The 71,919-nt window shown below is 46.5% G+C and overlaps 1 protein-coding gene and 1 long non-coding RNA gene across 2 annotated transcripts; both read left to right on the top strand.

The window, feature by feature from the left end:
* Window positions 1-13,004: 13,004 nt before the first annotated feature.
* Window positions 13,005-71,244, top strand: LOC109884413 (CDK5 and ABL1 enzyme substrate 2). The gene is made up of 9 exons (XM_031794839.1): window positions 13,005-13,556; window positions 33,170-33,265; window positions 40,382-40,459; window positions 53,598-53,700; window positions 55,831-55,996; window positions 60,366-60,463; window positions 65,762-65,868; window positions 66,741-66,945; window positions 68,145-71,244. The coding sequence occupies exons 1-9, from the start codon at window positions 13,024-13,026 to the stop codon at window positions 68,283-68,285; spliced, it is 1,527 nt and encodes a 508-aa protein (XP_031650699.1). The 5' UTR covers window positions 13,005-13,023; the 3' UTR covers window positions 68,286-71,244.
* On the top strand, window positions 24,977-27,335 carry LOC116354447 (uncharacterized). The gene is made up of 3 exons (XR_004203755.1): window positions 24,977-26,177; window positions 26,382-26,473; window positions 27,191-27,335. It is a non-coding gene; the product is annotated as an uncharacterized LOC116354447 (long non-coding RNA).
* Window positions 71,245-71,919: the final 675 nt, after the last annotated feature.

Below are 71,919 nucleotides of genomic sequence, written 5' to 3'. Positions count from 1 at the left end.
GCGTCCACCTCCCATACCACTGGGGCCACCAGCCGAGAGGCTGGAAGGATGGGAGTGGGTTCGATGGCCCGGTCCCCGGTGTCATAGAGACGGGACAGCACTTCGGCCTTAGTGTTGAGGGAACCTGGTCTGTAAGAGATCGTAAATCTAAAACGTGTAAAGAACATGGCCCACCTAGCCTGACGCGGATTCAGTCTCCTCGCTGCTCGAATATACTCCAGATTACGGTGGTCAGTCCAGATGAGAAAAGGGTGTTTAGCCCCCTCTAGCCAGTGTCTCCACACCTTCAGGGCTTTTACCATAGCTAGTAACTCCCGGTCCCCCACATCATAGTTCCGCTCCGCCGGACCCAGCTTCTTAGAAAAGAAAGCGCAGGGACGGAGCTTCGGTGGCGTGCCAGAGCGCTGAGACAGCACGGCTCCAACCCCAGCCTCGGACGCATCCACCTCCACTATGAATGCTAACGAAGGGTCCGGATGCGCCAACACGGGAGTCCCAGTGAACAGTGCCTTCAACTGGTTGAAGGCTCCATCAGCCTCTGCTGACCACTGCAGACGCACCGGCCCCCCCTTTAGCAGTGAGGTAATGGGCGCCGCTACTTGGCCAAAACCCCGGATAAACCTCCGGTAGTAATTGGCAAACCCTAAAAATCGCTGCACCTCCTTTACCGTGGTCGGAGTCGGCCAATTACGCACGGCGTTAACGCGGTCACACTCCATCATCATCCCCGAGCTGGAAATGCGATAACCCAGGAAGGAAACGGCTGGTTTGGAGAACACACATTTCTCAGCCTTGACGTATAGGTCATGCTCCAGCAGTCGCCCAAGAACCCTGCGCACCAGGGAAACATGCGTGGCGCGTGTGGCAGAATAAATCAAGATGTCATCGATATACACTACCACACCCTGCCCGTGCAAGTCCCTGAGAATCTCATCGACAAAGGATTGGAAGACGGCTGGAGCATTCATCAACCCATACGGCATGACGAGGTACTCATAGTGGCCTGATGTGGTACTAAACGCTGTTTTCCACTCGTCTCCTCCCCGAATACGCACCAGATTATAAGCGCTCCAGAGGTCCAGTTTTGTGAAGAAACGCGCTCCGTGGAATGATTCCACCGCCGTAGCGATGAGAGGTAGCGGATAACTAAAACCCACTGTGATCGAATTGAGACCTCGATAATCAATGCACGGACGCAGACCTCCCTCCTTTTTCCTCACAAAAAAGAAACTCGAGGAAACGGGTGACATGGAGGGCCGAATGTACCCCTGTCTCAGAGCTTCCGTGACATATGTTTCCATAGCCACCGTTTCCTCCTGTGACAGCGGGTACACATGACTCCGGGGAAGTGCAGCGTTCTCCTGGAGGTTTATCACGCAATCCCACCGTCGATGAGGTGGTAATTTGGTCGCCCTCTTCTTACTGAAGGCGATAGCCAAATCGGCATATTCTGGGGGAATGCGCACGGTGGAAACCTGGTCTGGACTCTCCACCGTCGTGGCACCGATGGAAACTCCTATACACCTCTCTGAACACTCGTCTGACCACCCCTTAAGAGCCCCCTGTTTCCAGGAAATAAGGGGATTGTGAATAGCCAGCCAGGGAACCCCCAACACCACCGGAAACCCAGGTGAATCAATAAGGTAGAACTGATCCTCTCCCTATGATTCCCCTGCGTTACCATGTCCAGCGGAATCGTGGCCTCCCTGACCAACCCTGACCCTAACGGTCGGCTATCTAAGGAGTGCACGGGGACAGGTGGGTCTATCTGTACTAACGGAATACCCAATTTACGGGCGAGTCCACGATCCATAAAACTCCCAGCTGCGCCTGAATCGACTAGCGCCTTATGCTGAAGAGAGGGGAAAAACGCAGGAAAAGAAATTAACAAAAACATGTGACCAACAGGGAGCTCTGGGTGAGTTTGGTGCTTACTCACCTGGGGTGGCCGAGGAGTGTTCCGCCGACCCTCTCGACTCCCAGAGGGACTCCTCCAACACCGGTCCGAAGTGTGTCCTCTCCGTCCACAATAGGAGCAGGAGGAGCCCCCTCTGATCCCCCTAGATGCAGCTCCTCGTCTCCTGTCTGAGGTGGAACAGTCGCTCACCCGCCGCTTTACCCTCTGGTGGATGATCGAACACAGCTCGGAAACGGCGGGTGAACTCCAGGTAGTTGTCCCGAGCCGAGTCTGGACTGTTCCTGACCGCGTTAGCCCAGTCCAGGGCCCTGCCCGTTAAACAGGAGATGAGGAGGCTCACACTCTCCTCACCCGAGGGAGCCGGACGCACGGTAGCCAGGTAGAGCTCTAGCTGGAGCAAAAATCCCTGGCACCCAGCCGCCGCTCCATCGTACTCCCTCGGGGGGGAGAGACGCAGTGCGCCGGACCCAGAGGATGACGTAGGTGGAGTAGGTGATGTCGGCAGTGGGGGGGCTGGGGTAGACGTCGGTAGGCCACTCCTCTCCCATCGTTCCATCCTCTCCATCATCTGGTCCATCGCGGTACCAATCCGATGGAGGACCGCTGTGTGGTGGTGAACGCGCTCCTCCATAGTGGGGAGAGGGGTGGTCGCTGCTCCTGCTGATTCCATTTGGTGGTGCGGGCTTCTGTTACGATCAATTAGGAGTGGTGGTGGGTGGAATCAGGCGCAGAGAGCAGGGTTCAGTCTTTCCTTCAAATTTATTCCCCAGTGCAACAAAACAGTCACGCCAACACACAGGGCGTATAATAGGTTGCCGGTCCAAACAACAGGACAAAATAGTCCGGAGAATAAATGTACAATTAACTCACACCATCAAACACTGAGTAACACAAACAAGCCCGCACAAATACCCAGCAGGCCTAGTGCCCTTAAATACCATACAAACAAACCTAATACAAAACAGGTGTACCCAATTACCTAATAACCAAAAACAAACGGAAAGGAAATCGATGGCAGCTAATAGGCCGGCGACGACGACCGCCGAGCACCGCCCGAACAGGAAGAGGCACCGTCTTCGGCAAGGTCCGTGACAAATAATAACATGCCTCATAATAACATGCCTCATAATAATAGCATGCCTCATAATAATAACATGCCTCATAATAATAACATGCCTCATAATAATAGCATGCCTCATAATAATAGCATGCCTCATAATAATAACATGCCTCATAATAATAGCATGCCTCATAATAACATGCCTCATAATAATAACATGCCTCATAATAATAACATGCCTCATAATAACATGCCTCATAATAATAACATGCCTCATAATAATAACATGCCTTATAATAATAACATGCCTCATAATAATAACATGCCTCATAATAACATGCCTCATAATAATAACATAATAATAACATGCCTCATAATAATAACATAATAATAACATGCCTCATAATAATAACATGCCTCATAATAACATGCCTCATAATAATAACATGCCTCATAATAATAACATGCCTCATAATAATAGCATGCCTCATAATAATAACATGCCTCATAATAATAGCATGCCTCATAATAATAACATGCCTCATAATAATAACATGCCTCATAATAACATGCCTCATAATAATAACATGCCTCATAATAACATGCCTCATAATAATAGCATGCCTCATAATAACATGCCTCATAATAATAACATGCCTCATAATAACATGCCTCATAATAGCATGCCTCATAATAACATGCCTCATAATAGCATGCCTCATAATAGCATGCCTCATAATAACATGCCTCATAATAACATGCCTCATAATAACATGCCTCATAATAATAACATGCCTCATAATAATAACATGCCTCAAAATAATAACATGCCTCATAATAATAACATGCCTCATAATAAACACACAGATATTCTGTCATAAATACACCAGCAGAGGCTCCTCAGAGGGGGGGGGGACAATCCTCCTCAGCGAATTTCACGAAACATTCAAAAAAGGTATCCTTTCACATGTTCACATGTCAACAAATAATTTATTAAAACTATGGTTGTAAAGTTTAAACGTGGAAACGTTAACGTAAAAGAACAATCGTGAAACATCATTCACATCACAGTGCTGTTACCATAAAACAAATCATTGTTAATGTTATTGCCTAACTAGACTATATGGCTATAAAGGCCTGGGGAAAGTTGTGTAATTTAAATTAAACCAGAGAGGAAGACTGAACACACAAAGGAAGTGTTCTCGGAGAACGAGGAAGTGATTCAGTCAGGGTTCTGAGAGGCAGGAAGTGATATCTCTGTATCCCGGAGACATCGGTCCAATTAATAAACTAGGATATTTTGCAAGCAACAGATGGAAGACTGAACACACTCTTATCATTAGTGAAGAGAAAGAGCAAGCAAGCCAGCGTGAGGGGCAGGCAAAACCAGAGAGGCATATTTTAGGATACTTTGGTGAATTTGCGAGGCATGCAAGACAAGACTGCCAGATGCAGATGACCAACATATCAGCACGGTTTTGCCTGCCCCTCTTTCTCCCTCGCGCTGGCTTGCTTGCTCTTTCTCTTTGCTAATGATAAGAGTGTGTTCAGTCTTCCGTCTGTTGCTTGCAGAATATCCTAGTTTATTAATTGGACCGATGTCTCCGGGATACAGACGTATCACTTCCTCGTTCTCTGAGAACACTTCCTTTCCTCAGTTTCTTTGCAGAACAGAACTGTAGATGAGGAATATTCAGTATGTATAACTGCCTTAATTTTGCTGTAACTAATAGGGATCCATAATAAACCCCAGGAAGAGGAGCTGCTGCCTTGGCAGGAACTAATGGGGATCCATAATAAACCCCAGGAAGAGGAGCTGCTGCCTTGGCAGGAACTAACGGGGATCCATAATAAACCATAATAGATACAAATGTAACAGTATAACTTTAGACCGTCCCCTCGCCCATACCCGGGCGCGAACCAGGGACCCTCTGCACACATCAACAACAGTCACCCTCGAAGCATCGTTACCCATCGCTCCACAAAAGCCGCGGCCCTTGCAGAGCAAAGGGAACTACTACTTCAAGGTCTCAGAGCAAGTGACGTCACCGATTGAAACGCTATTTAGCGCGCACCGCTAACTAAGCTAGCCGTTTCACATCCGTTACACAAATACAATAACATGATCACAGTAAGACAGACAGGACCATAGATTAGCTTAAAACTGTTCTATAGCCCACAGCTTGAGGTCACAGTGAGTCTAATCAATACATCAATCAATTACTCAATGACCACTGTAAGGACCAGGCAGGATCCACAGAAATATAATGAGGATATATAATATGTCCACATATTATAACCAAGACCCACAGCCTGGGGCCACAGACGGATGGCCAAGACCCACAGCCTGGGGCCACAGAGGGATGGCCAAGACCCACAGCCTGGGGCCACAGAGGGATGGCCAAGACCCACAGCCTGGGGCCACAGACGGATGGCCAAGACCCACAGCCTGGGGCCACAGAGGGATGACCAAGACCCACAGCCTGGGGCCACAGAGGGATGGCCAAGACCCACAGCCTGGGGCCACAGAGGGATGGCCAAGACCCACAGCCTGGGGCCACAGAGGGATGGCCAAGACCCACAGCCTGGGGCCACAGAGGGATGGCCAAGACCCACAGCCTGGGGCCACAGAGGGATGGCCAAGACCCACAGCCTGGGGCCACAGAGGGATGGCCAAGACCCACAGCCTGGGGCCACAGAGGGATGGCCAAGACCCACAGCCTGGGGCCACAGAGGGATGGCCAAGACCCACAGCCTGGGGCCACAGAGGGATGGCCAAGACCCACAGCCTGGGACCGCAGAGGGATGGCCAAGACCCACAGCCCGGGACCACAGAGGGATGGCCAAGACCCACAGCCTGGGACCACAGAGGGAAATCAATCAATATTTCTAGCACCATTGTCGTGGTTATTCCTGCAGTCGGCGTTTCCCTTGTTGTTATGAAATATTAATTCCACTGTGCCCCTGTATCGTCCAGCTGAGAAGAAGTCCACACATTTCTGGTTAATTAACAAACTATAGTTATGGCAAGTCGGTTAGGACATCTACTTTGTGCATGACACAAGTCCTTTTTCAATAATTGTTAACAGACAGATTATTTCACTTATAATTCACTGTATCACAATTCCAGTGGGTCAGAAGTTTACATACACTAAGTTGGCTGTGCCTTTAAACAGGTTGGAAAATTCCAGAAAATTATGTCATGGCTTTAGAAGCTTCTGATAGGCTATTTGACATAATTTTAGTCAATTGGAGGTGTTGAGATAAATTGAGATAAAACACACACACACACACACACACACACACACACACACACACACACACACACTTTGCTTTATCTTGGCCAGGTCGCAGTTGTAAATGAGAACTTGCTTACCAACTAGCCTACCTGGTTAAATAAATAATTAAAGGTGAAATAAAAAAAGAATAAATAAACACACACGTGTGAGATGCCACATCATCATAGCTTTTATCAATGTCACAAAACTTGTATTTTAGCAATGTACGGTGTTGAATGCATGTATAAACATCGGTGAGAATGGGTGGGAATCCAGTGGAACCAGGTTCCCAAAATGTTCCACCCATGTCTGTTGTAAAAAAAAAAAAAAGCTAGTTTTAGGCCTAAAACTAGTCCGTATTCAGGCCTGGGGAATCATGGGAAAATTGGAACTGCATTCCCTGTCTTTCCAGACAACTTAATGATTGTTTACGTTCCAGGAGAGAACCACAAACTGATGCGTCTACCGACCATGATTGCAAGTCCCGTAGGGACACACGCACGCGCACACACTCCAGAAGATACCACAAACTAATGCGTCTACACACACATACACTTACACACACACACACACACACACAAAGGCATTTACGCACACATGAACGTGCACACACACACACACACTCCAGGTGAACACACAAACTGATCTCTCTGATTGGCAGAAATTAAAAAAGGTTGATGAAAAACCACTTATTCTGTTGATTTCAAGCTTTTCTGATGCAATTGTTGTACAGGAATTGGTCTTCGTTTCTATTTTGTGTGGCTGTATTTGAGAGAAAAAGAGAGCGAGAGAGAGACAGAGACACAGAGAGAGATGTAGAGGGAGAGAGATTAAGAGAGAAAGACAGAGAATGTTACGGCTGTCGTCGGAATGAGACCAAGGTGCAGCGTGGTAGGCGTACATTTTGCATTTATTAAATGAACACCAAAAAAAAACAAGAAAGATAAACGACACGTAAAGTATTGTAGTGCTAAACCAGCAACTAACAAAAACAAGATCCCAAAACAGAAAGTGGGAAAAAGGGCTACCTAAGTATGATTCCCAATCAGAGACAACGATAGACAGCTGCCTCTGATTGGGAATCATACTTGGCAAAAACAAGGAGATAGACAACATAGAATGCCCACCCCAAATCACACCCTGAACTAACCAAATAAAAAATAAAACATCTCTCTAAGATCAGGGCGTGACAGAGAAGGAGGGCAAGAGAGCAAGAGAGAACATTCTGTTCCACTGTCTGTTCCTCTATAGACATTCTAAATGTTCCACTGTCTGTTCCTCTATAGACATTCTAACTGTTCCACTGTCTGTTCCTCTATAGACATTCTAAATGTTCCACTGTCTGTTCCTCTATAGACATTCTAACTGTCTGTTCCTCTATAGACATTCTAACTGTCTGTTCCTCTATAGACATTCTAACTGTCTGTTCCTCTATAGACATTCTAACTGTCTGTTCCTCTATAGACATTCTAACTGTCTGTTCCTCTATAGACATTCTAACTGTCTGTTCCTCTATAGACATTCTAACTGTCTGTTCCTCTATAGACATTCTAACTGTCTGTTCCTCTATAGACATTCTAACTGTCTGTTCCTCTATAGACATTCTAACTGTCTGTTCCTCTATAGACATTCTAACTGTCTGTTCCTCTATAGACATTCTAACTGTCTGTTCCTCTATAGACATTCTAACTGTCTGTTCCTCTATAGACATTCTGTTCCACTGTCTGTTCCTCTATAGACATTCTAACTGTCTGTTCCTCTATAGACATTCTAACTGTTCCACTGTCTGTTCCTCTATAGACATTCTAACTGTCTGTTCCTCTATAGACATTCTAACTGTCTGTTCCTCTATAGACATTCTAACTGTCTGTTCCTCTATAGACATTCTAACTGTCTGTTCCTCTATAGACATTCTAACTGTCTGTTCCTCTATAGACATTCTAACTGTCTGTTCCTCTATAGACATTCTAACTGTCTGTTCCTCTATAGACATTCTAACTGTCTGTTCCTCTATAGACATTCTAACTGTCTGTTCCTCTATAGACATTCTAACTGTCTGTTCCTCTATAGACATTCTAACTGTCTGTTCCTCTATAGACATTCTGTTCCACTGTCTGTTCCTCTATAGACATTCTAACTGTCTGTTCCTCTATAGACATTCTAACTGTTCCACTGTCTGTTCCTCTATAGACATTCGAACTGTCTTGTTCCTCTTTAGACATTCTAACTGTCTGTTCCTCTATAGACATTCTAACTGTTCCACTGTCTGTTCCTCTATAGACATTCTAACTGTCTGTTCCTCTATAGACATTCTAACTGTTCCACTGTCTGTTCCTCTATAGACATTCTAACTGTTCCACTGTCTGTTCCTCTATAGACATTCTGTTCCACTGTCTGTTCCTCTATAGACATTCTGTTCCACTGTCTGTTCCTCTATAGACATTCTAACTGTCTGTTCCTCTAGACATTCTAACTGTCTGTTCCTCTATAGACATTCTGTTCCACTGTCTGTTCCTCTATAGACATTCTAACTGTCTGTTCCACTATAGACATTCTAACTGTCTGTTCCACTATAGACATTCTAACTGTCTGTTCCTCTATAGACATTCTGTTCCACTGTTTGTTCCTCTATAGACATTCTGTTCCACTGTCTGTTCCTCTATAGACATTCTGTTCCACTGTCTGTTTCTCTATAGACATTCTAACTGTCTGTTCCTCTATAGACATTCTAAATGTTCCACTGTCTGTTCCTCTATAGACATTCTGTTCCACTGTCTGTTCCTCTATAGACATTCTAACTGTCTGTTCCTCTATAGACATTCTAACTGTCTGTTCCTCTATAGACATTCTAACTGTCTGTTCCTCTATAGACATTCTAACTGTCTGTTCCTCTATAGACATTCTAACTGTCTGTTCCTCTATAGACATTCTAACTGTTCCACTGTCTGTTCCTCTATAGACATTCTAACTGTCTGTTCCTCTATAGACATTCTAACTGTTCCACTGTCTGTTCCTCTATAGACATTCTAACTGTTCCACTGTCTGTTCCTCTATAGACATTCTGTTCCACTGTCTGTTCCTCTATAGACATTCTGTTCCACTGTCTGTTCCTCTATAGACATTCTAACTGTCTGTTCCTCTAGACATTCTAACTGTCTGTTCCTCTATAGACATTCTGTTCCACTGTCTGTTCCTCTATAGACATTCTAACTGTCTGTTCCACTATAGACATTCTAACTGTCTGTTCCACTATAGACATTCTAACTGTCTGTTCCTCTATAGACATTCTGTTCCACTGTTTGTTCCTCTATAGACATTCTGTTCCACTGTCTGTTCCTCTATAGACATTCTGTTCCACTGTCTGTTTCTCTATAGACATTCTAACTGTCTGTTCCTCTATAGACATTCTAAATGTTCCACTGTCTGTTCCTCTATAGACATTCTGTTCCACTGTCTGTTCCTCTATAGACATTCTAACTGTCTGTTCCTCTATAGACATTCTAACTGTCTGTTCCTCTATAGACATTCTAACTGTCTGTTCCTCTATAGACATTCTAACTGTCTGTTCCTCTATAGACATTCTAACTGTCTGTTCCTCTATAGACATTCTGTTCCACTGTCTGTTCCCTTAAAGGCATTCTAATTATGGCATCTTCAAAAGGTTCCTAGAAGGCATTGTTATCTGTGGGAGGCATCCTGACAGACAGCTTTGGAAGGATCAAACGGAGCATGAGCAGTACGTCGGCAATGGCCTTGCAGGGTTACGACAGTTGGTCACTCCCCTCAGGGTCGCAGGACTTCAACCGGAGGATCAGTGACATCACACATGACAGCGAGGCCCTGGGGTTCCAACATGAATGCGGGAGAGGAGAGGAGGTAAGAATATGGTTAATGTTAAGGTTTGGGTTAGTGATAAGGTTAGTGTTCAGGTTAGTGTTGAGGGTTAGTGTTCAGGTTAGTGTTAAGGGTTAGTGTTAAGGGTTAGTGTTCAGGTTAGTGTTAAGGGTTAGTGTTAAGGGTTAGTGTTGAGGGTTAGTGTTAAGGTTAGTGTTCAGGTTAGTGTTGAGGGTTAGTGTTCAGGTTAGTGTTGAGGGTTAGTGTTCAGGTTAGTGTTCAGGTTAGTGTTCAGGTTAGTGTTCAGGTTAAGGTTAGTTTTCAGGTTAGTGTTCAGGTTAGTGTTAAGGGTTAGTGTTGAGGGTTAGTGTTCAGGTTAGGGTTAGTGTTGAGGGTTAGTGTTCAGGTTAGTGTTCAGGTTAGTGTTAAGGTTAAGGGTTAGTGTTGGGGGTTAGTGTTGAGGGTTAGTGTTGAGGGTTAGTGTTGAGGGTTAGTGTTGAGGGTTAGTGTTAAGGTTAGTGTTGAGGGTTAGTGTTGAGGGTTAGTGTTAAGGTTATATTTAGTGTTAAGGTTTGGGCTAATGTTGAGGTTAGTGTTAAGGGTTAGTGTTAAGGGTTAGTGTTCAGGTTAGTGTTCAGGTTAGTGTTCAGGTTAGTGTTAAGGGTTAGTGTTGAGGGTTAGTGTTAAGGTTATAGATTTAGTGTTAGTGTTAAGGTTGGGTTTGTCTTCAAATTCTTTTGGGGTCTGTGTAATCTGAGGGAAACATGTGTCTCTAATATGGTCAAACATTTGGCAGGAGGTTAGGAAGTGCAGCTCATTTTCCACCTCATTTTGTGAGCAGTGAGCACATAGCCTGTCTGTGCAGAAGATCTAGGTGCTGCTGTAGGACCTCCTTGGTTGGTGACAGGAGCACCAGATCATCAGTAAACAGTAAACATTAAACTTTAGATTCTAGTAGGGTGAGGCCGGGTGCTGCAGACGTCTAGTGCCTTTGTCATTTCATTGATATATATGTTGAAGGGGGTGGGGCTTAAGCTACATCCCTGTCTCACCCCACGGCCCTGTGGAAAGAAATGTGTGTGTTTTTTTGTTGTTTGTGTACATGGATTTTATAATGCCGTATGTTTTTCCCCCAACACCACTTTCCATCAATTTGAATAGCAGACCCTCATCCCAAATTGAGTGAAAAGCTCTTTTGAAATCAACAAAGAATGAGAAGACTTTGCCTTTGTTTTGGCTTGTTTGTTTTTCAATTAGTGTATGAATACGTGGTGAATACGTGGTCTGTCTTTATGGTAATTTGGTAAAAAATACTATTTGACATTTGCTCAGTACATTGTTTTCACTGAGGAAATTAAGTGTCAACCACGGGGTCAACTACAGGGTCAACTACAGGGTCAACCACAGGGTCAGCCACAGTGTCAACTACAGGGTCAACCACAGGGTCAGCCACTGGGTCAACCACAGGGTCAACCACTGGGTCAGCCGCAGGGTCAACTACAGGGTCAACCACAGGGTCAACCACAGGGTCAACCACTCGGTCAGCCACAGGGGTCAGCCACAGGGGTCAGCCACAGGGGTCAGCCACAGGGTCAACCACAGGGTCAACCACAGGGTCAACCACAGGGCAAGCGCCCCTGGAGCAGTTTGGGGATTAAATGCCTTGTGCAAGGGCACAACGGCAGTAGGTGGCACCTGAGTCATGAGGCTGAGTGGTCATCCTTTTCCTTTCCATATCAGTAGTTTAACTATCAGTGAGGATGTAGCGAGTCACCTAATAAGCGGTAAACATTCCCTTGTCCCTCTCTCCTTTAGCTATGAGTCAGATCCCTTGACTGGCCTTTGGAGACAGAGAGGCAGGAAGGAAGGAAGGAAGGAAGGCAGACAGAGACAGAGAGAGAAAGAGAGAGAGGAGAGAGACAGAGAGAGAGACAGAGAGAGGGAGAGAGAGAGAGGGAGAGAGAGAGAGAGAGGAGAGAGAGAGAGAGAGAGACAGAGAGAGAGAGAGAGAGAGAGAGAGAGAGAGAGAGAGAGAGAGAGACAGAGAGAGAGGGAGAGAGAGGATCAGTGAAAGAGACAGGGGATGCAACAGAGAGAGACGAGAGACAGCACGGGGAGGACAGTGATATTCAGAGAGACAACAGTCCTATATAGTGCACTACTTTTAGTGTTTGTGTTTGGCTTTACTATCCTTGTGGGTACCAGAAGTCCTCACAAGGATAGTGAAACTAAATGGGGACATTTTGCAAGGTCCCCATAAGAAAAAAAGGCTGTTTTAAGGATTAGGTTAGGTTAAGATTTGGGTTAGGGAAAATATGATTGGAATCAATTGTTTGGTCCCCACAAGGATAGTAAAACAAATGTGTGTGTGTGTGTGTGTGTGTGTCAGAGGACAACGTATCATTGCAGAAAATCATCAGCAGGGGATTTTGAGGATTATTTATTCACTGGTCATCATTATACCTCATCTACTAATGTAGCCTAATATCTGTCACAGATGTCTCAGCGGTCTTTGCTAACTGAAAATTGTAAACGTCAAAAATAAATGTGTCCTTATTGTTAATAACACAATATTACTATAGAGTTATTGAGTATTATTGAGAAAATAGGTTGTATTGTGAAATGTACTGTATTAGCCTAATACACTACTGAGCTGCCGTTAATTATTCGTGTCCATCTGAAGTCTAGTAAATTGATGTTTTCTCAAATTGTTAGAATGTTTTCGACTTAGCGTTCAGAAAAAAAAGAAAGAAAAAATCAATTTAAAACCTAAAAAAAAAAAAAATCTAATCGAGCCCGACCTCAGCTTTCTCCACCGTCCATCTGTTTTAATGTTATTTAGATTAGGCCCTCTCGTCCAATAGAAAGCACAGGGGGCGTGGACAGGTCCTGTTGCGCGAGTGGAACGCGGTGAGATACTTCCTCATTAGAGAATGGCGGCTGCCGCCTGCACTACCGTTAACAACGCTGCCGTTAACAACACTACCAACCCGCAGAAACAACACCGAAGGAAAAGTAGAGATACGCGGCGGAGACAAGCAGCTCTCTTTTTCCTTAGTAACATTTCACTAGATGGACGGCCAGTACAACAGACATACCATGGAAACCGAGACAGCGAGTTGCTGGGGGGCGATATCGGGGCGACAGTGGCCGGGATGTTAACCGTGTCTAGCTATGGGACCTTCACTAACCTACCAACGTCTGTGAGCTGCGGGACCGTTGGGAACGTTTGCGCCGTTCCGGGACTCGGAGTTATCACTGTCCCGCCTATCCTCGTTCTGCCTTCGGACTCGTTCAATGATGGGACAACGGAGGTATTTCTGGAGAGGCGAGGAGGATCGTTTTCCTCGCAGGGAAACCTCCTCTCTCCCTCGGGTCTCCTTCCTACTCCCCTCGGACGGCGGAAGTCCTCCACGTTGCTGTCGGTCCAGAGTTGTAATTCGGTGACTTCGGAACCGGGACGGAGGTGAGTTTAGTGCCTTGTAATTCGCGTCCTGGAGGCAGAGGTTTTAGTGCTGTGTATCTGGAATCGTTTGTAATGACACCTCAGTCCTTCCTGTCTGTTTCCATCGGCTTGTCATTTCAACTGTGTACCCACGTTTGTGAGTCTTGATACGTTGTAGCGTTGATACACGATACAATGGTTCATTTTAACCACAACAACCATCCGTTGTTTACATTATATATTCTCTCGACTGGCTACTTTGTAGAGAGAGAGGCACCTAAGAAGCAGCTAGACAGGCCATTTTACTAAGTTCAGTTAGACTGGACTGAATGTGTCGTTTTACACAGACATTGTCTCATCCCGACTTGCTGTAATACTTTGCTATTATATGAACCAGGTAAATTAGTGTTTTCACGTACAGTGCATACGGGAAGTTATCCCCATTGTGTTACGTTACAGCCTTATTCTAAAATTGATTAAGTTGTTTTCCCCCCTCATCAATCTACACACAATACCCTATAATGACAAAACAAAAACAGGGGTTTGGATTTTTTTTGCATATATATATATATATATGATCACATTTACATAAATATTCAGACCCTTTACTCAGTACTTTGTTGAAGCACCTTTGTCAGTGATTACAGCCTCGAGTCTTCTTGGGTATGACGCTACAAGCTTGGCACACCTGTATTTGGGGAGTTTCTCTCATTCTTCTCTGCAGATCCTCTCAAGCTCTTTCAAGTTGGTTGGGGAGTGTTGCTGCACAACTATTTTCAGTTCTCTCCAGAGTTGTTTGATCGGGTTCAAGTCCAGGCTCTAGCTGGGCCACTCAAGGACATTCAGAGACTTGTCCGAAGCCACTCATGCATTGTCTTGGCTGTGTCCTGAGGGTCGTTATCCTATTGGAAGGTGAACCTTCTCGGTGCTCTAAGGACAATTACTTCAACCTCTTGGTTTGGTTTCTGCTCTGACATGCACTGTCAACTGAGTGACCTTATATAGACAGGTGTGTGTGCCTTTCCAAATCATGTCCAATCAATTGACTTTACCACAGGTGGACTCTAATCAAGTTGTCGAAACAAGGATGATCAATGGAAACAGGATGCACCTGAGCTCCATTTACAGTCTCATAGCAAAGCTTCTGAATACTTATGTGAATAAAGTATTTCTGTTTTTATTTATTTATATATATATTTATAACATTTCTAAACCTGTTTTTGCTTTGTCGTTATGGGTTATTGTGTGTCGATTGCTGCTGATAATTGTTTTATTTAATCAGTTTTAGAAAAAGGCTGTAATGTAACAAAATGTGGAAAGGGATCTGAATACTTTTTGAAGGCCCTGAATCATCCTCTTTAAATGAACCGATTCTTCAATGTAGCCACCCTTTGCCTTGAGGACAGCTTTGCACACTGGCGTTCTCTCGAAGTCCTCTTTTTAAAGTCAAAAGAACTTCGTTCCCTTTGAATGAGGACTCAACTCTTTTGCCAGATCACTTCAAATCAAAATCAAATCAATTTATTTATATAGCCCTTCATACATCAGCTGATATCTCAAAGTGCTGTACAGAAACCCAGCCTAAAACCCCAAACAGCAAGCAATGCAGGTGTAGAAGCACGGTGGCTAGGAAAAACTCCCTAGGAAGGCCGAAACCTAGAGAGGAACCAGGCTATGTGGGGTGGCCAGTCCTCTTCTGGCTGTGCCGTGTGGAGATTATAACAGAACATGGCCAAGATGTTCAAATGTTCATAAATGACCAGCATGGTCGTATAATAATAAGGCAGAACAGTTGAAACTGGAGCAGCAGCACGGTCAGGTGGACTGGGGACAGCAAGGAGTCATCATGTCAGGTAGTCCTGGGGCATGGTCCTAAGGCTCAGGTCCTCTGAGAGAGAGAAAGAAAGAGAGAATTAGAGAGAGCATATGTGGGGTGGCCAGTCCTCTTCTGGCTGTGCCGGGTGGAGATTATAACAGAACATGGCCAAGATGTTCAAAAGATGCACTTCACTTGTTTTGTGGTCCGAGTCCTATTTGCATTCACATTGCTTCGTATAGAAAGGTACCAAGATCTTTTCCCAACATTCACTCAATGCATTCTGGGGTTTTACCATGTGCAGGATGAGCCATTCCATCAGAATGTTGTCATCACACTGACAGATATATACTTATATTTTGGAAGCTAAAAGATTGCATTTAGTTAAATGATGAGACAATAATTGTCAACAAAAGATACTATTAACGTGTACATATTATTGGTAACAGAATAAATAGCAGAAGAATACAGAAATAGAGAATTGTACACCCAGCAAGGGTTTTTCCCCTATAATTAACCAATAAGACATGAGGGGATGTGGAATATGGCCAATATACCACAGCTAAGGGCTGTTCTTCTTAAGCACGACGCAACGCGGAGTGCCTGGATACAGCCCTCAGCCGTTGTATATTGGCCATATACCACAAACCCCCTGAGGTGCCTTATTGCTATTATAAACTGTTTACCAACTGTTTTTTTTCTTCTCATACCCGTGGTATACGGTCTGATATACCACAGCTGTCAGCCAATCAGCATTCAGGGTTCGAACCACCCAGTTTATAATATGGTACAAAATCTCTGTCTTCTCACACTATATAAACACCTTACGAAGCTCTCTTAGCCTATAGATCACATATTGCAAACAAATAATCGGAACCAAAAAAACTGCTGGGATTTATCTGCATCCTTGACAATCGCTAATCAATACCCAAAAACACTGTGTTTTCTTCATCTTCTCTCTATTGTGACACCAGTGTGAGGGGTTGTAACAGTAGTCTAGTGTGAGGGGTTGTAACAGTAGTCTAGTGTGAGGGGTTATAACAGTAGTCTAGTGTGAGGGGTTATAACAGTAGTCTAGAGTGAGGGGTTATAACAGTAGTCTAGTGTGAGGGGTTATAACAGTAGTCTAGAGTGAGGGGTTATAACAGTAGTCTAGTGTGAGGGGTTGTAACAGTAGTCTAGTGTGAGGGGTTATAACAGTAGTCTAGTGTGAGGGGTTATAACATGAGGGGTTATAACAACAGTCTAGTGTGAGGGGTTATAACAACAGTCTAGTGTGAGGGGTTATAACAACAGTCTAGTGTGAGGGGTTATAACAACAGTCTAGTGTGAGGGGTTATAACAACAGTCTAGTGTGAGGGGTTATAACAACAGTCTAGTGTGAGGGGTTATAACAACAGTCTAGTGTGAGGGGTTATAACAACAGTCTAGTGTGAGGGGTTATAACAACAGTCTAGTGTGAGGGGTTATAACAACAGTCTAGTGTGAGGGGTTATAACAACAGTCTAGTGTGAGGGGTTATAACAACAGTCTAGTGTGAGGGGTTATAACAGTAGTCTAGTGTGAGGGGTTATAACAGTAGTCTAGTGTGAGGGGTTATAACAGTAGTCTAGTGTGAGGGGTTATAACAGTAGTCTAGTGTGAGGGGTTATAACAGTAGTCTAGTGTGAGGGGTTATAACAACAGTCTAGTGTGAGGGGTTATAACAGTAGTCTAGTGTGAGGGGTTATAACAGTAGTCTAGTGTGAGGGGTTATAACAGTAGTCTAGTGTGAGGGGTTATAACAGTAGTCTAGTGTGAGGGGTTATAACAGTAGTCTAGTGTGAGGGGTTATAACAGTAGTCTAGTGTATGGTGCAGTAATCACAAGGGAACCTGGAGAGCGTTATGTTCACATTGCCCTAAAAAAGGGAACCTCTTTAGATGGTCGGTTTGGTTCACTTCGGGGCCTCTTTTGAGGGGTCTGAGTTCCTTCGTTGTGGGTGCTCTGCACAAAAAATTAAGCAAACCGCACTGAATTCACAAGCATTCTCTGAAAGGAACCAAGTGTGAAAACACTACTCAAAGATGCCTTGCTATGATTGGGCAATACACTATAGGCTACTTGTATTTCAATTTCGTTGACCAAAAGGTGTATTATTGGTCAATTACTTCCCCAAAATAAAATAAACAACCAAGTCAACTGCAGTTTCCTCTGTCCACACACACACACACACACTCACAAAGACTTCTACTGTAGCCTATGTGTATAGCTAGTGTACAGAGCAGTGAATGATTTGTGATACGACAGGCTAAAAGTAGTGCACTACTTTGACATAGGGTTCTCTGGTTAAAAGTAGTGCACTACTTTGACATAGGGTTCTCTGGTTAAAAGTAGTGCCCTATGAAGGGAACAGGGTGCCATTTGGGATGCTGGCTGTCTATGCCACAAAGGGTGGGGGGGGGGGGGGACTGTGGTGTATTGCCTGTTCGTTTTAAAATAGGCACAAGTTACTACTTGTAGTGTGTGATTAGCATAGCAGCGTTTATGGCAGCCCACTCATACACCCATCTAGACGTTGAAGCGGAAATGTTTGGTGGAGTCTACAGTTTGTGGGGGCTTTTATAATGTGCCAACTTTTAGACTTTCCGTGCAAGGGTTTTGTCAGGTGACTTGTCTCACTGCATCACCGTTAGGTAGGATAGATGGTTTGCAATATAATATGTGTTTTGATGTATTTTGGACTATATTTCTTTATCAATGAATGTCGACGAGTAAACATCATTGAAAATGGTCCAAAAATACATCAAAACACATTATATTGCATACCTGTTACGTTTTAAGGGTCCTGTCTAATTCTTTCTGCAAGCGGTTCAAGTTGCCAGTGCAAATAGGAGGGAGTGGAATGAGGACATCCCTGTCTTGTGCCTCTTTCTAACGCAATTTTATCAGATAACGTATCATTTTTGGAAACGGTTGCTTTAGGATATTTTTATATCATATTTGAATTGCGTTTATTATTTCATTTGGAAAACTTTCAAAGTTTTTAATAGAAAACACCATTCAAGACAGTCATGAGCCTCTTCGTCATCAACAGACGTTATTGATACATCTATATCTTTTTTTATTTTTTTTTAGCATATTGTATTAAATTGAAACATGTTCTTGAATTTGTTTCTAAGTGTCTAGTTTTAATAAACCGTGTTTGGATTCATATGTATCAAGTCTTGAAGAACTTTTTCCATTCTGTTGCATGTGAACTTATGTTATGATTTTATTGTTGCAATTTATTCAATTTATGGGTCTGTAATCAGCAGGGGACTCTCCAGATTTTCCAGATTTTTAAATATAACTGAAATAACGGTTTGATATATGGAACCAGGAAGTACTGAATTGAGTGACTTGTGTTGTCATTTGAGTAAGTACGGGACGTTACTTTGTCCAAAAATTTTGAATATAATTTTATAGAAAAGCCGTCCATTCCTGGTGCTTTTCACCATGCGAATGTTTTAACTGACTAGTATTTTTTGGGGGGCGATCTCTGTTTTTAGTGATTTAATTTTTTTTTGGTCTGCTCATAGCTCCTTCAGGATAGTAAAGTCTAAGAAGGCATGGTCGGGTCAGTCCCACTGTTGTGTAATTCTAATTTGTATAGATTTTCATAGATTTTAAAATTGTAATTAATCTCATGGTTGTTTCTAATGTGTTTTGTATCTTGATGTATTAACATTATAACTGGTTTGACGTGTATTCGTTATGTGAGGGCTGTTAGATGTTTACCAGGTTTAGTAACCATTTAAGTAGTACGCTTTATGTGAGGGTTGTTTACCAGGTTTAGTAACCATTTAAGTAGTACGCTTTATGTGAGGGTTGTTAGATGTTTACCAGGTTTAGTAACCATTTAAGTAGTACGCTTTATGTGAGGGTTGTTAGATGTTTACCAGGTTTAGTAACCATTTAAGTAGTACGCTTTATGTGAGGGTTGTTAGATGTTTACCAGGTTTAGTAACCATTTAAGTAGTACGCTTTATGTGAGGGTTGTTAGATGTTTACCAGGTTTAGTAACCATTTAAGTAGTACGCTTTATGTGAGGGCTGTTTACCAGGTTTAGTAACCATTTAAGTAGTACGCTTTATGTGAGGGTTGTTTACCAGGTTTAGTAACCATTTAAGTAGTACGCTTTATGTGAGGGTTGTTTACCAGGTTTAGTAACCATTTAAGTAGTACGCTTTATGTGAGGGTTGTTTACCAGGTTTAGTAACCATTTAAGTAGTACGCTTTATGTGAGGGTTGTTTACCAGGTTTAGTAACCATTTAAGTAGTACGCTTTATGTGAGGGTTGTTTACCAGGTTTAGTAACCATTTAAGTAGTACGCTTTATGTGAGGGTTGTTTACCAGGTTTAGTAACCATTTAAGTAGTACGCTTTATGTGAGGGTTGTTTACCAGGTTTAGTAACCATTTAAGTAGTACGCTTTATGTGAGGGTTGTTTACCAGGTTTAGTAACCATTTAAGTAGTACGCTTTATGTGAGGGTTGTTTACCAGGTTTAGTAACCATTTAAGTAGTACGCTTTATGTGAGGGTTGTTTACCAGGTTTAGTAACCATTTAAGTAGTACGCTTTATGTGAGGGTTGTTTACCAGGTTTAGTAACCATTTAAGTAGTACGCTTTATGTGAGGGTTGTTTACCAGGTTTAGTAACCATTTAAGTAGTACGCTTTATGTGAGGGTTGTTTACCAGGTTTAGTAACCATTTAAGTAGTACGCTTTATGTGAGGGTTGTTTACCAGGTTTAGTAACCATTTAAGTAGTACGCTTTATGTGAGGGTTGTTTACCAGGTTTAGTAACCATTTAAGTAGTACGCTTTATGTGAGGGTTGTTTACCAGGTTTAGTAACCATTTAAGTAGTACGCTTTATGTGAGGGTTGTTTACCAGGTTTAGTAACCATTTAAGTAGTACGCTTTATGTGAGGGTTGTTTACCAGGTTTAGTAACCATTTAAGTAGTACGCTTTATGTGAGGGTTGTTTACCAGGTTTAGTAACCATTTAAGTAGTATGCTTTATGTGAGGGCTGTTCGATGTTTAGTAACCATGAGGTGGTAAGCTTTATGTGAGTTTAACCTGTAGTTGTTGGCTCTCTTCATTCAGTAAAATATATTCCTAATTAAGTTCATAAATTGTATTTTCTTCTTTACCTTGCAAAGATTATTTATGGGCTTTTTTACCTTAAAATTGTGATTTATTTTTCTTTTAATGTTAATTTCTAAACTCGATTGAACGTTTGCTGTATGTTGCTAGTCAACCAACTGGGTCACAGTGTGGTTGTTAACCTGCATGTATAGAGTCTCTCACACACACACACACACACACACACAAAACATGATGTCAATCTCACTATGTTAGAACAGTGACAGGCTTGGGGTTAATTCAATTCAGCAAGTTACTCTGGCCTGAACCGTGTTCCATATACATTACCCTGGCCTGAACAGTGTTCCATATACATTACCCTGGCCTGAACAGTGTTCCATATACATTACCCTGGCCTGAACAGTGTTCCATACATTACCCTGGCCTGAACAGTGTTCCATACATTACCTTGGCCTGAACCGTGTTCCATATACATTACCCTGGCCTGAACCGTGTTCCATACATTACTCTGGCCTGAACCGTGTTCCATATACATTACCCTGGCCTGAACCGTGTTCCATACATTACTCTGGCCTGAACCGTGTTCCATATACATTACCCTGGCCTGAACCGTGTTCCATACATTACTCTGGCCTGAACCGTGTTCCATATACATTACCCTGGCCTGAACCGTGTTCCATATACATTACCCTGGCCTGAACCGTGTTCCATATACATTACCCTGGCCTGAACCGTGTTTCATATACATTACCTTGGCCTGAACCGTGTTCCATATACATTACCCTGGCCTGAACCGTGTTCCATATACATTACCCTGGCCTGAACCGTGTTCCATACATTACTCTGGCCTGAACCGTGTTCCATATACATTACCCTGGCCTGAACCGTGTTCCATATACATTACCCTGGCCTGAACCGTGTTCCATATACATTACCCTGGCCTGAACCGTGTTCCATATACATTACCCTGGCCTGAACCGTGTTCCATATACATTACCCTGGCCTGAACCGTGTTCCATATACATTACCCTGGCCTGAACCGTGTTCCATATACATTACCCTGGCCTGAACCGTGTTCCATATACATTACCCTGGCCTGAACCGTGTTCCATATACATTACCCTGGCCTGAACCGTGTTCCATATACATTACCCTGGCCTGAACCGTGTTCCATATACATGACCTTTGCTTGTCACACACTGTCCATGCTAGTAGCTTAACGTTTGAGACTTTTGATGCTAGTAGCTTAACGTTCACTCTTCAAGGGTAGACAGAGGGCTAGTAGCTTAACATTCACTCTTCAAGGGTAGACAGAGGGCTAGTAGCTTAACGTTCACTCTTCAAGGGTAGACAGAGGGCTAGTAGCCATAGCAAGCTGTTTTTGTAAATAACAGATTTGTTCTTTATTGACCTGCCTGGTAAAATGAAATATGTTGTTGCTCATACAAGACAGGTGAGACGGAGATGAACACACAGACCACAGCAGAGGCTGCTCTGTGAGAACAAGCCCTACGCTGTAATCTGAATGACATCATCAGTCTAAGGGGGACAGAGGAAACGGTTGTTGTTCTGTCTTGTGAAACGTTCACATCTGAAAATGGTCTTCGCTAGGCTTATAACGAGGAACTGAAACAAACCACTCCCTACAGCATGTTGATGTCACACTAAAAGTAGCATGACCAGCTAGGACTGTGTGTTGGGGGTGGGGCTCGGACTGTGTTGGGGGTGGGGCTCGGAATGTGTGTTGGGGGTGGGGCTAGGACTGTGTGTTGGGAGTGGGGCCTGGACTGTGTGTTGGGGGTGGGGATCGGACTGTGTGTTGGGGGTGGGGCCAGGACTGTGTGTTGGGGGGTGGGGCCAGGACTGTGTGTTGGGGGTTGGGGCCAGGACTGTGTGTTGGGGGTTGGGGCCAGGACTGTGTGTTGGGGGTTGGGGCCAGGACTGTGTGTTGGGGGTTGGGGCCAGGACTGTGTGTTGGGGGTTGGGGCCAGGACTGTGTGTTGGGGCCAGGGCTGTGTGTTGGGGGTTGGGGCCAGGGCTGTGTGTTGGGGCCAGGGCTTTGTGTTGGGGGGTGGGGCCAGGGCTGTGTGTTGGGGGGTGGGGCCAGGGCTGTGTGTTGGGGGTGGGGCCAGGACTGTGTGTTGGGGGTGGGGCTCGGACTGTGTTGGGGGTGGGGCTCGGACTGTGTGTTGGGGGTGGGGCTAGGCCTGTGTGTTGGGAGTGGGGCCTGGACTGTGTGTTGGGGGTGGGGATCGGACTGTGTGTTGGGGGTGGGGCCAGGACTGTGTGTTGGGGGTGGGGCCAGGACTGTGTGTTGGGGGTGGGGCCAGGACTGTGTGTTGGGGGTGGGGCCAGGACTGTGTGTTGGGGGTGGGGCCAGGACTGTGTGTTGGGGGTGGGGCCAGGACTGTGTGTTGGGGGGTGGGGCCAGGACTATGTTGGGGGGTGGGGCCAGGACTGTGTGTTGGGGGGTGGGGCCAGGACTGTGTGTTGGGGGGTGGGGCCAGGACTGTGTGTTGGGGGGTGGGGCCAGGACTGTGTGTTGGGGGTTGGGGCCAGGACTGTGTGTTGGGGGTTGGGGCCAGGGCTGTGTGTTGGGGCCAGGGCTGTGTGTTGGGGGGTGGGGCCAGGGCTGTGTGTTGGGGGTGGGGCCAGGACTGTGTGTTGGGGCCAGGGCTTTGTGTTGGGGGGTGGGGCCAGGGCTGTGTGTTGGGGGGTGGGGCCAGGGCTGTGTGTTGGGGGTGGGGCCAGGACTGTGTGTTGGGGGTGGGGCTCGGACTGTGTGTTGGGGGTGGGGCCAGGACTGTGTGTTGGGGGTGTTTATCCTGACCAGTGTTGACTGTCCTCTGACCTCTGCTCTACCCCCCCCCCCAGACCACCTGTCTGTCTCAACCATTGACCACCTGTCTGTCTGAACCATTGACCTCCTTTCTGTCTGTCCAATAGACCACCTGTCTGTTTGACCCATTGACCACCTGTTTGTCTGACCCATTGACCAACTATCTGTCTGACCCATTGACCACCTGTCTGTCTGACCCATTGACCACCTGTCTGACCCATTGACCACCTGTCTGACCCATTGACCAGCTGTCTGTCTGACCCATTGACCAGCTGTCTGTCTGACCCATTGACCAGCTGTCTCTGACCCATTGACCAGCTGTCTGTATCATTGACTAGCTGTCTGTCTCACCCATTGACCACCTGTCTGCTTGACCCATTGACCACCTGTCTGTCTCAACCATTGACCTCCTTTCTGTCTGTCCAATAGACCAACTATCTGTCTGACCCATTGACCACCTGTCTGTCTGACCCATTGACCACCTGTCTGTCTGACCCATTGACCACCTGTCTGTCTGACCCATTGACCACCTGTCTGTCTGACCCATTGACCACCTGTCTTTGTCTGACCCATTGACCACCTGTCTGTCTCATTGAACACCTGTCTGTCTCATTGAACACCTGTCTGTCTGTCTCATTGACCACCTGTCTGTCTGACCCATTGACCACCTGTCTGTCTATCGCATTGACCACCTGTCTGTCTGACGCATTGACCACCTGTCTGTCTCATTGAACACCTGTCTGTCTCATTGAACACCTGTCTGTCTGTCTGTCTGTCTCATTGAACACCTGTCTGTCTGACCCATTGACCACCTGTCTGTCTGACCCATTGACCACCTGTCTGTCTGACCCATTGACCACCTGTCTGTCTGACCCATTGACCACCTGTCTGTCTGACCCATTGACCACCTGTCTGTCTGACCCATTGACCACCTGTCTGTCTGACCCATTGACCACCTGTCTGTCTGACCCATTGACCACCTGTCTGTCTCATTGAATACCTGTCTGTCTAACCCATTGACCACCTGTCTGTCTGACCCATTGACCTCCTGTCTGTCTGACCCATTGACCACCTGTCTGTCTGACCCATTGACCACCTGTCTGTCTCATTGACCACCTGTCTGTATGACCCATTGACCACCTGTCTTTGTCTGACCCATTGACCACCTGTCTATCTCATTGACCACCTGTCTGACCCATTGACCACCTGGTGTTTGGAACAAAAACAAAACATTCTAGACTATATAACAGATTTGATCTGAAATTAGATGATGAATTTGTCCCAAATGGTATCCTATATAGTGCACTAGTTTTGACCAGGGCCCCTACGGAATAGGGTGTCATTTGTAATGCACCCCTACATGTTGTGGTATTCTCATGACCATAGCCAGATGTTCATGTAAGATACGTTCCAAATGGCACCCTGTTCTCTATTTAGTGTCCCAAAATGGCACCCTGTTCTCTATTTAGTGTCCCAAAATGGCACCCTGTTCTCTATTTAGTGTCCCAAAATGGCACCCTGTTCTCTATTTAGTGTCCCAAAATGGCACCCGGTTCTCTATTAAGTGTCCCAAAATGGCACCCGGTTCTCTATTTAGTGTCCCAAAATGGCACCCTGTTCTCTATTTAGTGTCCCAAAATGGCACCCTGTTCTCTATATAGTGTCCCAAAATGGCACCCTGTTCTCTATATAGTTCACTACCTTTTAACCAGGGCCTGTCATGCCAAATAGTTTCCCCCTGCCAAAAAGTGTCACAATGGGATTCCATGAGTTCTAGCTTCTGTTGCTAGGGATGTTGCTAGAACTTGCAAAATTCTGACCAGATTGTGATGAATCAAAGCGTCCGTTGCTATGCTGGTTGCTTGGATCTATTTCACTTCATAAGCGCTCGCTCAGTTCGCACAAAATTATTACCTCAGAATTGCTCCTTGTTTTTGAGGATGACAACCTGCTGCTTCAGAGGACTAAAAAGACTGGAAAGAGAACACTCTTTAACCTTACCATATATTTGTCTTTATATAAGAACACTTGTTAAATAGGAAGAAATAATGTAGGCTGTATATAGATTGCTAGCTACTGTACTTATTTACCTCAGCCTGTCTGGTCATTTAGCCAGCCAGCCAGTTTTATTTAGCTAACGTTAGCTAGCTAGCTACTGTACTTATTTACCTCAGCCTGTCTGGTCATTTAGCCAGCCAGACAGTTTTATTTAGCTAACGTTAGCTAGCTAGCTACTGTACTTATTTACCTCAGCCAGTCTGGTCATTTAGCCAGCCAGCCAGTTTTATTTAGCTAACGTTAGCTAGCTAGCTACTGTACTTATTTACCTCAGCCTGTCTGGTCATTTAGCCAGCCAGACAGTTTTATTTAGCTAACGTTAGCTAGCTAGCTACTGTACTTATTTACCTCAGCCAGTCTGGTCATTTAGCCAGCCAGACAGTTTTATTTAGCTAACGTTAGCTAGCTAGCTACTGTACTTATTTACCTCAGCCTGTCTGGTCATTTAGCCAGCCAGCCAGACAGTTTTATTTAGCTAACGTTAGCTAGCTAGCTACTGTAACTGTTATTGTAGCTTTCTGTTTGTATATATCTTGCATTTCAATGGCATCCCTCTGAGATTTTCTTTTAACTTTCCAACCAGGCGAAGTACAATGAAGGCACCACGGATCTCGACAAGAGGCGCAACGTTAAGCAGTGCTATTTAGATAACTGGACAGATTTAGCTACGTACAACCAATTTCCATCTAGCTAGTTGGTCGTCTACATGTTGCTAGCGGTACATATAGTTCAATGGGAGGACGGCTCGTAATAATGTCTGGAATGGAGTAAATGGAATGGTCACCATAACACATGATCGGTAAGTGTCCCAATTCAAATTTTGCCCTGACAAGTTGTTTTTGTGATGGTTACTTTATTTGACCACAGCAGAGTTAAATATTCTAGAGTGTGTGTGTGTGTGTGTGTGTGTGTTTCAGTATCTTTACAAATATGAAAATGTGCATACTGTTTGACACAGACGTGGGTAACAAAATAATCTTCTCTCTAACACTTTAAATGTTAGGGGTTGACCTCATTCACTAAATCCAGGAATGGCAACAGCTGGTGTCTGATGGCGACCGATCACCAAGTGGATGCAGGCAATACCCATTTAAGGTCAGTACAGGAAGAGTACGTGCTTAACTCTAAATTCCCTTTTGTAAACCCATTTTTAAAAAGGGTGCTCGGAACCGGTTAGATTCTGGGTTAAACTTGGAACATTGTTTTACTTAGCAGTATAGTATCTGAGGAGTGATGGAGACATTAAAATGTTTTTTTTTTTACATCAGATGTTAACGGTTATCTGTAGGAGCCAGATGGCTTTGGAATGTGCTGGGTGGACGGGAGGAAGTCACAGGATTGGTTTAGGGGGAGTGGATGGACATCTGTGGATTAGGCAAATGAGGGGGTTGAGGTCAGGTCAGATCCCCCCCCCCCCTTAAGGGTGAAATTATGGTTTATTATCGTATTACTTTTGTCTTCCTGTGGAACCATAAGATGTAAGGGTTGGAGAGAAGGAGGAGTGTCTTAAGTGGAGTATATATACCTGTAGTGGGTGGAAACATGTTTTGTCTGAATGATGCTGTATTGCTCCTCTGGGAAGAATAAACTTGGTTAAGCTTAATGTCCGAGGAGTTTTTTAAACTCTGAGAATTAGAACCAAACAGAATCCAAAAATAGATGTTATTTTTGTGTGATACACATCAAGGATGAGACCGCCTCCAAGGCGATGGTGGACATTGTTCATGTATTATTTTGTTTGTTGGGCCCTCCAAGAGATATGTAAGAAATGTATTTGTAATATAATTGCATTTATTCCTGTTATCAATCAAGGTGAGACTGAACATGGACAAGGCACAGGAGAAATGTAAGGAGAGCTACCGGAGCAGAATCAAGAAGGGGACTACTGCTATGACATCCGGGCGATATTTTTTTAATATATTTTTTTATATTTTACCTTTATTTAACTAGGCAAGTCAGTTAAGAACAAATTTCTTATTTTCAATGACAGCCTAGGAACAGTGGGTTAACTGCCTGTTCAGGGGCAGAACGACAGATTTGTACCTTGTCAGCTCGGGGGTTTGAACTTGCAACCTTCCGGTTACTAGTACAACGCTCTAACCACTAGGCTACCCTGCCGGCCCTTGGTTTGGAAGAAGGACTAAAGGAAGGCGAGACCTGGGAAACCTCGCTGCTATTTCACTCCTAGCTGAGGTCACCATCTGTTAAAGTGAATATAAAATCTTAGATAATAACTATTTGCATTTGCACACAAAATAACCTGACGCTAGTTGTAGTTTCACCTAACACTGATCTTTTTCTCTTCGTCTTCCAAGGGTTCCCTTGGGGGAAGCCAACAATCTTCTCCAGTTGGGACAATCAACCACTGATTGCACTAAAACCTTACATTTCGGTGAAGCACATGAGACAGAGTATGTTAAGCTTTGATTGACATTTTGAGAAAAGCAAGAAATTGTAGTTATGTTGAGCTTATAAAAAAGTACCTCTCCAATGTACCTCCACATGACTTTAGGACCATTAACTGTCTGATACTACTTATTTTCCACCATAATTTGCAAATAAATTCATTAAAAATCCTACAATGTGATTTTCTGGATTTTTGTTTCTTCTCATTTTGTCTGTCATAGTTGAAGTGTACCTATGATGAAAATTACAGGCCTCTCTCATCTTTTTAAGTGGGAGAACTTGCACAATTGGTGGCTGATTTAAATACTTTTTTCCACATGTGTGTGTGTGTATATATATATATATACTGCTCAAAAAAATAAAGGGAACACTTAAACAACACAATGTAACTCCAAGTCAATCACACTTCTGTGAAATCAAACTGTCCACTTAGGAAGCAACACTGATTGACAATAATGGATCTATATTATCCCATTTAATTTAGATACATTATCCCATTTAATTTAGATACATTATCCCATTTAATTTAGATACATTATCCCATTTAATTTAGATAAATCAAATGGGATAATGTATGTAAATTAAATGGGATAATGTATGTAAATTAAATGGGATAATGTATGTAAATTAAATGAAAATAAAGCATGTCAGTGAAAGGGCATAATGTATTTAAATTGATGTCAGCCAACCTCCCTCCCTCCCTGTCTCCCTCCCTCCCTCCCAGCCTGGAAATGTTAGGATAGGAATTGTTAATCTGTGATTTTAAAGTCATTGCGCAATGCTAATACAAAAAAAAAATGTATTGTAGTTTTCGTTCGGCTGTTGGGTTTCAATTTTTTCTCAGTCAGTCAGTCGGCTCGGCGGTGTCCCAATCCACTAGGATGCGGCCTAGTGCTACAGTCTTAACAGCACTGCTGTAAGGGTATTTAAGCTAAAGCCCCAGGCGATGACGTCACACAGCCGCTGATTGATGGCTGGCAGCCCCTGAAACCTTAAACGGAGATCAGCACACTGATCCTCAGTCAGCTCAGTACCTCTGATTACAAACAACAGATAGACTGACCGAGAGGAGGGATGAGGGGGACAGAGCGAGGGGATAGAAAGATAGAATTCGAAAACAAATCCAATTTTGATAAACTCCCATATCTACTGGGTGAAATACCACAGTGTTACATCACAGCAGCAAGATTTGTGACCTGTTGCCACGAGAAAAGGGCAACCAGTGAAGAACAAACACCATTGTAAATACAACCCATATTTATGCTTATTTATTTTATCTTGTGTACTTTAACCATTTGTACATTGTTACAACACTGTGTGTGTGTGTATATATATATATATATATATATATATATATATATAATATGACATTTGTAATGTCTTTATTGTTTTGAAACTTCTGTATGTGTAATGTTTACTGCTAATTTTGGTTTATTTCACTTATGTATATTATCTACCTCACATGCTTTGGCAATGTTAACATATGTTTCCCATGCCAATAAAGCCCCTTGAATTGAATTGAATAGAATAGATAGAGGGGGGAGGGGATAGAACACAGCAGAGGGAGAATATCCAGTCCTCAAGGTTATACCTACAGTGCATTCAAAAAGTATTCATACCTCTTGACTTTTTCAACATTTTGTTACGTTATCGCCTTATTCTAAAAGTCATTGAATTGTTTTTCTTATCAATCTACACACAATATCCCATAATAACAAAGTGAAAAGTTTTTTGGAAATGTTTGCAAATGAATAAAATAAAAAAATCATACCTTATTCACATAAGTCATGGCCAAAAGTTTTGAGAATGACACAAACCAGAGAAGAGGCTGAATGTATCTTACCGGAGAAAGCATCAGAGCGAACGAAACAACTCCCGCTCTTTCTCAGTAGGTGTAGTCCATCTATCCGATGTCGTCTGGTCAAAAAGAGTATGACATTGTTGTCGTCCATTTTATTGAAGGGAAGCCAGCAATTATTTGGTAAAAAAAAAACTTGATAAAAAAAATGTATAAAATAATAATAATAAATAATAATAAATAGCCAATTAGCGTTGAGCTAAACTGAGTGAGCTCAGCTGTGAACGGCCCTGGCGTACTAAAAACATCAGAAACCATCACATCAGACACCAAACATCATTGACAGAAAACAACTTGAATTGTTGCATCTCATTGTTGTTTTTCTCCGGTAGCTTTCTAGCTAAAATTGTCCCTTTCCTAAATTAGCCACGGATGAAGACAGGGGAGATGTGGTTTTACTCCGTACTGGCCAATGATTATAACGGTGATTCTGATCCAACTATTAAGTCACACATTGTTGTGCGCCTGGCCTGAGAGGATATGAGTTTAATATGTAGCTAGATGTAGAAACGTTAGGCTAATGTTATCCAGCCGGCCTGGCGCGTCGTTGCACATGAAAGGAAGTTACGCTAGCCAGCAAGCATTTTAGCCAGGTAGCCTAGCACAGCAAAAACTAAGCGTGTACTGTATAACAGAGTCATAGACCATTTAGGCCACATGAAAGGAAGTTACGCTAGCGAGCAAGCATTTTAGCCAGGTAGCCTAGCACAGCAAAAACTAAGCGTGTACTGTATAACAGAGTCATAGACCATTTAGGCCACATGAAAGAGGAAGATGGCATTGGCGTTTCTCAACAAGTAGGATGAGTCAACATGTTGTTTTCTACTTGAACACAGAAATCAGAACCATGGACAGCCACATCCTATTTAGCTTACATTGATTGGACTAAATCGTTTTTGGTATCTTTTAGTTGTCACTGTATTAGACTAAGCAGAGGTGATTTGATGATGTTGAAATGGTGCTGGAATAGTGGAGGCAGCTCCTGTTGTTGAAATGGTGCTGGAATAGTGGAGGCAGCTCCTGTTGTTGAAATGGTGCTGGAATAGTGGAGGCAGCTCCTGTTGTTGAAATGGTGCTGGAATAGTGGAGGCAGCTCCTGTTGAAATGGTGCTGGAATAGTGGAGGCAGTTCCTGTTGTTGAAATGGTGCTGGAATAGTGGAGGCAGCTCCTGTTGTTGAAATGGTGCTGGAACAGTGGAGGCAGCTCCTGTTGTTGAAATGGTGCTGGAATAGTGGAGGCAGCTCCTGTTGTTGAAATGGTGCTGGAACAGTGGAGGCAGCTCCTGTTGTTGAAATGGTGCTGGAATAGTGGAGGCAGCTCCTGTTGTTGAAATGGTGCTGGAACAGTGGAGGCAGCTCCTGTTGTTGAAATGGTGCTGGAACAGTGGAGGCAGCTCCTGTTGTTGAAATGGTGCTGGAATAGTGGAGGCAGCTCCTGTTGTTGAAATGGTGCTGGAATAGTGGTGGCAGCTCCTGTTGTTGAAATGGTGCTGGAACAGTGGAGGCAGCTCCTGTTGTTGAAATGGTGCTGGAATAGTGGAGGCAGCTCCTGTTGAAATGGTGCTGGAATAGTGGAGGCAGCTCCTGTTGTTGAAATGGTGCTGGAACAGTGGAGGCAGCTCCTGTTGTTGAAATGGTGCTGGAATAGTGGAGGCAGCTCCTGTTGTTGAAATGGTGCTGGAACAGTGGAGGCAGCTCCTGTTGTTGAAATGGTGCTGGAATAGTGGAGGCAGCTCCTGTTGTTGAAATGGTGCTGGAACAGTGGAGGCAGCTCCTGTTGTTGAAATGGTGCTGGAATAGTGGAGGCAGCTCCTGTTGTTGAAATGGTGCTGGAATAGTGGAGGCAGCTCCTGTTGTTGAAATGGTGCTGGAATAGTGGAGGCAGCTCCTGTTGTTGAAATGGTGCTGGAATAGTGGAGGCAGCTCCTGTTTTCTCTGCGACTTGCAGTAATTCTCAGTGGTTATGAATCACTTTGACATTATGGGGTATTGTGTGTAAATTCAGACTGTAACACAACTAAATGTGGAAAATGTCAAGGGGTGTGAATACTTTCTGAAGGCTGACTGCCTAATTTCTAAGATGGAAAATGAATGAAACATTTATCTATGCCTTAATTTAAAAAAAAAAATATATATATATATATATAGACTCTTAACTTTCATTTGACAGCCAATTTTGATGTGCTGTTATGAACTTCACATGCTGGTGCTCATGGGACTTTTTCTACATAGATGCCCATCTGCAAAATAACACACATCTCATGTCAACCCAAACCTTGTGTCTGCAAAATAACACACAACACATTGGGCACTGTCTGCAAAGCTGCATGTATAACAGACATACCACACAACATAGGGTTCCCGGGAGATCACGTGTGTGTTTTGAAGTCGGGAGAGATCCTTTGAGAATGCCTGTGGAATGTGCTGGAATGTTCCATTTCTGTCTGTCTGTGGAAAATACTTGTTCTTCTGCTGACTAGTGTGTTTGTTAACCAACCAATATAAGTAGAATAGAGGTGTGTGTGTGTGTGTGTGTGTGTGTGTGTGTGTGTGTGTGTGTGTGTGTGTGCGTGTGCATGCGGTAAGGTGATAGTCGCATTCTATCTACCACCCAATCAGCTGAGCTGACAACTCGCCTCAACCCAACTGAACTGACCTTTTTTGGGTTACCGTTTTCATGTGTGATTTTTATCCTATGAATTGTCTGCTAGAAAGGAATACAGTGTGAAAAACAGCCCGATAGAATAGTGGTTTTTAAAAGTGTGGTATTGGAGTTAGATTAAAGCGGACACAAGAAAAGATCAACCAGGTGAAGAACAAACACCATTGTAAATACAACCCATAGGTTTATTTAAATTTCCCTTTTGTACTTTAACTATTTGCACATCATATGGCATTTGAAATGTCTTTATTATTTTGTAAGTGTCATGTTTACTGTTAATTTGTATTGTTTATTTCACTTTTGTTATCTATTTCACTTGCTTTGACAAAGTAAACATATGTTTTCCATGGAGGCAGGGAGGGAGGCTGGGAGGGAGACAGGGAGGCTGGGAGGGAGACAGGGAGGCTGGGAGGGAGACAGGGAGGCTGGGAGGGAGACAGGGAGGGAGGGAGACAGGGAGGGAGGGAGGGAGGCTGGGAGGGAGGGAGGGAGGCTGGGAGGGAGGGAGGGAGAATTCTACTCAAATCCCAGACACCTCACAAGTCCTTTAAAGTCCACCTAACAGATTGAATTCCCCCCCCTCAGGGAACACACACACATGGTGGTCACAGGTTTCATTGTTATTGTTGGATAAAAACGCACAAAAAAGTTATAATAATTATGAATATATTTATACATTTACAGAGAGATGCTGCTTGCTATCACGGCTGCCATGGCAACTGAGGGGACTATGATGAGTAATTACTGTTGAGACTGGAAACTGTGAATTACACTCTGAGGTGGGGGATCCTTGGCTCTTGAATGCTGTGTTGCCATGTTTCATGACTCTTCTCTCTCTCTCTCGCTCGCTCTCTCTGCCCCACAGTCGGACTCGTAACCTGTTGGGCTCCCCCAGACATCACCCTGTGAAGAAGGTCCACTTCATCAAGAATATGAGACAATACGACACACGAGGCAGCAGGTAAGTCTTATAACACTGACTGAAACACTTCCTGTCTACCAGAATACTGACTGAAACACTTCCTGTCCACCAGAATACTGACTGAAGCCCTTCCTCAGTATCTCAGAACACTGACTGAATCCCTTCCTCGTTCTCTCAGAACACTGACTGAAACACTTCCTGTCTACCAGAACACTGACTGAATCCCTTCCTCGTTCTCTCAGAACACTGACTGAAACACTTCCTCGTTCTCTCAGAACACTGACTGAAACACTTCCTGTCTACCAGAACACTGACTGAATCCCTTCCTCGTTCTCTCAGAACACTGACTGAAACACTTCCTCGTTCTCTCAGAACACTGACTGAAACACTTCCTGTCTACCAGAACACTGACTGAAACACTTCCTTGTTCTCTCAGAATACTGACTGAATCCCTTCCTCGTTCTCTCAGAACACTGACTGAAACACCGCCTCGTTCTCCCAGAACACTTCCTTTCTTCATTTTCTTTGCAGGAATATACAGTATGAAGTACAGTATGAAGTAACTCTGGACTCCTGACCGCGGTCTTAATGCAAGGCTACAAGCCAACTGAAAGTAGCCCAGAGGTTAGAGAGGTGGGCCAATAACTGGAAAATGTAAAGCCAGTCCACAGATTAACTCTTCATTCAAAGGACCCTTATTATTATATGATCACCTGTTGGAACTTGGCTCTGCTCTGTCTCTGTTGTTCTAGTGCTGGGGCTATTATTAAATCATTCTAGTGGGTCAGAGAGCATCACAAGGCTGTTGTTATGAGTGTAGTAGACTGGTCCTTTAATACAATAGTAACAGAACACTCAGTCACCCAACAGAACACTCAGTCATCCGACAGTACACTCAGTCATCCGACAGAACACTCAGTCATCAGTCATCCGACAGAACACTCAGTCATCCGACAGAACACTCAGTCATCAGTCATCCGACAGAACACTCAGTCATCAGTCATCCGACAGAACACTCAGTCACCCAACAGAACACTCAGTCATCCGACAGAACACTCAGTCATCCGACAGAACACTCAGTCATCCGACAGAACACTCAGTCATCCGACAGAACACTCAGTCATCAGTCATCCGACAGAACACTCAGTCACCCAACAGAACACTCAGTCATCCGACAGAACACTCAGTCATCCGACAGAACACTCAGTCATCAGTCATCCGACAGAACACTCAGTCATCGGTCACCCGACAGAACACTCGGTCACCCGACAGAACACTCGGTCACCCCACAGAACACTCGGTCACCCCACAGAACACTCGGTCACCCCACAGAACACTCGGTCACCCCACAGAACACTCGGTCACCCCACAGAACACTCGGTCACCCCACAGAACACTCGGTCACCCCACAGAACACTCGGTCACCCCACAGAACACTCGGTCACCCCACAGAACACTCGGTCACCCCACAGAACACTCGGTCACCCCACAGAACACTCGGTCACCCCACAGAACACTCGGTCACCCCACAGAACACTCGGTCACCCAACAGAACACTCGGTCACCCAACAGAACACTCGGTCACCCAACAGAACACTCGGTCACCCAACAGAACACTCGGTCACCCAACAGAACACTCAGTCATCCACACAGGTCTTGAGTTATGCTATGTCACGTATTGGCTATCTGTACTGCCAGACTGCCTGTTCCCTTGTCCCCAGGGCACTCTACGAACACACACACACACACACACACACACACACACACACACACACACACACACACACACACACACACACACACACACACACACACACACACACACACACACACAGTCATCTGGCTCCAAGCCAGCTGAGAAACAAGAGAGCTATGTTTACCCTGTGCCCGTTATGAACCCACCAGGACTCACTGGCATTGTTTTTACTTTTCCACTCGACTCTTTCCCATGTGTGGAAGGTTTTCCACTCGACTCTTTCCCATGTGGTGAAGGTTATCCACTAGACTCTTTCCCATGTAGTGAAGGTTTTCCACTCGACTCTTTCCCATGTGGTTTTCCACTCGACTCTTTCCCATGTGGTGAAGGTTTTCCACTAGACTCTTTCCCATGTAGTGAAGGTTTTCCACTCGACTCTTTCCCATGTGGTTTTCCACTCGACTCTTTCCCATGTGGTGAAGGTTTTCCACTCGACTCTTTCCCATGTGGTGAAGGTTTTCCACTCGACTCTTTCCCATGTGGTGAAGGTTTTCCACTCGACTCTTTCCCATGCATGCTGGGCCTGGCAGTGAGGGTTTTCCACTTGAGATTGTGAGATCTGAGATAGAGGCCACAGCCATAAGGGTCCTGCTCAAAAGTAGTGCACTAAATAGGGAAAGAGACATTTTCAACACGATCTTAGTTTACTTTTGACATTCGGCATATTATAGATGAATGTGTATTATTGACAGATTAATTCTGCATGTTTACAAGGTTAAAAAAAAGAAAACTCAAAGGGTGAAGGTTAGGTGTTCATTCTGAGTGGTGAAGGTTAGGTGTTCATTCTGAGTGGTGAAGGTTAGGTCTTCATTCTGAGTGGTGAAGGTTAGGTCTTCATTCTGAGTGGTGAAGGTTAGGTCTTCATTCTGAGTGGTGAAGGTTAGGTGTTCATTCTGAGTGGTGAAGGTTAGGTGTTCATTCTGAGTGGTGAAGGTTAGGTGTTCATTCTGAGTGGTGAAGGTTAGGTCTTCATTCTGAGCGGTGAAGGTTAGGTCTTCATTCTGAGCGGTGAAGGTTAGGTGTTCATTCTGAGCGGTGAAGGTTAGGTGTTCATTCTGAGTGGTGAAGGTTAGGTCTTCATTCTGAGTGGTGAAGGTTAGGTCTTCATTCTGAGTGGTGAAGGTTAGGTCTTCATTCTGAGTGGTGAAGGTTAGGTGTTCATTCTGAGTGGTGAAGGTTAGGTGTTCATTCTGAGTGGTGAAGGTTAGGTGTTCATTCTGAGTGGTGAAGGTTAGGTGTTCATTCTGAGTGGTGAAGGTTAGGTGTTCATTCTGAGTGGTGAAGGTTAGGTGTTCATTCTGAGTGGTGAAGGTTAGGTCTTCATTCTGAGTGGTGAAGGTTAGGTGTTCATTCTGAGTGGTGAAGGTTAGGTCTTCATTCTGAGTGGTGAAGGTTAGGTCTTCATTCTGAGTGGTGAAGGTTAGGTGTTAATTCTGAGTGGTGAAGGTTAGGTGTTCATTCTGAGTGGTGAAGGTTAGGACTTCATTCTGAGTGGTGAAGGTTAGGACTTCATTCTGAGTGGTGAAGGTTAGGTCTTCATTCTGAGTGGTGAAGGTTAGGACTTCATTCTGAGTGGTGAAGGTTAGGACTTCATTCTGAGTGGTGAAGGTTAGGTGTTCATTCTGAGCGGTGAAGGTTAGGTCTTCATTCTGAGCGGTGAAGGTTAGGTGTTCATTCTGAGCGGTGAAGGTTAGGTGTTCATTCTGAGCGGTGAAGGTTAGGTGTTCATTCTGAGCGGTGAAGGTTAGGTGTTCATTCTGAGTGGTGAAGGTTAGGACTTCATTCTGAGTGGTGAAGGTTAGGACTTCATTCTGAGTGGTGAAGGTTAGGTCTTCATTCTGAGTGGTGAAGGTTAGGACTTCATTCTGAGTGGTGAAGGTTAGGTCTTCATTCTGAGTGGTGAAGGTTAGGTCTTCATTCTGAGTGGTGAAGGTTAGGTCTTCATTCTGAGTGGTGAAGGTTAGGTCTTCATTCTGAGTGGTGAAGGTTAGGTCTTCATTCTGAGTGGTGAAGGTTAGGTCTTCATTCTGAGTGGTGAAGGTTAGGTCTTCATTCTGAATGGTGAAGGTTAGGTGTTCATTCTGAGTGGTGAAGGTTAGGTGTTCATTCTGAGTGGTGAAGGTTAGGTGTTCATTCTGAGTGGTGAAGGTTAGGTGTTCATTCTGAGTGGTGAAGGTTAGGTCTTCATTCTGAGTGGTGAAGGTTAGGACTTCATTCTGAGTGGTGAAGGTTAGGTCTTCATTCTGAGTGGTGAAGGTTAGGACTTCATTCTGAGTGGTGAAGGTTAGGTCTTCATTCTGAGTGGTGAAGGTTAGGTCTTCATTCTGAGTGGTGAAGGTTAGGTCTTCATTCTGAGTGGTGAAGGTTAGGTCTTCATTCTGAGTGGTGAAGGTTAGGTCTTCATTCTGAGTGGTGAAGGTTAGGTCTTCATTCTGAGTGGTGAAGGTTAGGTCTTCATTCTGAGTGGTGAAGGTTAGGTCTTCATTCTGAGTGGTGAAGGTTAGGTCTTAATTCTGAGTGGTGAAGGTTAGGTCTTCATTCTGAGTGGTGAAGGTTAGGTCTTCATTCTGAGTGGTGAAGGTTAGGTTTGGGGAAGGCTTAAAACTAAACGATAAAACAAAAAACATCAGATTTAGTGCACTACTATCTTTGGACAGAACTATAGCAGCTCTGGGAATATGGTGTGAAGTAGAAGCTATGGGGATATGGTGTGAAGTAGGAGCTCTGGCTCTGGGAATATGGTGTGAAGTAGAAGCTATGGGGATATGGTGTGAAGTAGGAGCTCTGGCTCTGGGAATATGGTGTGAAGTAGAAGCTATGGGGATATGGTGTGAAGTAGGAGCTCTGGCTCTGGGAATATGGTGTGAAGTAGAAGCTATGGGGATATGGTGTGAAGTAGGAGCTCTGGCTCTGGGAATATGGTGTGAAGTAGAAGCTATGGGGATATGGTGTGAAGTAGGAGCTCTGGCTCTGGGAATATGGTGTGAAGTAGAAGCTATGGGGATATGGTGTGAAGTAGGAGCTCTGGCTCTGGGAATATGGTGTGAAGTAGCAGCTCTGAGAATATGGTGTGAAGTAGAGGCTCTGGGAATATGGTGTGAAGTACAGCTCTGGGAATATGGTGTGAAGTAGCAGCTCTGGCTCTGGGAATATGGTGTGAAGTAGCAGCTCTGGGAATATGATGTGAAGTAGCAGCTCTGGGAATATGGTGTGAAGTAGCAGCTCTGGGAATATGGTGTGAAGTAGCAGCTCTGGGAATGTGGTGTGAAGTAGCAGCTCTGGGAATGTGGTGTGAAGTAGCAGCTCTGGGAATATGGTGTGAAGTAGCAGCTCTGGGAATATGCTGTGAAGTAGCAGCTCTGGGAATATGATGTGAAGTAGCAGCTCTGGGAATATGGTGTGAAGTAGAAGCTCTGGGAATATGGTGTGAAGTAGCAGCTCTGGGAATATGGTATGAAGTAGCAGCTCTGGCTCTGGGAATATGGTATGAAGTAGCAACTCTGGGAATATGCTGTGAAGTAGCAGCTCTGGGAATATGCTGTGAAGTAGCAGCTCTGGGAATATGCTGTGAAGTAGCAGCTCTGGGAATATGCTGTGAAGTAGCAGCTCTGGGAATATGCTGTGAAGTAGCAGCTCTGGGAATATGCTGTGAAGTAGCAGCTCAGGGAATATGCTGTGCAGTAGCAGCTCTGGGAATATGCTGTGAAGTAGCAGCTCTGAGAATATGCTGTGAAGTAGCAGCTCTGGCTCTGGGAATATGGTATGAAGTAGCAGCTCTGGCTCTGGGAATATGGTATGAAGTAGCAGCTCTGGGAATATGGTGTGAAGTAGCAGCTCTGGCTCTGGGAATATGGTGTGAAGTAGCAGATCTGGGAATATGGTGTGAAGTAGCAGCTCTGGCTCTGGGAATATGGTGTGAAGTAGCAGCTCTGGGAATATGGTATGAAGTAGGAGCTCTGGGAATATGGTGTGAAGTAGCAGCTCTGGGAATATGGTGTGAAGTAGTAGCTCTGGGAATATGGTATGAAGTAGAAGCTCTGGCTCTGGGAATATGGTATGAAGTAGCAGCTCTGGGAATATGGTATGAAGTAGCAGCTCTGGCTCTGGGAATATGGTATGAAGTAGCAGCTCTGGGAATATGCTGTGAAGTAGCAGCTCTGGGAATATGCTGTGAAGTAGCAGCTCTGGGAATATGCTGTGAAGTAGCAGCTCTGGGAATATGCTGTGAAGTAGCAGCTCTGGGAATATGCTGTGAAGTAGCAGCTCTGGGAATATGCTGTGAAGTAGCAGCTCTGGGAATATGCTGTGAAGTAGCAGCTCTGGGAATATGCTGTGAAGTAGCAGCTCAGGGAATATGCTGTGAAGTAGCAGCTCTGGGAATATGCTGTGAAGTAGCAGCTCTGGGAATATGCTGTGAAGTAGCAGCTCTGGGAATATGCTGTGAAGTAGCAGCTCTGGCTCTGGGAATATGGTATGAAGTAGCAGCTCTGGCTCTGGGAATATGGTATGAAGTAGCAGCTCTGGGAATATGGTGTGAAGTAGCAGCTCTGGCTCTGGGAATATGGTGTGAAGTAGCAGCTCTGGGAATATGGTATGAAGTAGCAGCTCTGGCTCTGGGAATATGGTGTGAAGTAGCAGCTCTGGGAATATGGTGTGAAGTAGCAGCTCTGGCTCTGGGAATATGGTGTGAAGTAGCAGCTCTGGGAATATGGTGTGAAGTAGCAGCTCTGGGAATATGGTGTGAAGTAGCAGCTCTGGGAATATGGTATGAAGTAGAAGCTCTGGCTCTGGGAATATGGTATGAAGTAGCAGCTCTGGGAATATGGTGTGAAGTAGCAGCTCTGGCTCTGGGAATATGGTGTGAAGTAGCAGCTCTGGGAATGTGGTGTGAAGTAGCAGCTCTGGGAATGTGGTGTGAAGTAGCAGCTCTGGGAATATGGTATGAAGTAGAAGCTCTGGGAATATGGTATGAAGTAGCAGCTCTGGGAATATGGTGTGAAGTAGCAGCTCTGGGAATATGGTGTGAAGTAGCAGCTCTGGGAATATGGTATGAAGTAGCAGCTCTGGGAATATGGTATGAAGTAGCAGCTCTGGTAACGTTAGACGTTGGCCACATCTGATCCTTCAGCTGATACAGGTAGACATGCGAGGGCAGCACTACACACAGCGGCCTTGTTTCCACCTAGGTGTAGGACGTTTCCCTTTTTAATGCAGTTCAGTGGTAGCCTGGAACATCTAGAATGAGCTCTACCTACCAGACTATTTCAGTGGTGCTGTGTTGACAAGCAGTTCGCAGGTATAAATACTGCCAAAGTTGAGGTTTAGATGAAAGTCAAAAAGTACATCTACATCTCTCTCTCACCTTCCCTAATGTTTTGTTACTGTTTTTCTCTCTCCAGGATCGTGTTGATCTGTGCCAAGCGTTCTCTGTGTGCAGCCTTCTCAGTGTTACCCTATGGAGAGAGCTTTCACATCAGGTACAGTTCAGCGTATTCTCTTCACACTACGCTGAGGCAGTGTGTCACGTTCTGTACTGTGCCGATTCCTCACATCATTAAATAGCACAAACGCTGCTGTTCAGTCACATGATCACACTATTTTATGAGGCACTGAGCATTTCTGTTCATTCACACAATGCTACTGGTTGCTGATGGTGGAAACTGCAAAATGATGCTAAATATGAACATCCCATAATGCATTGCATCCTGGTACCTGGTAGTGTAGATTGCAGAACAATACTAAATATGAACATCCCATAATGCATTGCATCCTGGTACCTGGTAGTGTAGATTGCAGAACAATACTAAATATGAACATCCCATAATGCATTGCATCCTGGTACCTGGTAGTGTAGATTGCAGAACAATACTAAATATGAACATCCATAATGCATTGCATCCTGTGACTGAGTCATGAATGCACCCAGACACTGTTTTGTCCTGTCATCTATCCTGTCACCCATTCCCACGTTCCTGGTCACCATGTGTCCCTGTGTCTCACCCCTTCTCACCCCTCAGCTCTCTGTCCCCTCCTGGGGTCACATGTGTCCCTGTGTCTCACCCCTCAGCTCTCTGTCCCCCCCCTGGGGTCACCATGTGTCCCTGTGTCTCACCCCTTCTCACCCCTCAGCTCTCTGTACCCTCCTTGGGTCACATGTGTCTCTGTGTGTCACCTCTCTCCTCTCTCTCCTTAACCCCTCGCCCCCTCCTCACCCCTCTCCTCTCTTCTTAACCCCTCGCCCCCTCCTCACCCCTCTCCTTAACCCCTCGCCCCCACCTCACCCCTCTCCTCTCTCTCCTTAACCCCTCGCACCCCTCTCACCCCTCTCCTCTCTCTCCTTAACCCCTCGCCCCCTCCTCACCCCTCTCCTTAACCCCTCGCCCCCACCTCACCCCTCTCCTCTCTCTCCTTAACCCCTCGCCCCCACCTCACCCCTCTCCTTAACACCTCGCTCACAAAGCTACCTCACAAAGCTATCGCACAAAGCTATCGCACAAAGCTATCGCACAAAGCTACCGCACATAGCTACCGCACAAAGCTACCACACAAAGCTGCAGGAGATCAATGAAACATTCTGGGAACCTTTTAAAGTGTTCTGGGAACCTTTTAAAGAACAGATTAAATGTGTTCTGGGAACCTTTTAAAGAACAGATTAAATGTGTTCTGGGAACCTTTAAAAGAACAGATTAAATGTGTTCTGGGAGCCTTTAAAAGAACAGATTAAATGTGTTCTGGGAACCTTTTAAAGAACAGATTAAATGTGTTCTGGGAACCTTTTTAAAGAACAGATTAAATGTGTAAATGTCAACATCAGGTGAATGTTTTATACAAACATTCTACACTCATCAGCACGACTGGACAGTTTTTGTGTCGTGAGAACGTTTGCCACAACCTAACCGAATGCTCTTACCAATTATGGTTTGCTGGGTAGGGAATGCTCTACGCTGGTCTGCAGGACTCTTTTAAAAGCATCTGTCAGTTTAAAGAAAGAGCAGACACCTCAAGCAGCCTCTATTGCCTGCGTGCATATATCAGACAATATAAAGGAATATAATATATCAGACAATATAAAGGTATATAATATATCATAAGAGATGTCAATACAGACCCTGGTTCGATTCCAGGCTGTATAGTCTTCTCCGTCTCCTAAGGAGAGTGACATGAGAGAGAGCGGGACAGAGGATTGTCTTGAATTGGCTGTGCTGTACAGTAGGTGTCACTTCTAGATAGAGCAGATACACTGCTAACCACAAACGGCAGCTACGTTTATCTACAGAGAGCATTCTGAGCTTAGTAGGGCTGTGTTCCAAATGGCACCCTATTCCCTAAGGGCCCTGGTCAAAGGTAGTGCACTATAAAGGGAATAGGGTCTAAAGTAGTGCACTATAAAGGGAATAGGGTCTAAAGTAGTGCACTATATAGGGAATAGGGCTCTGGTCTAAAGTAGTGCACTATATAGGGAATAGGGCTCTGGTCTAAAGTAGTGCACTATATAGGGAATAGGGTCTAAAGTAGTGCACTATAAAGGGAATAGGGTCTAAAGTAGTGCACTATATAGGGAATAGGACTCTGGTCTAAAGTAGTGCACTATATAGGGAATAGGGCTCTGGTCTAAAGTAGTGCACTATAAAGGGAATAGGGGGCCATTTGGGACCCTCCCTAGGTCTCTCTTCGTGGTGTGTTATCAGCTGCCTCAGCCTTCCTGTCTCATCCTCGCTGTATTTATTTTTACCTTGAGGCATGTCACTTAAGAACAAATTCTTATTTTCAATGACAGCCTACCGGGGAACAGTGGGGTTAACTGCCTTGTTCAGGGGGAAGCACAACAGATTTTCACCTTGTCAGCTCGGGGGATTCGATCTTGCAACCTTTCAGTTACTAGTCCAACGCTCTAACCACTAGGCTACCTACCTCTAACCACTAGGCTACCTACCTCTAACCACTAGGCTACATTCCTCTAACCACTAGGCTACATTCCTCTAACCACTAGGTTACCTGCCTCATCTAACCACTAGGCTACCTGGCTCTAACCACTAGGCTACCTGGCTCTAACCACTAGGCTACCTGCCGCCCCTACGCTCTAACCACTAGGCTACCTGCCGCCCCTACGCTCTAACCACTAGGCTACCTGCCGCCCCTACGCTCTAACCACTAGGCTACCTGCCGCCCCTACGCTCTAACCACTAGGCTACCTGCCTCTAACCACTAGGCTACCTGCCGCCCCTATGCTCTAACCACTAGGCTACCTCTCTCTAACCACTAGGCTACCTGCCGCCCCTACGCTCTAACCACTAGGCTACCTGCCTCCCCTACGCTCTAACCACTAGGCTACCTGTCTCTAATCACTAGGCTATCTGCCTCTAACCACTAGACTACCTGCCGCCCCTACGCTCTAACCACTAGGCTACTTGCTGCCCCTACGCTCTAACCACTAGGCTAGCTTCCTCTAACCACTAGGCTAGCTTCCTCTAACCACTAGGCTAGCTTCCTCTAACCACTAGGCTACCTGCCTCTAACCGCTAGGCTACCTGCCTCTAACCACTAGGCTACCTGCCTCTAACCACTAGGCTACCTGCATCTAACCACTAGGCTACCTGCCTCTAACCACCAGGCTACCTGCCTCTAACCACTAGGCTACCTGCATCATCTAACCACTAGGCTACCTGCCTCTAACCACTAGACTACCTGCTCTAACCACTAGGCTACCTGCCTCTAACCGCTAGGCTACCTGCCTCTAACCGCTAGGCTACCTGCCTCTAACCGCTAGGCTACCTGCCTCTAACCACTAGGCTACCTGCCTCTAACCACTAGGCTACCTGCCTCTAACCACTAGGCTACCTGCCTCTAACCACTAGGCTACCTGCCTCTAACCACTAGACTACCTGCTCTAACCGCTAGGCTACCTGCCTCTAACCGCTAGGCTACCTGCCTCTAACCACTAGGCTACCTGCCTCTAACCACTAGGCTACCTGCCTCTAACCACTAGGCTACCTGCATCATCTAACCACTAGGCTACCTGCCTCTAACCACTAGACTACCTGCTCTAACCACTAGGCTACCTGCCTCTAACCGCTAGGCTACCTGCCTCTAACCGCTAGGCTACCTGCCTCTAAACATAGGCTACCTGCCTCTAACCGCTAGGCTACCTCCCTCTAACCGCTAGGCTACCTGCCTCTAACCGCTAGGCTACCTGCCTCTAACCGCTAGGCTACCTGCCTCTAACCGCTAGGCTACCTGCCTCTAACCGCTAGGCTACCTGCCTCTAACCGCTAGGCTACCTGCCTCTAACCACTAGACTACCTGCCTCTAACCACTAGGCTACCTGCCTCTAACCACTGGGCTACCTGCCTCTAACCACTAGGCTACCCTGCCTCGAACCACTAGGCTACCCTGCCTCGAACCACTAGGCTACCCTTCCTCTAACCACTAGGCTACCCTGCCTCTAACCACTAGGCCACCCTGCCTCTAACCACTAGGCTACCCTGCCTCTAACCACTAGGCTACCTGCCTCTAACCACTAGGCTACCTGCCTCTAACCACCAGGCTACCTGCCTCTAACCACTAGGCTACCTGCCTCCCCTCTCCTCTATACTTAAACCCTCGCCCCCCCTTTGTCTTGTACACCTTTAGTACTTTTACACTACCATGGCTGTTCCTATAGTAGGGTCTAGTGCCTGCTAGTATCTACTACACTACCATGGCTGTTCCTTTAGTAGGGCCTAGTGCCTGCTAGTATCTACTACACTACCATGGCTGTTCCTTTAGTAGGGCCTAGTGCCTGCTAGTATCTACTACACTACCATGGCTGTTCCTTTAGTAGGGCCTAGTGCCTGCTAGTATCTACTACACTACCATGGCTGTTCCTTTAGTAGGGTCTAGTGCCTGCTAGTATCTACTACACTACCATGGCTGTTCCTTTAGTAGGGCCTAGTGCCTGCTAGTATCTACTACACTACCATGTGGCTGTTCCTTTAGTAGGGCTTAGTGCCTGCTAGTATCTACTACACTACCATGGCTGTTCCTTTAGTAGGGCCTAGTGCCTGCTAGTATCTACTACACTACCATGGCTGTTCCTTTAGTAGGGCCTAGTGCCTGCTAGTATCTACTACACTACCATGGCTGTTCCTTTAGTAGGGCCTAGTGCCTGCTAGTATCTACTACACTACCATGGCTGTTCCTTTAGTAGGGCCTAGTGCCTGCTAGTATCTACTACACTACCATGGCTGTTCCTTTAGTAGGGTCTAGTGCCTGCTAGTATCTACTACACTACCATGGCTGTTCCTTTAGTAGGGCCTAGTGCCTGCTAGTATCTACTACACTACCATGTGGCTGTTCCTTTAGTAGGGCTTAGTGCCTGCTAGTATCTACTACACTACCATGGCTGTTCCTTTAGTAGGGCCTAGTGCCTGCTAGTATCTACTACACTACCATGGCTGTTCCTTTAGTAGGGCCTAGTGCCTGCTAGTATCTACTACACTACCATGGCTGTTCCTTTAGTAGGGCCTAGTGCCTGCTAGTATCTACTACACTACCATGGCTGTTCCTTTAGTAGGGCCTAGTGCCTGCTAGTATCTACTACACTACCATGGCTGTTCCTTTTAGTAGGGCTTAGTGCCTGCTAGTATCTACTACACTACCGTGTGGCTGTTCCTTTAGTAGGGCTTAGTGCCTGCTAGTATCTACTACACTACCATGGCTGTTCCTTTAGTAGGGCTTAGTGCCTGCTAGTATCTACTACACTACCATGTGGCTGTTCCTTTAGTAGGGCTTAGTGCCTGCTAGTATCTACTACACTACCATGGCTGTTCCTTTAGTAGGGCCTAGTGCCTGCTAGTATCTACTACACTACCATGGCTGTTCCTTTAGTAGGGCCTAGTGCCTGCTAGTATCTACTACACTACCATGTGGCTGTTCCTTTAGTAGGGCCTAGTGCCTGCTAGTATCTACTACACTACCATGGCTGTTCCTTTAGTAGGGCCTAGTGCCTGCTAGTATCTACTACACTACCATGGCTGTTCCTTTAGTAGGGTCTAGTGCCTGCTAGTATCTACTACACTACCATGGCTGTTCCTTTAGTAGGGCCTAGTGCCTGCTAGTATCTACTACACTACCATGGCTGTTGCTTTAGTAGGGCTTAGTGCCTGCTAGTATCTACTACACTACCATGGCTGTTCCTTTAGTAGGGCCTAGTGCCTGCTAGTATCTACTACACTACCATGGCTGTTCCTTTAGTAGGGCCTAGTGCCTGCTAGTATCTACTACACTACCATGGCTGTTCCTTTAGTAGGGCTTAGTGCCTGCTAGTATCTACTACACTACCATGGCTGTTCCTTTAGTAGGGCCTAGTGCCTGCTAGTATCTACTACACTACCATGGCTGTTCCTTTAGTAGGGCTTAGTGCCTGCTAGTATCTACTACACTACCATGGCTGTTCCTTAAGTAGGGCCTAGTGCCTGCTAGTATCTACTACACTACCATGGCTGTTCCTTTAGTAGGGCCTAGTGCCTGCTAGTATCTACTACACTACCATGGCTGTTCCTTTAGTAGGGCTTAGTGCCTGCTAGTATCTACTACACTACCATGGCTGTTCCTTTAGTAGGGCCTAGTGCCTGCTAGTATCTACTACACTACCATGGCTGTTCCTTTAGTAGGGCCTAGTGCCTGCTAGTATCTACTACACTACCATGGCTGTTCCTTTAGTAGGGTCTAGTACCTGCTAGTATCTACTACACTACCATGGCTGTTCCTTTAGTAGGGCCTAGTACCTGCTAGTATCTACTACACTACCATGGCTGTTCCTTTAGTAGGGCCTAGTGCCTGCTAGTATCTACTACACTACCATGGCTGTTCCTTTAGTAGGGCTTAGTGCCTGCTAGTATCTACTACACTACCATGGCTGTTCCTTTAGTAGGGTCTAGTGCCTGCTAGTATCTACTACACTACCCGAAAGCTAGTAAAGCTATCACATAATACTTACGTCACTGTTTGTTTACCCCTAGTATTTTTTTTGCCGGTTAGCTGACGTTAGCTAGCTGGCTGGCTAGATAGAAGTTAATCTGAATCTAATTCTCTAATCTTCGATTACAGCACCTGCGGAAAGTATTCAGACCCCTTGACTTTTTCCACATTTTGTTACGTTATAGCCTTATTCTAAAATGGATTGAATAAATAAAAAGTCCTCAACAGCACACAATACCCCATAATGACATCACAATACCCCATAATGACATCACAATACCCCATAATGACAAAGCGAAAACAGCAATACCTTATTTACATAAGTATTCAGACCCTTTGCTATGACACTCGAAATTGAGCTCAGGTGCATCCTGTTCCCATTGATCATCCTTGAGATGTTTCTACAACTTGATTGGGGTCCATCTGTGGTAAATTCAATTGATTGGACATGATTTGGAAAAGCACACACCTGTCTATATATAAGGTCCCACAGTTGATAGCGCATGTCAGAGCAAAAACCAAGCCATGAGATCGAAGGTATTGTCCGTGGAGCCCCCGAGACAGGATTGTGTCGAGGCACAGATCTGGGGAAGGGTACCAAAACATTTCTGCAGCATTGCATGTCCCCAAGAACACAGTGGCCTCCATCGTTCTTAAATGGAAGAAGTTTGGGACCACCAAGACTCTTCCTAGAGCTGGCCAAACTGAGTAATCTGTGAAGGGCCTGATGGTCCCTGTGACAGAGCTCTAGATTTCCTCCTTTGTGGAGATGGGAGAACCTTCCAGAAGGACAACCATCTCTGCAGCACTCCACCAATCAGGCCTATATGGTAGAGTGGCCAGACAGAAGCCACACCTCAGTAAAAGACACATGACAGCCCGCTTAGAGTTTGCCAAAAGGCACCTAATGGACTCTCAGACCATGAGAAACCAGATTCTGATAAAGTGCTTGAACACATACATGTATCAAGTAACCGGAGCCCACGGCTTTTCATCATCGACACGACCTGAAACCATGGGGTATTGTGATGTCATTATGGGGTATTGTGATGTCATTATGGGGTATTGTGATGTCATTATGGGGTATTGTGATGTCATTATGGGGTATTGTGATGTCATTATGGGGTATGAGGTTTCCTGGTCCTTGGGCAGGGGATGAAACGTAATTTGCCTACCAGCATTTTAAAAGAAGGAGTTAGTTGAAGAAAGTCCATTTGGAAGCAGCTCATTGGCTGTTAATCGTCACGTGCATTCCATTCCATTCCATGTTTATCCTGACATGATGACTCCTTGCTGTCCCCAGTCCACCTGGCCATGCTGCTTCTCCAGTTTCAACTTCCACCTGACTGTGCTGCTGCTCCAGTTTCAACTGTTCTGCCTTATTATTATTCGATCATGCTGGTCATTTATGAACATTTGAACATCTTGGCCATGTTCTGTTATAATCTCCACCCGGCACAGCCAGAAGAGGACTGACCACCCCACATAGCCTGGTTCCTCTCTAGGTTTCTTCCTAGGTATTGGCCTTTCTAGGGAGTTTTTCCTAGCCACCGTGCTTCTACACCTGCATTGCTTGCTGTTTGGGGTTTTAGGCTGGGTTTCTGTACAGCACTTTGAGATATCAGCTGATGTACGAAGGGCTATATAAATACATTTGATTTGATTTGATCTGTTTTCTGCGAACATTTTTTATGTTTGATTCTAAAGTGCGATAAAGTTTTGTTGATTGAGACGACGTGGAAGTATGTTTTTAAAAAATGGCCGCCCTAAAAGAAGGCACAGTGATGCCGAAGCGTTGGTATTTTACCCAATAAATGATTGGGAGTTTATCTATATATATATATATATATATATAGAGTAGTGCAACACTTAGTATTTATTACAGTTTATTCTCCGTTATCTCTACACTAAATAATGTTCTCTAGTTTTTATTTTTAAAATGGCCAACCAAGCAAATCCCCAAATCTTATTTTTTTTTTGATTGAAAATAAAGAATAATACAGCCGTTGTCAGGTCGAAGTAGACAATTTAACAGTCAAGTAAAAAGGAGTACCCTGCGGCTGTGCCTGACTCGGGGGCACGGGCACATTAAGACCTGCCGCGTTTATCTATAATGTGCACACTGCAGTTTCTCTAGAGAGAAATCAGATCGTGGCCGAACGGTGGGATGTAGTTTCCAACAGGCCAATGTTCTACATAGTTTACAACGGAACATGTGATAATTAACTACAATGACCATAATCCATTGTGTGACCACTTGTCCGGGTCTGTTTATTTTAATGCTCCCTAAGAGACACGCTCAAGAAGGGTAAACGGAGAACAGTTGCTTCTCTAGGTGTTGCTATTCGGCAGAGTCATAAAAGCCTTATTTACTTCGATTAATGACTCAAATAGTGATTTTTGTCAGACAACATAGACAGCAGCTTGGAATGAAATAGTGAAGTCATCAAACAAAACAAGTGTAAAATACAAAACTAAGATATGTGAATAGCTGATGGTTAATTAATGGGCAGTGACTATGGGACTTTTCTTCATTGTTTTGTTCTGTATTACAGCAGTCAACTCACATAATGAAGTCGTGATTTTTTTTCTCTCCATTTTTATAATTAAACCGAAGCCAAGTCGTCCTCAAAAAAGCACTAATCGCTCAGCACTAGTAGGGCTTACTGCCTGACAGATTATACTACTGTACAACTGTCTGCCATCATGAATAATGAATGGTGATCTGCCTAGTCTAGGAAGAGCTCCACTTTCAAGTTCTTCAAACGTCCAAAAACATGGTCCAGGCTATCATAACTCCAGACTTCATTTAACGACTATAACCTCTCTCCTGTGTCTGGAACTCTCTCTCTGTCTCTCTCCTGTGTCTGGAACTCTCTCTCTGTCTCTCTCCTGTGTCTGGAACTCTCTCTCTGTCTCTCTCCTGTGTCTGGAACTCTCTCTCTGTCTCTCTCCTGTGTCTGGAACTCTCTCTCTGTCTCTCTCCTGTGTCTGGAACTCTCTCTCTGTCTCTCTCCTGTGTCTGGAACTGTCTCTCTCCTGTGTCTGGAACTGTCTCTCTGTCTCTCTCCTGTGTCTGGAACTCTCTCTCTGTCTCTCTCCTGTGTCTGGAACTCTCTCTCTGTCTCTCTCCTGTGTCTGGAACTGTCTCTCTCCTGTGTCTGGAACTGTCTCTCTGTCTCTCTCCTGTGTCTGGAACTGTCTCTCTGTCTCTCTCCTGTGTCTGGAACTGTCTCTCTGTCTCTCTCCTGTGTCTGGAACTCTCTCTCTGTCTCTCTCCTGTGTCTGGAACTGTCTCTCTGTCTCTCTCCTGTGTCTGGAACTCTCTCTCTGTCTCTCTCCTGTGTCTGGAACTCTCTCTCTGTCTCTCTCCTGTGTCTGGAACTGTCTCTCTCCTGTGTCTGGAACTGTCTCTCTCCTGTGTCTGGAACTGTCTCTCTCCTGTGTCTGGAACTCTCTCTCTGTCTCTCTCCTGTGTCTGGAACTCTCTCTCTGTCTCTCTCCTGTGTCTGGAACTGTCTCTCTGTCTCTCTCCTGTGTCTGGAACTCTCTCTCTGTCTCTCTCCTGTGTCTGGAACTGTCTCTCTCCTGTGTCTGGAACTCTCTCTCTGTCTCTCTCCTGTGTCTGGAACTCTCTCTCTGTCTCTCTCCTGTGTCTGGAACTGTCTCTCTGTCTCTCTCCTGTGTCTGGAACTGTCTCTCTGTCTCTCTCCTGTGTCTGGAACTGTCTCTCTGTCTCTCTCCTGTGTCTGGAACTGTCTCTCTCCTGTGTCTGGAACTCTCTCTCTGTCTCTCTCCTGTGTCTGGAACTCTCTCTCTGTCTCTCTCCTGTGTCTGGAACTCTCTCTCTGTCTCTCTCCTGTGTCTGGAACTCTCTCTCTGTCTCTCTCCTGTGTCTGGAACTGTCTCTCTGTCTCTCTCCTGTGTCTGGAACTGTCTCTCTCCTGTGTCTGGAACTCTCTCTCTGTCTCTCTCCTGTGTCTGGAACTCTCTCTGTCTCTCTCCTGTGTCTGGAACTCTCTCTCTGTCTCTCTCCTGTGTCTGGATCTCTCTCTCTGTCTCTCTCCTGTGTCTGGAACTCTCTCTCTGTCTCTCTCCTGTGTCTGGAACTCTCTCTCTGTCTCTCTCCTGTGTCTGGAACTCTCTCTCTGTCTCTCTCCTGTGTCTGGAACTCTCTCTCTGTCTCTCTCCTGTGTCTGGAACTGTCTCTCTGTCTCTCTCCTGTGTCTGGAACTGTCTCTCTGTCTCTCTCCTGTGTCTGGAACTGTCTCTCTGTCTCTCTCCTGTGTCTGGAACTGTCTCTCTGTCTCTCTCCTGTGTCTGGAACTGTCTCTCCGTCTCTCTCCTGTGTCTGGAACTGTCTCTCTGTCTCTCTCCTGTGTCTGGAACTGTCTCTCTCCTGTGTCTGGAACTGTCTCTCCGTCTCTCTCCTGTGTCTGGAACTGTCTCTCTGTCTCTCTCCTGTGTCTCTCTCTGTCTCTCTCCTGTGTCTGGAACTCTCTCTCCTGTGTCTGGAACCGTCTCTCTCCTGTGTCTGGAACTCTCTCTCCGTCTCTCCTGTGTCTGGAACTGTCTCTCTGTCTCTCTCCTGTGTCTGGAACTGTCTCTCTGTCTCTCTCCTGTGTCTGGAACTGTCTCTCTGTCTCTCTCCTGTGTCTGGAACTGTCTCTCTGTCTCTCTCCTGTGTCTGGAACTGTCTCTCCGTCTCTCTCCTGTGTCTGGAACTGTCTCTCTGTCTCTCTCCTGTGTCTGGAACTGTCTCTCTGTCTCTCTCCTGTGTCTGGAACTCTCTCTCTGTCTCTCTCCTGTGTCTGGAACTCTCTCTCTGTCTCTCTCCTGTGTCTGGAACTGTCTCTCTCCTGTGTCTGGAACTGTCTCTCCGTCTCTCTCCTGTGTCTGGAACTCTCTCTCTGTCTCTCCTGTGTCTGGAACTGTCTCTCTGTCTCTCTCCTGTGTCTGGAACTGTCTCTCTCCTGTGTCTGGAACTGTCTCTCTGTCTCTCTCCTGTGTCTGGAACTGTCTCTCTCCTGTGTCTGGAACTGTCTCTCCGTCTCTCTCCTGTGTCTGGAACTCTCTCTCTGTCTCTCCTGTGTCTGGAACTGTCTCTCCGTCTCTCTCCTGTGTCTGGAACTGTCTCTCTGTCTCTCTCCTGTGTCTCTCTCTGTCTCTCTCCTGTGTCTGGAACTCTCTCTCCTGTGTCTGGAACCGTCTCTCTCCTGTGTCTGGAACTCTCTCTCCGTCTCTCTCCTGTGTCTGGAACTGTCTCTCTGTCTCTCTCCTGTGTCTCTCTCTGTCTCTCTCCTGTGTCTGGAACTCTCTCTCCTGTGTCTGGAACCGTCTCTCTCCTGTGTCTGGAACTCTCTCTCCGTCTCTCTCCTGTGTCTGGAACTGTCTCTCTGTCTCTCTCCTGTGTCTGGAACTGTCTCTCTCCTGTGTCTGGAACTGTCTCTCCGTCTCTCTCCTGTGTCTGGAACTCTCTCTCTGTCTCTCTCCTGTGTCTGGAACTGTCTCTCTGTCTCTCTCCTGTGTCTCTCTCCTGTGTCTGGAACTGTCTCTCCGTCTCTCTCCTGTGTCTGGAACTGTCTCTCTGTCTCTCTCCTGTGTCTGGAACTGTCTCTCTGTCTCTCTCCTGTGTCTGGAACTCTCTCTCTGTCTCTCTCCTGTGTCTGGAACTCTCTCTCTGTCTCTCTCCTGTGTCTGGAACTGTCTCTCTCCTGTGTCTGGAACTGTCTCTCCGTCTCTCTCCTGTGTCTGGAACTCTCTCTCTGTCTCTCCTGTGTCTGGAACTGTCTCTCTGTCTCTCTCCTGTGTCTGGAACTGTCTCTCTCCTGTGTCTGGAACTGTCTCTCTGTCTCTCTCCTGTGTCTGGAACTGTCTCTCTCCTGTGTCTGGAACTGTCTCTCCGTCTCTCTCCTGTGTCTGGAACTCTCTCTCTGTCTCTCCTGTGTCTGGAACTGTCTCTCCGTCTCTCTCCTGTGTCTGGAACTGTCTCTCTGTCTCTCTCCTGTGTCTCTCTCTGTCTCTCTCCTGTGTCTGGAACTCTCTCTCCTGTGTCTGGAACCGTCTCTCTCCTGTGTCTGGAACTCTCTCTCCGTCTCTCTCCTGTGTCTGGAACTGTCTCTCTGTCTCTCTCCTGTGTCTCTCTCTGTCTCTCTCCTGTGTCTGGAACTCTCTCTCCTGTGTCTGGAACCGTCTCTCTCCTGTGTCTGGAACTCTCTCTCCGTCTCTCTCCTGTGTCTGGAACTGTCTCTCTGTCTCTCTCCTGTGTCTGGAACTGTCTCTCTCCTGTGTCTGGAACTGTCTCTCCGTCTCTCTCCTGTGTCTGGAACTCTCTCTCTGTCTCTCTCCTGTGTCTGGAACTGTCTCTCTGTCTCTCTCCTGTGTCTCTCTCTGTCTCTCTCCTGTGTCTGGAACTCTCTCTCCGTCTGAACTCTTTCATGGAGCTCTCCTCTCCCATTAGTGACTGGTAAATGTCTCTCTGTCTGAACTCTTTCATGGAGCTCTCCTCTCCCATTAGTGACTGGTAAATGCTATGGGACTGGTGGGGTCCTAAAGCTCTAAAGTAATTCTCATCTCTCTCTCTCTCTTTTTCCACTTTCTCTTTCTGTCTGTCTCATCTCTCTCTCTCTCACTCTCTCTCTCTCTCTCGCTCCACAGTGACTCCAAGTTGGACAGGTGTAGGCATTCATCAGGGAACATCTCTACCAGTCTGGAGATGATGCCAGGCCTGGAAGGGTTCGAACTGGAGCCCTACGGCAAGGTACTGGACACACTGTACTTATCCTCCTGAGAACCCCCCCCCTGCGACAGAATTCAGAACATGGGCCATTCTTCCAGTGTTCTCCCTATACACCAAGTCAGAACCATAGGATAAATAAAGGGGGCATATAAGCAGACAATGAAAGCTCTTACAATATTCAATGATTACATTTCTCTAAAACAGGTTATAGGCTACATGTGCATCACCAAGTCAGAACAGTAGTCGGATTTAAGAGGGGAAAAATAGACCAAATTATTATGGTGAGGCACATGGGCTACTAACATCTTACTACACAACATACACTTAGTATTACTGTCTTATCTACAGTATACACATCTCCCTGGCATATTACATCATTTATACAGCAGCATACAATACATATTTGGACTCACCTTGTTGTGATGTTCTCACTTGAACAGAAAGGTGACGCGGTGGTCCTTCGTGGGCAAATTTTGTCATGAAAGTCTGGTATTCTCTGGATTTTTGGTGTTTTCAAAACAATTGGGAACTCGGGGGGGGGGGGGGGGGGGGGAGAGAGTTTAATCATGATGACGTCATTGATCTTCAGGTCGTACCTCTAGAAAGAGGCTGGATTTACAATTCCGAGTTGGATGACGGTTCAGCGCTGTGGTTGCTCTGTAGTCGGCCGTGTCAGAGCTGTGGTTGCTCTGTAGCCAGCTGTGCTGCTAGGCTGTTCTGTCCCTCTGGCCATCAGCAGATAGACAGTAAATCCTAAACTGTGGGATTGGTTGATCTCCTGATCTAACGGTGTCCAGTACATGCATGTATACAGTGGCTTGCCAAAGTATTCACCCCCCCCCCTTGGCATTTTTCCTATTTTGTTGCCTAACAACCTGGAATTCAAATAGATTTTGGGGGGGTTTGTATCATTTGTTGTGGTGCCATTACTTTCCATTATTTAATAATGGATTTAATGATACTCCGTGGGATGTTCAACCTTTCTGATATTTTTTTATAACCCAACCCTGATCTGTACTTCTCCACAACTTTGTCCCTGACCTGTTTGGAGAGCTCCTTGGTCTAAATGGTGCCCCTGTGCTTTGTGGTGTTGCAGACTCTGGGGCCTTTCAGAACAGATCATGTGACACTTAGATTGCACACAGGTGGACTTTAATTAACTAATTATGTGACTTCTGAAGGTAATTGGTTGCACCAGATCTTATTTAGGGGCTTCATAGCAAAGGGGGTGAATAGATATATGCAAAGGGGGTGAATACATATGCAAAGGGGGTGAATACATATGCAAAGGGGGTGAATACATATGCAAAGGGGGTGAATACATATGCAAAGGGGGTGAATACATATGCAAAGGGGGTGAATACATATGCAAAGGGGGTGAATACATATGCAAAGGGAGTGAATACATATGCAAAGGGGGTGAATACATATACAAAGGGGGTGAATACATATGCAAAGGGGGTGAATACATATGCAAAGGGGGTGAATACATATGCAAAGGGGGTGAATACATATACAAAGGGGGTGAATACATATACAAAGGGGGTGAATACATATGCAAAGGGGGTGAATACATATGCAAAGGGGGTGAATACATATGCAAAGGGGGTGAATACATATGCAAAGGGGGTGAATACATATGCAAAGGGGGTGAATACATATGCAAAGGGGGTGAATACATATGCAAAGGGGGTGAATACATATGCAAAGGGGGTGAATACATATGCAAAGGGGGTGAATACATATACAAAGGGGGTGAATACATATGCAAAGGGGGTGAATACATATGCAAAGGGGGTGAATACATATGCAAAGGGGGTGAATACATATACAAAGGGGGTGAATACATATGCAAAGGGGGTGAATACATATGCAAAGGGGTGAATACATATGCAAAGGGGGTGAATACATATACAAAGGGGGTGAATACATATGCAAAGGGAGTGAATACATATGCAAAGGGGGTGAATACATATGCAAAGGGGGTGAATACATATGCACGCACCACTTTTCAGTTTTTTACTTTTGAGAAATGTTTGAAACAAGTAATTTTTTTCATTTCACTAGTTTGGATGAATACTTTTGCAAGGCGCTGTATTTGATTGATTGATTGGTTTATTTATTGACTGGTTGATTGATCTTCCTCCATAGACGGTGTCATATGCCCAGTTTCTGTACCCGACCAACGCCCTGGTCCGTCAGAAGACCCCCTCGGTGGACATTACCCTCCAGGTACCCCTCAACCAGGTGACCCGGAACAGTAACCCCAGAAACTACACCCCAACCAGGCTAAACTGCAACGTGGGACTGGATCTGGGTAAGAACCCCAAAACGACACCTTAACTCCCAGCGTGGGACTGGAATTTTTACTATTTATTTAACCAGGTTGTAATATGGTGAAAATTCTTAGTCCATTAGAGGGAGCTATTACCATGTAGTGGACTGACTGCACATGCTGTCCACAGGGATATGAACTGGTATACTTCACTGTGGGTCTGTCTGTGGTGCTCTGCCTTGATGTGTTGTCCTGTGGAGTAGCAGCTCTGTTTACTGAAGCTTCAGAGACAATAATACTAATATACAGGGTAATATACAGTGCCCTAGAGAAGTATTCAGACCCCTTGGCTATTTCCACATTTTGTTACGTTATAGCCTTATTCTTAAAAAAAAAATGGCCCTCATCAATCTACACACAATACCCCATAATGACATCATAATACCCCATAATGACATCACAATAGCCCATAATGACATCACAATAGCCCATAATGACATCACAATACCCCATAATGACAAAACAAAAAACAGGTTTTTAGAAATGTTTGCTAATTCATCAAATAAATAAAAACGGAAATATCACATTTACATAAGTATTCAGACCTTTTACTCAGTACTTTGTTGAAGCACCTTGGACAGCGATTACAGACTTGAGTCTTCTTGGGTTTGACGCTACAAGCTTGGCACACATTTGGGGAGTTTCTCCCATTCTTCTCTGCAGATCCTCTCAAGCTCTGTCAGGTTGGATGGGGAGTGTTGCTGCACAGCTATTTTCAGGTCTCTCCAGAAATGTTTGATCGGGTTCAAGTCCGGGCTCTGGCTGGGCCACTCAAGGACATTCAGAAACTTGTGCTGAAGCCACTCCTGCGTTGTCTTGGCTGTGTGCTTTGGGTCGTTGTCCTGTTGGTAGGAGAACCTTCGCCACAGTCTGAGGTCCTGAGCGCTCTGGAGCAGGTTTTCATCAAGGATGTCTCTGTACTTTGCTCCTTTCATCTTTGCCTCGATCCTGACTAGTCTCCCAGTCCCTGCCACTGGAAAAACATCCCCACAACATGATGCTGCCACCACCATGCTTCACCTTAGGGATGGTGCCATGTTTCTTCCAGACGTGACTCTTGGCATTCGGGCCAAAGAGTTAAATCTTGGTTTCATCAGACCAGAGAATCTTGTTTCTACAAGTGGTCTGTCATGTGCCTTTTACTGAGGAATGGTTTGTGTCAGGCCACTCTACCATATAGGCCTGATTGGTGGAGTGCTGCAGAGATGGTTGTTCTTCTGGAAGATTCTCCCATCTCCACAGAGGAACTCTATAGCTCTGTCAGTGACCCTCGGGTTCTTGGTCACCTCCCTGACCAAGGCCATTCTCCCCCGATTGCTCAGTTTGGCCAGGCGGCCAGCTCTAAAAAGAGTCTTGGTGGTTCCAAACTTCTTCCATTTAAGAATTATGGAGGCCACTGTGTTCCTGGGGAACTTTAATGCTGCAGAAATGTTTTTGGTACCCTTCCCCAGATCTGTGCCTCGACACAATCCTGTCTCTGAGTTCTACGGACAATTCCTTTGACCTCACGGCTTGGTTTTTGCTCTGACATGCACTGTCAACTGTGAGACCTTTTTTCAACAGGTGTGTGTGCCTTTCCAAATCATGTCCAATCAATTGAATTTACCACAGGTGGACTCCAAGTTGTAGAAACATCTTGTGACGCACTTAGGCGTAGTGGGTGCGGAGTCAGGCGCAGGACGCCTACAGATTAATGCTGTCCTGTCTCTTTCCCCCTGGGACTGCTGTCCTGTCTCTTTCCCCCTGGGACTGCTGTCCTGTCTCTTTCCCCCTGGGACTGCTGTCCTGTCTCTTTCCCCCTGGGACTGCTGTCCTGTCTCTTTCCCCCTGGGACTGCTGTCCTGTCTCTTAACCCCTGGGACTGCTGTCCTGTCTCTTAACCCCTGGGACTGCTGTCCTGTCTCTTTACCCCTGGGACTGCTGTCCTGTCTCTTTCCTCTGGCCAGCAGATAGACCCAGAGAGGTGAGACCCAGAGAGGTGAACCTGGTCCTTCTGACCCAGAGAGGTGAACCTGGTCCTTCTGACCCAGAGAGGTGAACCTGGTCCTTCTGACCCAGAGAGGTGAACCTGGTCCTTCTGACCCAGAGAGGTGAACCTGGTCCTTCTGACCCAGAGAGGTGAACCTGGTCCTTCTGACCCAGAGAGGTGAACCTGGTCCTTCTGACCCAGAGAGGTGAACCTGGTCCTTCTGACCCAGAGAGGTGAACCTGGTCCTTCTGACCCAGAGAGGTGAACCTGGTCCTTCTGACCCAGAGAGGTGAACCTGGTCCTACAGACCCAGAGAGGTGAACCTGGTCCTACAGACCCAGAGAGGTGAACCTGGTCCTACAGACCCAGAGAGGTGAACCTGGTCCTACAGACCCAGAGAGGTGAACCTGGTCCTACAGACCCAGAGAGGTGAACCTGGTCCTACAGACCCAGAGAGGTGAACCTGGTCCTACAGACCCAGAGAGGTGAACCTGGGCCTACAGACCCAGAGAGGTGAAACCTGGGCCTACAGACCCAGAGAGGTGAACCTGGGCCTACAGACCCAGAGAGGTGAACCTGGGCCTACAGACCCAGAGAGGTGAACCTGGGCCTACAGACCCAGAGAGGTGAACCTGGGCCTACAGACCCAGAGAGGTGAACCTGGGCCTACAGACCCAGAGAGGTGAACCTGGGCCTACAGACCCAGAGAGGTGAACCTGGGCCTACAGACCCAGAGAGGAGGAACTGGGGCCTACAGACCCAGAGAGGGGGAACTGGGTCCTACAGACCCAGAGAGAGGAACTGGGTCCTACAGACCCAGAAAGATGAACTGGGTCCTACAGACCCAGGCCAGGGGTAGAATGTAATTGAGAAGAGAGAGAGCTGGAACATTCTGCTTTATCCACCACTGATCAGAGAGACAGAGGGCAGAGAGACAGAGGGCAGAGAGACAGAGGGCAGAGAGACAGAGGGCAGAGGGACGAGAGACAGAGGGCAAAGGGACAGAGGGCAGAGAGACAGAGGGCAGAGAGACAGAGGGCAGAGGGCCAGAGGGCCAGAGGGCCAGAGGGCCAGAGGGCAGAGGGCCAGAGGGCCAGAGGGCAGAGGGCCAGAGGGCAGAGGGCCAGAGGGCAGAGAGGCAGAGAGACAGAGGGCAGAGAGACAGAGGGACAGAGGGCAGAGGGAAAAGGGACAGAGGGCAGAGAGACAGAGGGCAGAGAGACAGAGGGCAGAGAGACAGAGGGCAGAGAGACAGAGGGGCAGAGGGACAGAGGGACAGAGGGAAAAGGGACAGAGGGCAGAGAGGCAGAGAGACAGAGGGCAGAGAGACAGAGGGCAGAGGGACAGAGGGACAGAGGGCAGAGGGAAAAGGGACAGCGGGCAGAGGGCCAGAGGGCAGAGGGACAGAGGGCCAGAGGGCAGAGGGCCAGAGGGCAGAGGGCCAGAGGGCAGAGAGGCAGAGAGACAGAGGGCAGAGAGACAGAGGGACAGAGGGCAGAGGGAAAAGGGACAGAGGGCAGAGAGACAGAGGGCAGAGAGACAGAGGGCAGAGAGACAGAGGGCAGAGAGACAGAGGGACAGAGGGCAGAGGGACAGAGGGAAAAGGGACAGAGGGCAGAGAGGCAGAGAGACAGAGGGCAGAGAGACAGAGGGCAGAGGGCAGAGGGAAAAGGGACAGCGGGCAGAGGGACAGAGGGACAGAGGACAGAGGGCAGAGGGACAGAGGGACAGAGGGCAGAGGGAAAAGGGACAGAGGGCAGAGAGGCAGAGAGACAGAGAGGCAGAGAGACAGAGGGCAGAGAGACAGAGGGACAGAGGGGCAGAGGGACAGAGGGAAAAGGGACAGAGGGCAGAGAGGCAGAGAGACAGAGGGCAGAGAGACAGAGGGCAGAGAGACAGAGGGACAGAGGGCAGAGGGACAGAGGGAAAAGGGACAGAGGGCAGAGAGGCAGAGAGACAGAGGGCAGAGAGACAGAGGCAGAGGGACAGAGGGCAGAGGGAAAAGGGACAGCGGGCAGAGGGACAGAGGGACAGAGGGACAGAGGGCAGAGGGACAGAGGGACAGAGGGCAGAGAGACAGAGGGCAGAGAGACAGAGGGCAGAGGGACAGAGGGCCACTTCCACTTGCCTCTTCCATTTTTGAGGTAATGCTGCAATTATTTGGTTGTAACTTTGGGTAGAGCAGACGTTTCTATATATTTGTGTTAGCTACATTTGGGACATAACTCCGCCAGTCCTATTTATCATTTACAACGATTATACCTTTTTTCTTTCTTTTTTTATTGAAAAATATGTTGTTTTTTAAATCAATTAGTATATTTTGAGTGTAACCACTGTGTATTAATGTTTTATGTATCTACTTGTATGTTCTGTCCTCTCCAGGTGTGGATGAGGCATCAGACTATGACCCCAACCTTCTGAGTGACCCCCAGTGGCCCTGTGGGAAACACAAGAGAGTCCTGATCTTCGCTTCATACATGGTGAGAGAGAGAGAGAGAGAGAGACATACACACACCTTATTTTCACCTAATACATGGTGCCGAGAGAAAGAAAGAGAGAGACATACACACATTGTCACGTTCGTCATGACGATGAGACCAAGGCGCAGCAGCGTGAGATGAATACATTCTTCTTTTATTAAAACGAAGAACACTTAAACTAACGAAATAACCAAACGAACGTGACGCTATAAACACGAGTGGTGACATCCAACTACACATAGACAATAACAACCCACAAAATAACCAAGGAATATGGCTGCCTAAATATGGTTCCCAATCAGAGACAACGATAAACACCTGCCTCTGATTGAGAACCAATCTAGGCAACCATAGACATAAAAACACCTAGACTAGAAAAACCCCTAGACAATACAAAACTAAACAAACCACCCTTGTCAAACCCTGACCCAACCAAATAATAAAGAAAGCAAGGATAACTAAGGTCAGGGCGTGACACTACTCTAGAGGGACAGATACACAAACCCACAACACAGAAACTGGGGAACGTAACATGCTTATTACACTACGGTCAGGGGCGTGACATATACCTTATTCTCACCTCATACACGGTGAGAGAGAGAGATGGGGGGTGGATGGAGAGAGAGAGGTGGGGGGTGGATGGAGAGAGAGAATGAGAGATGGGGGGTGGATGGAGAGAGAGAATGAGAGATGGGGGGTGGATGGAGAGAGAGATGGGGGGTGGATGGAGAGAGAGAGATGGGGGGTGGATGGAGAGAGAGAGATGGGGGGTGGATGGAGAGAGAGATGGGGGGTGGATGGAGAGAGAGATGGGGGGTGGATGGAGAGAGAGAATGAGAGATGGGGGGTGGATGGAGAGAGAGAGATGGGGGGTGGATGGAGAGAGATAATGAGAGATGGGGGGGTGGATGGAGAGAGAGAATGAGAGATGGGGAGAGAGAGAATGAGAGATGGGGAGAGAGAATGAGAGATGGGGAGAGAGAGAATGAGAGCTGGAGGGAGGAGAGAGAATGAGAGCTGGAGGGAGGAGAGAGAATGAGAGCTGGGGAGAGAGAGAATGAGAGCTGGGGAGAGAGAGAATGAGAGCTGGGGAGAGAGAGAATGAGAGCTGGGGAGAGAGAGAATGAGAGATGGGGAGAGAGAGAATGAGAGATGGGGAGAGAGAGAATGAGAGCTGGAGGGAGGAGAGAGAATGAGAGCTGGAGGGAGAGAGAGAGAGAGAGATGGGGGGTGGATGGAGAGAGAGAGATGGGGGTGGATGGAGAGTGAGAGATGGGGGGTGGATGAAGAGAGAGATGGGGGGTGGATGGAGAGAGAGAATGAGAGATGGGGGGTGGATGGAGAGAGAGAATGAGAGATGGGGGGTGGATGGAGAGAGAGAGATGGGGGGGTGGATGGAGAGAGAGATGGGGGGTGGATGGAGAGAGATAATGAGAGATGGGGGGGTGGATGGAGAGAGAGATGGGGGGGTGGATGGAGAGAGAGAGATGGGGGGTGGATGGAGAGAGAGAATGAGAGCTGGAGGGAGGAGAGAGAATGAGAGCTGGAGGGAGGAGAGAGAATGAGAGCTGGAGGGAGGAGAGAGAATGAGAGCTGGAGGGAGGAGAGAGAATGAGAGCTGGAGGGAGGAGAGAGAATGAGAGCTGGAGGGAGGAGAGAGAATGAGAGATGGGGAGAGAGAATGAGAGATGGGGAGAGAGAATGAGAGCTGGAGGGAGGAGAGAATGAGAGCTGGAGGGAGGAGAGAATGAGATGGGGAGAGAGAGAATGAGAGATGGAGGGAGTAGAGAATGAGAGATGCGGAGAGAGAATGAGAGATGGGGAGAGAGAGAATGAGATCTGGGGAGAGAGAGAATGAAAGCTGGGGAGAGAGAGAATGAGAGCTGGGGAGAGAGAGAATGAGAGCTGGGGAGAGAGAGATGAGAGCTGGGGAGAGAGAGAATGAGAGCTGGGGAGAGAGAGAAAGAGCTGGGGAGAGAGAGAATGAGAGCTGGGGAGAGAGAGAATGAGAGCTGGGGAGAGAGAGAATGAGAGATGGGGAGAGAGAGAATGAGAGATGGGGAGAGAGAGAAATGAGAGATGGGGAGAGAGAGAATGAGAGCTGGAGGGAGGAGAGAGAATGAGAGCTGGAGGGAGGAGAGAGAATGAGAGCTGGAGGGAGGAGAGAGAATGAGAGCTGGAGGGAGGAGAGAGAATGAGAGATGGGGAGAGAGAATGAGAGCTGGGGAGAGAGAATGAGAGCTGGGGAGAGAGAATGAGAGCTGGGGAGAGAGAGAATGAGAGCTGGGGAGAGAGAGAATGAGAGATGGGGAGAGAGAATGAGAGATGGGGAGAGAGAGAATGAGAGATTAGGAGAGAGAGAATGAGAGATGGGGAGAGAGAGAATGAGAGATGGGGAGAGAGAGAATGAGAGCTGGAGGGAGGAGATAATGAGAGCTGGAGGGAGAGAATGAGAGATGGAGGGAGGAGAGAATGAGAGATGGGGAGGGAGAGAATGAGAGCTGGGGAGAGAGAATGAGAGATGGGAGAGAGAGAATGAGAGCTGGGGAGAGAAGAGAATAAGAGATGGGGAGAGAGAGAATGAGAAGATGGGGAGAGAGAGAATGAGAGATGGGGAGAGAGAGAATCGAGAGCTGGGGAGAGAGAGAATGAGAGCTGGGGAGAGAGAGAATGAGAGATGGGGAGAGAGAGAATGAGAGCTGGGGAGAGAGAGAATGAGAGCTGGGGAGAGAGAGAATGAGAGCTGGGGAGAGAGAGAATGAGAGCTGGGGAGAGAGAGAAATGAGAGCTGGGGAGAGAGAATGAGAGATGGGGAGAGAGAGAATGAGAGATGGGGAGAGAGAGAATGAGAGCTGGAGGGAGGAGAGAGAATGAGAGCTGGAGGGAGAGAGAGAGAGAGAGATGGGGGGTGGATGGAGAGAGAGAGATGGGGGTGGATGGAGAGAGAGGAGATGGGGGGTGGATGAAGAGAGAGATGGGGGGTGGATGGAGAGAGAGAATGAGAAGATGGGGGGGTGGGATGGAGAGAGAGTAATGAGAGATGGGGGGGTGGATGGAGAGAGAGATGGGGGGGGTGGATGGAGAGAGAGAGATGGGGGGTGGATGGAGAGAGAGAATGGAGAGCTGGAGGGAGGAGAGAGAATGAGAGCTGGAGGGAGGAGAGAGAATGAGAGCTGGAGGGAGGAGAGAGAATGAGAGCTGGAGGGAGGAGAGAGATGAGAGCTGGAGGGAGGGAGAGAGAATGAGAGCTGGAGGGAGGAGAAGAGATGAGAGCTGGAGGGAGGAGAGAGAATGAGAGCTGGAGGGAGGAGAGAGAATGAGAGCTGGAGGGAGGAGAGAGAAATGAGAGATGGGGAGAAGAGAATGAGAGCTGGAGGGAGGAGAGAATGAGAGCTGGGAGGAGGAGAGAAATGAGATGGGGAGAGAGAGAATGAGAGATGGGAGAGAGAGACTGAGATCTGGGGAGAGAGAGAATGAAAGCTGGGGAGAAGAGAATGAGAGCTGGGGAGAGAGAGAATGAGAGCTGGGAGAGAGAGAATGAGAGCTGGGGAGAGAGAGAATGAGATCTGGGGAGAGAGAGAATGAAAGCTGGGGAGAGAGAGAATGAGAGCTGGGGAGAGAGAGAATGAGAGCTGGGGAGAGAGAGAATGAGAGCTGGGGAGAGAGAGAATGAGAGCTGGGGAGAGAGAGAATGAGAGCTGGGGAGAGAGAGAATGAGAGCTGGGGAGAGAGAGAATGAGAGCTGGGGAGAGAGAGAATGAGAGATGGGGAGAGAGAGAATGAGAGATGGGGAGAGAGAGAATGAGAGATGGGGAGAGAGAGAATGAGAGCTGGAGGGAGGAGAGAGAATGAGAGCTGGAGGGAGGAGAGAGAATGAGAGCTGGAGGGAGGAGAGAGAATGAGAGATGGGGAGAGAGAATGAGAGCTGGGGAGAGAGAATGAGAGCTGGGAGAGAGAAAATGAGAGCTGGGGAGAGAGAGAATGAGAGATGGGGAGAGAGAGAATGAGAGATGGGAGAGAGAGAATGAGAGATTAGGAGAGAGAGAATGAGAGATGGGGAGAGAGAGAATGAGAGATGGGGAGAGAGAGAATGAGAGCTGGAGGGAGGAGATAATGAGAGCTGGAGGGAGGAGAGAATGAGATGGGGAGAGAGAGAATGAGAGATGGAGGGAGGAGAGAATGAGAGATGGGGAGAGAGAGAATGAGAGCTGGGGAGAGAGAATGAGAGATGGGGAGAGAGAGAATGAGAGCTGGGGAGAGAGAGAATAAGAGATGGGGAGAGAGAATGAGAGATGGGGAGAGAGAATGAGAGATGGGGGAGAGAGAGAATGAGAGCTGGGGAGAGAGAGAATGAGAGCTGGGGAGAGAGAGAATGAGAGATGGGGAGAGAGAGAATGAGAGCTGGGGAGAGAGAGAATGAGAGCTGGGGAGGAGAGAATGAGAGCTGGAGGGAGGAGAGAGAATGAGAGATGGGGGAGAGAGAGAATGAGAGCCTGGAGGGAGGAGAGAGAATGAGAGATGGGGAGAGAGAGAATGAGAGATGGGGAGAGAGAGAATGAGAGATGGGGAGAGAGAGAATGAGAGATGGGGAGAGAGAGAATGAGAGATGGGGAGAGAGAGAATGAGAGATGGGGAGAGAGAATGAGAGATGGGGAGAGAGAGAATGAGAGCTGGAGAGAGAATGAGAGATGGGGAGAGAGAGAATGAGAGCTGGAGGGAGGAGAGAGAATGAGAGATGGGGAGAGAGAGAATGAGAGATGGGGAGAGAGAGAATGAGAGATGGGGAGAGAGAGAATGAGAGCTGGAGGGAGGAGAGAGAATGAGAGATGGGGAGAGAGAGAATGAGAGATGGGGAGAGGAGGTATTTAGCTGCATTGTTAGTCTCCACTCCCTTCCTATTTCACTGTTAGATTAGTTTGTATTGTTGTGAATTGTTAGATATTACTGCACTGTTGGAGCTCAAAACACAAGCATTTCCCTACACCTGCAATAGCATCTGTTAAATATGTGTATGTGATATCAGAGAGTCTCAATGCACAGAGCCATGACCTATCAGAGAGTCTCAATGCACAGAGTCATGACCTATCAGAGAGTCTCAATGCTCCCTCTTTTTTTCCCTCCCTCCCTCTTTTCCTCCCTCCCTCGCTCCCTCTTTTCCTCCCTCCCTTCCTCCCTCTTTACCTCCCTCCCTCCCTCTTTACCTCCCTCCCTGTCCACATCTCCCTCTCTCTCTTTCTCTCTCCCTCTCTCTCTCTCTCCCTCCCTATCTCTCCCTCCCTATCTCTCTCCCCTCTCTAGACGACAGTGATAGAGTATGTGAAGCCGTCTGATCTGAAGAAGGACATGAACGAGACGTTTAAAGAGAAGTTTCCTCAAGTCAAGCTGACTCTCAGCAAGATCAGGAGGTATACTACTGTAGTGTGTGTGTGTGTGTGTGTGTGTGTGTGTGTGTGTGTGTGTGTGTGTGTGTGTGTGTGTGTGGTGTGTGTGTGTGTGTGTGTGTGTGTGTGTGTGTGGTCATGTCCATAGATGTTCAGTATGCTTTGTCTTACTCTAATCCTAACACCTGCCTTTCCCCCCTCTCTCTCTCCCCTCCCCTCTCTCTCTCTCTCTCTCCCCTCCCCTCTCTCTCTCTCTCTCTCTTCCCACACTCCCCCCCTCTCCCCTCCCCTCTCTCTCTCTCCCCTCCTCTCTCTCTCTCTCTCTCTCTCTCTCCCCTCCCCTCTCTCTCTCTCTCTCTCCCCTCCCCTCTCTCTCTCTCTCTCCCCCCTCTCTCTCTCTCTTCCCCCCTCTCTCTCTCCCCTCTCTCTCTCTCTCCCCTCCCCTCTCTCTCTCTCTCCCCTCCCCTCTCTCTCTCCCCTCCCCTCTCTCTCTCTCTCTCTCTCTCTCCCCTCCCCTCTCTCTCTCTCTCTCCCCCCTCTCTCTCTCTCTTCCCCCCTCGCTCTCTCCCCTCTCTCTCTCTCTCTCTCTCCCCTCCCCTCTCTCTCTCTCTCTCTCTCCCCTCCCCTCTCTCTCTCCCCTCCCCTCTCTCTCTCTCTCTCCCCTCCCCTCCCCTCTCTCTCTCTTCCCCCCTCTCTCTCTCTCTCCCCCCTCTCTCGCTCTCTCCCCCCTCTCTCTCTCCCCCCTCTCTCTCTTCCCCCCTCTCTCTCTTCCCCCCTCTCTCTCTTCCCCCCTCTCTCTCTCTCCCCCCCCTCTCTTCCCCCCCCCCCTCTCCCCCCCCCCCCTCTCTCTCTCTCTCCTCTCTCTTTCCCCCCCTCTCTCTCTGTCTCTCCTCCAGTCTAAAGAGAGAGATGCGTACAGTGGGTGACGACTGCGGCCTGCAGGCGGTGACCGTGGCGATGGCATTTGTTTACTTTGAGAAGCTGGTCCTCCAGGGACGACTCAACAAACACAACAGGAAGTTGATCTCTGGAGCCTGCGTCCTGCTCGCTGCTAAGATCAGCAGCGACCTCAAGAAGCAGGACGTCACTCAGCTCATAGATGTATTGTCCTTTTGCAATGACATAAACCTCAAAATGCTTTGTCAACCATCTATGTAGGCTATATAAAGGCTTTATGTAGGCTATATAAAGGCTTTGTGTATGCTATGTAGTCATTCAGTGTTCCAATTCATCCCAAAGGTGTTCGATGGGTTGAGGTCAGGGCTCTGTGCAGGCCAGTCAAGTTCTTCCACACCAATCTCGACAAACCATTTCTGCATGGACCTCGCTCTGTGCACGAGGGGATTGTCATGTTGAAACAGGAAAGGGCCTTCCCCAAACTGTTGCCACAAAGCACAGAATTGTCTAGAATGTCATTGTTAAGATTTCACTGGAACTAAGGGGCCTGAACCATGAAAAACAGCCACAGACCATTATTTATCATCCACCAAACTTTACAGTTGACACTATGCGTTGGGGCAGGTAGCGTTCTCCTGGCATCCGCTAAACCCAGATTCTTATGTCGGACTGCCAGATGGTGAAGCGTGATTCATCACTCCAGAGAACGCATTTCCACTGCTCCAGAATCCATTGGTCGGCGAGTTTTACACCATTCCAACCGACGCTTGGCATTGCACACAGTGATCTGAGGTTTGTGTGCGGCTGCTCGGCCATGGAAACCCATTTCATGAAGCTCCCAACAAACAGTTCTTGTGCTGACGTTGCTTCCAGAGGCATTTTGGGACTCAGTAATTAGAGTTGTAACCGAGGACAGACTATTTTTACGCGATACGTGCTTCAGAACTCGGTGGTCCCGTTCTGTTAGCTTGTGTGGCCTACCACTTTGCAGCTGAGCCGTTGTTGCTCCTAGACGTTTCCACTTCACAATAACAGCACTTACAGTTTACCGGGGCAGCTCACTTGTTGGAAAGGTGGCATCCTATGACGGTGCCACGTTGAAAGTCACTGAGCTCTTCAGTAAGGCCATTCTACTGCCAATGTTTGTCTATGGAGATTGCATGGCTGTCTGCTCGACTTTTATACACCTGTTAGTCACAGGTGTGGATGAATTAGCCGAATCCACTCATTTGAAGGGGTGTCCACATACTTTTGTATATATAGTGTATATTCATTCTATTTACTCATATTAGGTTGCTAAAGGTCAGGTATTAGTGTAAGGAAAGCCTGTGGAGGATATGTGCGGGCAATACAACTTTCCTAACAGGTCTCTTCCTCCTCTTCCCTCTTCTCTTCCTCTGCAGAAATTAGAGGAGCGTTTCCGTATCAGTCGGAGGGAGTTGATCCCGTTTGAGTTCACTATCCTTGTTGCCCTGGAGATGGCTCTGTACCTGCCTGAGAGAGCCATCATGCCACACTACCGACGCCTGGTGCAGCAGAACTAGGGCCACGCCCACTGCTGCACCCAGGTGGACGGGGGCCACGCCTACAAGGGTCTGGAGACTGGTCATGGGGGTGGAGTGAGGGGAGGAGCCATGCCTACAAGGGTCTGGAGACTGGTCTGGGAATTCTCTGCCCCCACACCTGCAAACCTGGGCGTTTGATACCATTCCACTCCAGCCATTACCACGAGCCCGTCCTCCCCAAATAAGGTGCCACCAACCCCCTGTGCTAAACACCATAAAGCTCAGAGACTTACTCACCTCAGTAGCGACACTGGTATTTTACTCTCACCTTGAAGAAGTATAAATTACACCGATCAGTCTTCCTACATTTGCTGATATTATTATCAACATACAGTATATAGTTACTACACTTTCTAAACCTGAACGTTGCCATGCTTCCACGTGCCACAAGGGGGTGCTACAGTTCAGCAGTAGCATTGCAAGAATACCAGTTATGCTTCATACGCACTTATAGGGCTGACCTAAACTGTACCGTTCTGGTTCGGGTTTTCTTCTCTCTTCACATGGTCCGTTCCAGCTGGGTTCCAGCTGGGTTCAGGCAGGGTTCCAGCAGGGTTCCGGCAGGGTTCAGGCAGGGTTCCGGCAGGGTTCCAGCAGGGTTCAGGCAGGGTTCCGGCAGGGTTCCAGCTGGGTTCAGGCAGGGTTCCAGCAGGGTTCCAGCAGGGTTCCGGCAGGGTTCAGGCAGGGTTCAGGCAGGGTTCAGGCAGGGTTCCAGCAGGGTTCAGGCAGGGTTCCGGCAGGGTTCCAGCAGGGTTCCAGCTGGGTTCAGGCAGGGTTCCAGCAGCTTTGGTGGACGTGTCACCAGGCCAGTTTGGCTCGGTTTGGTCTTATAGTGGGAATCGGGCATAAGAGTAACACACGAACCAGGGAAGAACCTTGTCCATCACCTTCCTGCCAGCGCGTTAAAGGGAAAACAAACGAAAGAAACATCAGATTTAACCAAAAAAGCAGTTTCATTTATTTATCCTACTTTTGTTTTTTAAAATGTATATTTATTATATTTGATTTATTTATTTGAAAAATAAGGGATGTTTATATAATAACCAAACCAGTTCATTATTCTGCACCTCTTTGTAGTGTACCTCACGTAAGTTTTCTTCCAGCATTATAACCAAACCTCCGTTAGTAAAATGTCATCCCAAATAGAGCCCTGTTCCCTAACCAAGCGTCCCTTAGTAAGGCGTCATCCCAAATAGAGCCCTATTCCCTAACCAAGCATCCCTTAGTAAGGTGTCATCCCAAATAGAGCCCTATTCCCTAACCAAGCATCCCTTAGTAAGGCGTCATCCCAAATAGAGCCCTATTCCCTAACCAAGCATCCCTTAGTAAGGCGTCATCCCAAATAGAGCCCTGTTCCCTAACCAAGCATCCCTTAGTAAGGTGTCATCCCAAATAGAGCCCTATTCCCTAACCAAGCATCCCTTAGTAAGGTGTCATCCCAAATAGAGCCCTATTCCCTAACCAAGCATCCCTTAGTAAGGCGTCATCCCAAATAGAGCCCTATTCCCTAACCAAGCATCCCTTAGTAAGGCGTCATCCCAAATGGAGCCCTATTCCCTAACTAAGCATCCCTTAGTAAGGTGTCATCCCAAATAGAGCCCTGTTCCCTAACCAAGCATCCCTTAGTAAGGCGTCATCCCAAATAGAGCCCTATTCCCTAACCAAGCATCCCTTAGTAAGGCGTCATCCCAAATAGAGCCCTGTTCCCTAACCAAGCATCCCTTAGTAAGGCGTCATCCCAAATAGAGCCCTATTCCCTAACCAAGCATCCCTTAGTAAGGCGTCATCCCAAATAGAGCCCTGTTCCCTAACCAAGCATCCCTTAGTAAGGCGTCATCCCAAATAGAGCCCTGTTCCCTAACCAAGCATCCCTTAGTAAGGCGTCATCCCAAATAGAGCCCTGTTCCCTAACCAAGCATCCCTTAGTAAGGCGTCATCCCAAATAGAGCCCTGTTCCCTAACCAAGCATCCCTTAGTAAGGCGTCATCCCAAATAGAGCCCTGTTCCCTAACCAAGCATCCCTTAGTAAGGCGTCATCCCAAATAGAGCCCTGTTCCCTAACCAAGCATCCCTTAGTAAGGCGTCATCCCAAATAGAGCCCTGTTCCCTAACCAAGCATCCCTTAGTAAGGCGTCATCCCAAATAGAGCCCTATTCCCTAACCAAGCATCCCTTAGTAAGGTGTCATCCCAAATAGAGCCCTATTCCCTAACCAAGCATCCCTTAGTAAGGTGTCATCCCAAATAGAGCCCTATCCCCTAACCAAGCATCCCTTAGTAAGGTGTCATCCCAAATAGAGCCCTGTTCCCTAACTAAGCATCCCTTAGTAAGGTGTCATCCCAAATAGAGCCCTGTTCCCTAACCAAGCATCCCTTAGTAAGGCGTCATCCCAAATAGAGCCCTATTCCCAACCAAGCATCCCTTAGTAAGGCGTCATCCCAAATAGAGCCCTGTTCCCTAACCAAGCATCCCTTAGTAAGGCGTCATCCCAAATAGAGCCCTGTTCCCTAACCAAGCATCCCTTAGTAAGGCGTCATCCCAAATAGAGCCCTATTCCCTAACCAAGCATCCCTTAGTAAGGTGTCATCCCAAATAGAGCCCTATTCCCTAACCAAGCATCCCTTAGTAAGGTGTCATCCCAAATAGAGCCCTATTCCCTAACCAAGCATCCCTTAGTAAGGCGTCATCCCAAATAGAGCCCTATTCCCTAACCAAGCATCCCTTAGTAAGGTGTCATCCCAAATAGAGCCCTGTTCCCTAACCAAGCATCCCTTAGTAAGGTGTCATCCCAAATAGAGCCCTATTCCCTAACCAAGCATCCCTTAGTAAGGTGTCATCCCAAATAGAGCCCTGTTCCCTAACCAAGCATCCCTTAGTAAGGTGTCATCCCAAATAGAGCCCTGTTCCCTAACCAAGCATCCCTTAGTAAGGTGTCATCCCAAATAGAGCCCTATTCCCTAACCAAGCATCCCTTAGTAAGGTGTCATCCCAAATAGAGCCCTATTCCCTATAGTACTCTTTGTTTATTGAAGTGATGGTGGTGATTGTTGCTATGAAAAGAGCCTGATCTTCCTAACCTTGTTACTGAGTTACTACAGCATATATATACATATATACATACTGTAGTAACTCATATATATATATATATATATATATATATATATATATATACATACTGTAGTAACTCATATATATATATATATATATATATATATATATATATATATATATATACATACTGTAGTAACTCATATATATATATACATATACACACAGAGATATACAGTGTATTATTCAACTCTATGTTAGAGTTGGCATTGACTACAGTGATCTAAGCACATTCTATGGTGTGTTGTGTTGTCATGATGTTTTAATGTTTACGTGTGACTTAACATGTGCCACCGTATATATCCCTATGCTTGGCATCCTAAATGGCACACTATTCCCTATGTAGTGCACTACTTCTGACCAGAAATACTATATATATATAATATAATAATACTATAATAGCACTATATAGGCTGATAGGGTGTCATTTGGGACAAATACCTTGTTATAAAGTTATTTTTTGATGTATCTTCATTTTACATTGAACTGTTTTAGACTTTTACATT

This window comes from Oncorhynchus kisutch, linkage group LG17 (genome assembly GCF_002021735.2).
Source record: "Oncorhynchus kisutch isolate 150728-3 linkage group LG17, Okis_V2, whole genome shotgun sequence".
Lineage (NCBI taxonomy): Eukaryota > Metazoa > Chordata > Actinopteri > Salmoniformes > Salmonidae > Oncorhynchus > Oncorhynchus kisutch.
The sequence above is the reverse complement of the archived record's forward strand: the minus strand, read 5'-3'. Positions and strand labels throughout refer to the sequence as shown.

Coding starts and splice junctions, on each gene's coding strand:
- LOC109884413 (XM_031794839.1), top strand. CDS start 13,024: ATGGCGGCTGCCGCCTGCACTACCGTTAACAACGCTGCCGTTAACAAC. Junction 13,557..33,169: donor ACTTCGGAACCGGGACGGAG/GTGAGTTTAGTG, acceptor TCTGCCCCACAG/TCGGACTCGTAACCTGTTGG. Junction 33,266..40,381: donor TACGACACACGAGGCAGCAG/GTAAGTCTTATA, acceptor TTCTCTCTCCAG/GATCGTGTTGATCTGTGCCA.